Source organism: Apium graveolens, chromosome 3 (genome assembly GCF_009905375.1).
Source record: "Apium graveolens cultivar Ventura chromosome 3, ASM990537v1, whole genome shotgun sequence".
Taxonomy (NCBI): Eukaryota; Viridiplantae; Streptophyta; class Magnoliopsida; order Apiales; family Apiaceae; genus Apium; species Apium graveolens.
Genome location: NC_133649.1, coordinates 98,706,169 through 98,778,257, shown reverse-complemented (window position 1 = coordinate 98,778,257; position 72,089 = coordinate 98,706,169). Strand labels below are relative to the sequence as shown.

The 72,089-nt window shown below is 35.3% G+C and overlaps 3 protein-coding genes across 4 annotated transcripts; 1 reads left to right on the top strand and 2 right to left on the bottom strand.

Annotated features, from left to right (window-relative positions):
- Nucleotides 1-42,043: 42,043 nt before the first annotated feature.
- Nucleotides 42,044-42,496, bottom strand: LOC141714466 (uncharacterized). The gene has a single exon (XM_074517984.1). It carries the CDS (start codon nt 42,494-42,496, stop codon nt 42,044-42,046), a length of 453 nt encoding a protein of 150 aa, XP_074374085.1.
- An 11,828-nt stretch (nt 42,497-54,324) lies between these two features.
- On the top strand, nt 54,325-62,554 carry LOC141712639 (long chain acyl-CoA synthetase 9, chloroplastic-like). Of its 2 annotated transcripts, none has more exons than XM_074515649.1 (12): nt 54,325-54,533; nt 55,510-55,997; nt 56,246-56,326; nt 57,315-57,581; nt 58,466-58,597; nt 58,704-58,877; nt 58,988-59,217; nt 59,396-59,513; nt 60,594-60,725; nt 60,813-60,947; nt 61,031-61,237; nt 62,141-62,554. In XM_074515649.1, the coding sequence occupies exons 2-12, from the start codon at nt 55,551-55,553 to the stop codon at nt 62,303-62,305; spliced, it is 2,088 nt and encodes a 695-aa protein (XP_074371750.1). In that variant the 5' UTR covers nt 54,325-54,533; nt 55,510-55,550; the 3' UTR covers nt 62,306-62,554. The 2 variants fall into 2 exon arrangements, with proteins under 2 accessions (XP_074371750.1, XP_074371751.1); XM_074515650.1 differs by having other exon boundaries at nt 55,489-55,997.
- A 4,355-nt stretch (nt 62,555-66,909) lies between these two features.
- On the bottom strand, nt 66,910-70,011 carry LOC141714464 (uncharacterized). Its single transcript, XM_074517983.1, has 8 exons — nt 69,507-70,011; nt 69,180-69,359; nt 68,833-68,997; nt 68,384-68,516; nt 68,178-68,271; nt 67,418-68,096; nt 67,238-67,314; nt 66,910-67,137 (listed from the first exon to the last, which is right to left on the bottom strand). Exons 1-8 carry the CDS (start codon nt 70,009-70,011, stop codon nt 66,910-66,912), a joined length of 2,061 nt encoding a protein of 686 aa, XP_074374084.1.
- Nucleotides 70,012-72,089: the final 2,078 nt, after the last annotated feature.

The following is a 72,089-nucleotide window of genomic DNA, read 5'->3' as shown; positions in this document are numbered from 1 at the left end:
CAAGTAATATCCAATAAATAATGTAAAGGATCATACGCCTTCGAATAATATTCGAAATAATATTCAATAATAAAATAAAGTTAAAGTTATCGAATAAACCTTATTCGATTAATAGTTTAAAAAAACTATATCCATATATATATATAAATATATATATATATATAATATACTCGGGAACATCGACTCCCGGTTTAGAAATATGTTCACCTTTTATCCCCTATACTAAGGGTATACGCAACTACTTGCTTATTTCTAGCATAGGTATTATGCAACTATAAGCATTGAAATCACAGATAGATAACCAATTACGAAACAGACATGCATATATACCATATTAGCATGCTCCAATATCGCAAAATTTGCTAATAACAATCATGCAATATCACAAGATAATGCATATACATATATTTACATCACAACAACAGTATAACGGGTAGAAAACTTGCCTGGGCGACTGGGGTTACGAATGGCTCGGGACGAGTCTGGTAACCTATAAACAACAAGTAAGTTGGAATTAAACCAAAGTCACTTGTAAATCTATACTTTAACTAACTTAGACTCTAACGCTTGTTTTGCGCTCACTGATTCGCTTAAGTCACTCGGGTACCCTCGGCTCCACCATTTTTAATAATTTAACCTTTACGAGTTTTAAAGCGATTCCTTCGCGGATGTCTTACCAACTGCTTATTACACCTTACATAAATGTTTCATACTTCAATTAGTCCTTTAAGGTCTTTAACCTATGTTTCAAAGTAAGGCGAGGGGAAAAGTATCGTTCGCGAAACGCCGTTACTTGAAACGGTCGTTTCTCCTAAACCGTGCATCGGAATCGAACGAACTACATATCAAAACGAAGCTCGTAACATGAGCTATCTAAACATGGCAGTGGTCATAATCTAGCAGGGGGTCCTCGGGTCCTAATGTTATGCACAAAACAGTCTAAAGAAAATCGGACGTTACGACGGCTATGTTTACGCGATTACCAATATTTATACCACTCCAAATTCTTTACCAATTCACTACAAACCACCCAACCATCATCAATACATCAAACACAACTTATATCAAGGCAAAGTCAGTCCATAATCTCAAGGTTTTCCAACTTATTCAACCACAAACATGATCTACTAACCATAACTTAAGATTCATTAACCAAGATTCATATCCAAAATCACCACAAATCCAACCAAACTATCTAACATACATGGATCTTGTTATACATACATGGATATTTCTATATATACATTAATCCATCCATAAACTCATCAAAACTCAAAGTTCAAACTATAAGTTAAAGGTGAAAGTTGTTTATACCTCCTTGAAGCTTCCTAACACAACCCAAGAGCTTTGAATGCCTAAAAGAACCTTGATCCTTGCTTGTATAACCTTAATCTTTCATAAAAATTCAAGAAAACTAAAGTTATTTCTTGAAGGTTACTATTCACCATCTTCTTCCTTGATTTATTGGAAGAGATTGTGAAGGAATTAGGAGCTTAAACTTATAGCATATCCATATCTATGTACAAGGAAGCTTAGATAATTACCTTGTGATTTAACAATGCTTGGAACTTGATTTTTGAAATTCTTGCCCTTGAAAAAGATGAAAAGCCGAGAGCAAGATGATGAGAATGAAATGATTTTGTGTTTTTTGATTTGTTTGGCTTAGCTTGGTTGTTTTTTGTTTTGTTTTTGGTTAATTACCTTAATAACCTTATATTTGTGTGGTTATAAACCAACCACACCTCCTCCTTCCCTATGTCATGCTTACATCACATTGCTATGTCATCCTCCCTTCCTTGTCCTCTTCTCATTGGTTGGGTGACATCACTTCCTCTAATCCCTTTGCTTAACTTCCTAATTGTTTGCCTAATGACCGCTGATCTGTTATACGGTTCGCTTAACTTTCGTTTTCGTTTATCGTTTGAAGGATCATACCCGGGATCTTATTACTTAAGTTCCCTTAACCTTTCTCATTACATTTCCTTTTATGATCCTCTCTTATAATCCTTTAATTTAAATCCTTTTTATCCTGTTACCTTTTTCTCAATTCTTTCCGTATCTAGTGGATTTCCGGGAAAAATCAAAGTGTTCGGATTTGGATTCTGACGATCTTTACATACACTTATATCCCATATAAAGTACTAATAAAATCTCAGAATATCCATATCAGAACCCCTACATAGTGTGGCATGAAAAGTTTTCTCATTCAGCAAAAACACTATTCATAAGGGTTTCAAAATTTCCAAAAATTGGGGTTATTACAGTCTCCCCTCCTTAAAAGGATTCCGTCCCGGAATCAGATAGAAAATGAATAGGGATACCTTCCTAGCATTGCACTTTCTAACTCTTAAGTAAATTTTCCCACATTGTGGTCCTACCACCAAACTCTGCCTAGTTTGATAACCCTTCTCCTAAGCACTTGTCCCTTTTCGATCTATAACCCTTTCTGGTTGCTCCATATAGGTTACGTCGGGTTGCATATCTATGCGCTCATATGCCTCTATTTATCTAGCATCTGAATTACACTTCCTTAACATTGATACGTGAAACATGTTATGAACTTGCTACATATTCGGGGTTAGGGCTAGCTCATATGCTAACTTCCCAAACGTCTTAATATATCCAAGGGTCCAACAATTGTAGACTTAGCTTTCCTTTCCTTCCGAACCTCATCAATCCTTTCCAAGGGATACCTATATCATTACTAGGTCCCCTATTTCATACTCTTTATCCTTTCGTGTCAAATCAACATACTTATCATGTCCATCTTGGGCTACTACCAGCCGTCCTCTGATTAGATCTATCATATCCTTGGTCCTTTGGACTACTGCGGGTCCGAGCATCTTGCGCTCTACAACTTCATCCTAACATAAGGGAGATCGACATTGTCTTCCCTCAATGATCTCATAAGGCGACATCTCGATGATGACATATGATCTATTGTCGTAAGATAACTCAATCCGAATTAAGTGATCATTCCAAATTCTTTCAAGTCTATTGCACAGACTCTCATTATTGCTTTTAACATTAGAGCTTCTGCTTCTCAATACCCATTCTTTTCCAGTTCGTAATCGCTACTACCTTCCGTTCCTAATATTATACTGGTTATACTTTTGCTCGTTAGCGTTCTATAACCTTTTAATAACCACGTCAACCTTAGTATCACGAATGTGTTCCCATTCCGCATACTACCACCACTTTATTACTCCTCTTTCAGTTGCTTCTATTTTCCAAAATTTGATCAATCAAATAGAAGTAAAGGAATTTGTTGAGAGATCACTAAGATCATGAACACTTGTTATATCGCATAGTTAGTACAGAAGGTGGCCAGCCTTTAGTACTTGACAAGCAATTAAACAATAGCTGGTATCCTACTAGGCTTCTATCACACAGATAGATAGTCATTCGGCAATACCTCCCCTTTCTGGAAGGGTTGTTCTTCTCAGCTTACATGAAATGAAAAGAAGAGAAAAGAACGAACTGAAGAGAATTGTATATGAAAAAAATATACTGCCACAAAATATCTGGCTTGGAATCTACCTCTGAACTATAGAGGTTTGTCATAGGAGAACAAAACATATATGTATTTATATCAACATCAAGTATTATAGCATCGTATTTCACGTGCCTAAATATTTTCGCTATCCCGTCCATCATTCTATGGACCCATGCCCCTCCTCGAGCTTATACACAATTACCTTTGAAACTCCCTCGACATCGAAAATCGAACCTGGGATCTCATTCTAGACATCATCGTTACTAGAATTCTATGCTTGCACCGCAACCTTCCTCGTATAATAATACGACTCTCTATTGATAAGAAAGAATAATAATTCACTATGTAGATACTCTACTTAATTAGTCTATTAATGATAACTTATACACTACCACGACCCGATTAGTGGTACTCAATCTCAACACCCATTCCAATACAACTCTCACGGTTGTAATCAGCTCAATACTCGCAGAATCATTGCTGCCTTACTATGGTCCACCACTGACCTACTGTCGTCATTCATTTTCCATGAAGTCTTAATAGCTAACCATACGGAGTCCATACAGGTCGTATCTAATTCTCCTAAGGAGTTAACATAACCACCAATCACAATTCATGAAGAACTCCAAACTCTGACGTACTTTCATGACATGAAGCAGATAAAATTGCAGAAGAGTTTCAATCAAAGCAACGATAGCAGGTTAATACCATTTTTAATCATATGCCTTAGATAGAAGACTTAACTCAAAGGTTCGTCTAGTCCTTTTTGGAAACATGGTCCTGGCTTATTCTCAAGATAGTACCTCCTAAGATAGATAGCCCGTTCATGGCGATTACACGAATTAAACCTTTGCCAACTACTATTACGGTTGGGTATTGCACAGTCATCAGAAGGAATGTCAATCTTCCAACCATAATACAATCTGCATAGCTTTAACCATCATCATTGTATTCCTTTGGCACAAGCGCCTATAATTATCCTCTTACCTTTAAAGTGTCGGCCACCTCTTTGGCCTTTCCTGATAGTAAAATTTCCTTACAGTCAATGTCATTTTAACCACCTCCAAATAAATTTTTTCCACCTTATTTCAATCACAGCTTATGTGAAGATGTTTTCCTTAAAATCGATGAGTAAAAAAAAAAATCACCATTTTTCCATAAGTTATTGCCTCAGTCTTTAGAGGTTAATCACTGTCATGACTGACTCTCAATCATATTAGAACATCTTTTATCTTAAGTCCTAATTGCCCTGAACAATTTCGACCATTATTGGTTCGATCCATACTTTCTCGTGGTTTAACACGTGCCCCACTGGCATCATTATAATTATGTCATATTTCCTTTATTCAACATTTTTATTCTTGAGAAGTTCAAATATTTCCTTTCTCCTTGTAAAACCTCTAAGGTTATACCTTCAATCGTTCCTCCTGTATTCCCTATATACAGGCATATCAAATACCATTTACTGATACTAGAACCATTGTCTATATACTTCTGAAAAATTTCTCCATGATCCTTAAAGGTTATTATTACCTTAATCCCTTTCCAATTCATACTGTCAAAACTCATACATCCTATTAAGGGTGAAATGCAACCTTTATGCATTCCCCTAGATTCGTTTAAGTTACCGATGTTCTAAAATCCTAATTTCACTTTAAAAAGGTACAAGCATCCTTCATGGATAAATAAGTCATATATCCCTGATAAGGGTATCTTATTCAATCATTTCCCCTCGATAGTCTATATCGAATTTCACAATAGCATCCTTATTCAAGTTAAGGTCAATCCACATGGCCTCCAAAGATAAAAATGGTTATCCGCTTTTCTTTCCCTGATTTGGTAATGATCACATGGATGATCTGGACAGATATTGGTCGTGTTCAACGTGAACTTCTTCTTAATAATCCTTATTTACTTTTGTTGTTTATCTCAACAGTCAATCTCAATGTTGGGATATCTTTCATACTGGCGTCTCCCTTCCTGGGTATCAAGCCACCAGTCTTACACTTCACATTCTTGTAAGGTCACTTCCTTCATCCAATTTTCTTAATTTCTTACTTTCTTGTCTCCTCAGTCTATTCGCGTCTCATTATTTATCCTTCGAACTATCTCAAGGTCTTCTTCGAATCCTACCAACGTACAGGGGATAATATATAGGTATCTCTTATGCCTTCAACCATCAATTTTAACTCATGGTGAATCACCCTCATCCTGACGATTACATACTCTTCTATTTCTATTTCTACGAGTCTTTAGGGTTTCCTCATACCCAACTCCCTTATCATTCTTCAAACTCTCTTGCCTTTATATTCCTTTCTCTTATCGTTATTTCATGAACCAACACAACATAAGCATTGATTTCAAACATCCCGTCATTCTGGATTCGTGTCTCAGAACGAATCTTGATAACTTTTACAACTTAGATTCATAATTCATCATACTCGTCTGCCTTTGTTCTGGCTCTAAAGCTTTTACACTATTCCATAACCTTGGGAATACTTTCCCAAAAATAATTGGCTGAACTTAATCAGTTTATTATAATCTCTTGCTCCGTGACTTCCTTGGCCTTTCACCAGCAGGTGGCTCTCTCTTAGGAGGGTGAGTGATAAAAACAGTCTTTTGTGATTTCGTCAATCATTTTAGAATCTCAAATGATTCATATATTTCCTTTAGCTAGGCTCTTGCCTCGACTAGGTCAACCTGTTCTTGGAACTCTGAGAGCTTAACGATTTAAAGGTCATGAAAGAATTTCCTGCCGCATTGTCCCCTCAGGGTGGTGGTTGGGGATAATATCTAAGTTATGTCTAGACAGGTCCATAAATTGCCATATAGGAGTACCGTCTCGGGTCTCCTTTTCCTTACTCGACTTTCTGTTTCCTTAGTATGAAATGTTTCAACCTCTCCCATAATCGGGGTTATCTTATACATTAAAAACCATGTTTTCCACTCTATTATGTTATGGTTCTTTCTTTCTTGATGGCAACCTCCTGACTATCACACTTCTGGGTTTTGCCCTAAATCCTATTCCTCAACTATGGCTCTCATCTAAGTTCTCATCCTTAAGCTCATTAAACTTTCGGAACCCCTAAATTCCTATAGGAATACCTCATTATTCCATTATCATCTTTCTCAGTATTAATCTCATATTTATTTGTTGGCTCTCTGCCTTCATTCCTCACCTTTTTCTGGCACAATATGCTCTTTCCAATAATTCTGTCTCTATTGCAATCTCAAACACTGTTTCGGTACCGGCTCCGGTTACCTTCACTACTATTTCCATTTCTCAAAATCTCTTATCAACTCCTCCCAAAGACCTTATCATCTGAGTCCTCTCCTTTTTACTAATGGCATCAGCCACCACATTGGCTTTCCCACGAATGATAAAGAATCTCCCACTCATAACTCTTGATTAGCTCTAACCGCCTCCTCTGGCGTATTGTGAGCTCTTTCTACGTACAAAGGTACTAGAGCTCCTATGGTTTGTGTAAATCTTGCACTTCTCTCCATACAAGTAGTGCCTCCAATCTTTCGGGAAAAACTATTGCCACGAGCCCAAGCTCATGGGTGGGGATATCGAATTTTATATTCCCTTAATTATCTTGACACGTACGCGAATTACCTTGCTGTGCTGTATAAGAAGCACCCTAATTCCTTATGCGAAGCGTCACTACATTTCACAAAATCTCATTTTCCATCCGGCAACGCCAACATAGGGAACGTCACCAACCTTTGCTTCGGTTCTTAAAAGTTGTTCTCGCATTTCTCTGTCCATTCGAACTTCTCAGTCTTACGAGTAAGCCGCGTTAAAGGGGCTACTATCTTTACAAACTTGAACGAACCTCTGGTAGTGACCGGCCAATCCTACCTCTGTAGTCGACCCAACCAGGATCATCAATTCATCAGTGGTCCTTTATTCCAATCTCGTCAGGATCCTCCATGGGATCCTCCTCAGCAACTATCCCTTCTAGGACAACATCCTCAACCGCTACATCCTCAATATCAACATCATCCGGTCCTGCGTTAGGACGCTCTATTGGATCCACAATCTGATCTCCAATTAGTAATAAAACCTCATCGCGTTGATGTTCCTCAACTTCAGGGTTCGGAGTCCCGCTACCATATACGATAACGAACTACACTTCTATCGCTACATTTATAAGGGTTTCCCTAAGGGTTTTAACTGTCAGTACTACATTATCGTAGTCCGACTATGAACTTGGCAAGAGTTCTTATTATCTTAGTGAACTTATTATCTTAACGTCCCATCATCTCTGAGGTTTTATAACGCTTAGCTCTATACCATTTCTGTAACACCCCCAGATCCGGGGTCGGGGATCCGGGTCGTCACGAGTTCCATTTCCCTTAATAACACCCAATCTTAATAATTACTCAACTACTCTGTACTGTGACCCCACAATAAACCACACACCACACGTTATAGTCTCAGAGACTGACAATCCAAAATAACCACAAGTCATTTATTCCACAATTATCTGCCAATACACCTTAAAGGTTTTCTGAATAAATTTACATTCTTGCCATTATTACAATTCATAAATATAAATAAATCTGGTACATAAAAGTTGAAAGCCTAGCCTATTGGTAGTCTCCTACCTCAGCTACGGCGGCATCAATGCTTCAAGAAAACTGCGGACGTCTCCTAATCGCTTGTGAATCGGGAGCTTGGTCTGTTCATCTTTTCTATCTGTTGTTGTGTGATGAAAGAAGAAAGCAGGGTGCGCAGCAAGCCCACCAAAATACTATGTATAATGATTAATAGTATATGAGCCTTCCCATAGTACTCATGAAAGTCTTGGTCAAAAGAAATGAACCAAGTTTGATATCTTAATGCGATGAAGTCGCAAAATATTCAGTATATATACATATATACTTTTCAAAATCTTGGAAGTCCTCTTCCATACATAATATACACAGAGTTCCAGTTATAACTGTATAAAAAATATTGTTGCAAGGTGATCTCATATATCTAACCTTGTCTCAACGTTTTTTCTGAAAATCTTTGTCATGCATAAGATAATCTTTACTAGATATAAGTTTAAAAGATGAAGTTACAAGATACTCCAATATACTTATATCTTTTCCAATACTACTTGAACTACCACCGTTCAAGTATAATTAGTTTCAAAAGTTCATCACGTAGATGAGACTACAAGACCAGATTTGAATAGATTAAATCTTTAAATATCATCAAAATAAAATGAAGTTACGAGATAACTTCATTTGATGCAAACATCATTTTGAAACTTGCCCCTGCCAACACTCAACAATCGCCCAGCCGTAGCCTTTCTATCGAAGTGCTCTGGGTAGTGTTGCAGAAATATCCAATTGGATGATGAACTCATTACGGGAGTTGCCGCGCCAGGAAGACCACTTACGATGATCAGTCGTAGTAGTACAAAACCCACCATTTTCTACATGTAGAGGAGAACCTGTCGGATTTACTTGTCACCCGAACACTGAACTCCTAAGGAATGGACCGCCTTAGCGGAACTTCCAGGCCATTTGGGCCAATATAATAAGGCTGGGACCGGCGCCACTCGACCACTTACGCACTCCTAGTTCAGATGAAATCCATGGACTCTGAAACGTAAGCTCGTTCCTCCTTTCCCCAAGTAGAAACTTGTTGATACGGCTCCACCAAGAAGTCGTATCTAGTTGGAAAGGAGAACTCACCGATATTTCCCAGGCGATTCCTGTTAATGGATTAACTTGTTCCAAGAATTTTACTTCCCGAAGTGTTGGGTAAGTAATCGATTCATTTAACAAACAGCACCTTGTTGCGAATATAAAATACACCACAGAGCCGGATCCCTCAGGTTTTGATGCGAGTATTTAAATCCCCTTCGAAAGGAGATCTTAAATATAAAAATGAGTTTTGGGATCCGCTCTAACTTTTAAAAAATCATTTTGAAGACTCGCAAAACATTTTTTAAGAATGTTTGGAGTGATGCTGATTTAACAAAATAAATCAGTCCCAATATATTAGAAATATCTGAATATTATTATTTAATAATATTCCCATAAAGATAATCTTATAAAATAATCGAAGTAGAAGTATTAAAACTTATACTTGAAATGGATATCAATAACCAAAGATATACTTATATGAAAGTATATCTTTATTTGATAATCGAAATAAGTTTGACTATTGAACCTTATTCTTTAATAAAATAAGAATATATTTCAGTAATAAGGCGGAGTCATATACCTCGAAATGAATATATAATATTCAGTACCTCGAATGAATATATAATAATATCATAAAAACGGAGTCATACATCCTCAAATGAATATTCAAATAATATTCAATAATAAAATAAAGGAGTCATAAGTCCTCGAATGAATATTCAAAATAATATTCATTAAATAAATAAAGTTATCGAATAAACCTATTTGATTAATAGTTTGAAAACTATAACATATATTTATATAAATATATATGTATATATATACATATATAAAAATCTACTCGGGATCCTCGACTCCCGGTTTAGAAATATTTCCACCTTTTGGGTCCCTCTACTAAGGGTATATGCAAGTTACCGCTATCCTCTAGCATAGGTATTATCAACTGAATCAACCAATTATATATGGAAAGAATATGAAACAGGCATGCATATATATACCTAGCAGCATGCTTCAATATATTGCAACATTTGCTAATATAAACATCATGCATCTATCGCAAGATAATGCATATACATATATACATCACAACAACAGTATAACGGGTAGAAAACTTGCCTGAGCGACTGGGGGTTACGAATGGCTCGGGACGAGTCTGGTAACCTATAAACAACAAGTAAGTTGGAATTAAACCAAAGTCACTTGTAAATCTATACTTTAACTAACTTAGACTCTAACGCTTGTTTTGCGCTTACTGATTCTCTTAAGTCACTCGAGTACCCTCGGCTCCACCATTTTTAATAATTTAACCTTACGAGTTTTAAGGCGATTCCTTCGCGAGTGTCTTACCAACTGCCTAACACACTTACCATAAATGTTTCATACATTAATTAACCCTTTTGGTCTTTAACCTATGTTTCAAAGTAAGGCGAGGGGAAAAGTTCGTTCGCGAAACGCCGTTTACTTGAAACGGTTGTTTCTCCTAAACCGTGCATCGGAATCGAATGAACTACATATCAAAACGAATCTCATAACATGAGCTATCTAAACATGGTAGTGGTCATAATCTAGCAGGGGGTTCTCGGGTCCTAATGTTATGCACAAAAACAGTCCAAAGAAAATCGGACGTTACGACGGCTATGTTTACGCGATTACCAATGTTTAAACTACTCAATTAACCACCAACCAACTCATAACCATCAATACAACAAAACTTCACCTAAACCATACCACATCAGTCCATAATCTCCAAGGTTTTCAACTCAAACAACCACAATCAAGACCTATGAACTATAATCAAGCTTCAATTACCAAAACACTTCCAAATCAAACCAAACTACTATAATCACAATCCATGCTTCTCATTTCACAACACCAACCATTAAACTTACTAACAAATAAAGTAAAGGCTAGGGTTTGAAGTTTATACCTTCCTTGGGAGGTGTTAAGTTGCTAGGAAGCCTTAGGGAGCCTCCTACAAGCTTGATCTTTCCCAAAGAAATCAAGAACACAAAGTTAGGCTTTGAAGTTTCTAAAAGTCCGGTTTAAAGAACTGTAAAAATGAGGGTCTTACCATAATTATTTGGACGAGACTTGTGAACAAGAGTTGTAGGCCATCTCAATACGTTTCCAATGAGCTATAGAACACAATATTTGAGTGAGAAATGAAGGAGATACAGCAGTTTTAGTGTTCTGGTTCTGTTTTGGCCGAGAGCATGAAGAACAATGCCTTGGTTTCTTTTTGATTTTGATGAAAACTGATTTGCTTGGCTTGGTTGGTTTGATTTTTGTGTTTGTTTTAGTAAATTACCTAGTTGCCCTTGATTTTGTGTGGTTAAAAGCCACCACATCTCCTTCCTTCCCATGTCATGCTTGTGTCATCCTCATGATGTCATCCTCCCCTCCTTGTCCTCTTTCTATTGGTTGGATGACATCATCCCCACTAATCCCCTTGATTAACTTCCTAATCGTTTGCCTAATGACCGCCTGATCTGTTATACGGTTCGCTTAACTTTCGTTTTCATTTATCGTTTGAGGGATCATACCCGGGATCTTATTACTTAGGTTCCCTTAACCTTTCTCAATATATTATATTCCTTTTATGATCCTCTCCTATAATCCTTTAATTTAAATCCTTTTTATCATGTTACCTTTTCTCAAATCTTTCCGTATCTAGTGTATTTCCGGGAAAAATCAAAGTGTTCGGATTTGGATTCTGACGATCTTTACATACACTTATATCCCATATAAAGTACTAATAAAATCTCAGAATATCCATATCAGAACCCCTACATAGTGTGGCATGAAAAGTTTCTCATTCAGCAAAAACACTATTCATAAGGGTTTCAAAAATTTCCCAAAAATTGGGGTTATTACAGTCTCCCCTCCTTAAAAGGATTCCGTCCCGGAATCAGATAGAAAGTGAATAGGGATACTCTCTTAGCATTGCACTTTCTAACTCTCAAGTAAATTTTCCCACATTGTGGTTCTACCATCAAACTCTTACTAGTTTGATAACCCTTCTCCTAAGCACTCGTTCCTTTTTACTCTATACCCTTCCTGGTTGCTCCATATAGGTTACGTCTGGTTGCATGTCTATGCGCTCATATGCCCCTATTTGTCTGGCATCTGAATTACACTTCCTTAACATTGATACGTGGAACACGTTATGAACTTGCTACAGGTTCGGGGGTAGGGCTAGCTCATATGCTAACTTCCCAAACGTCTTAATATATCCAAGGGTCCAACAACTTGTAGACTTAGCTTTCCTTTCTTTCCGAACCTCATCAATCCTTTTCAAGGGTTTCCAAGGGGATACCTATAACATTACTAGGCCCCCTATTTCATACTCTTTGTCCTTTTTGAGTCAAATCAGCATACCTCTTATGTCCATCTTGGGTTACTACCAGCCGTCCTCTGATTAGATCTATTATATCCCTGGTCCTTTGGACTACTGCGGGTCCGAGCATCTTGCGCTCTACAACTTCATCCTAACATAAGGGAGATCGACATTATCTTCCCTCAAGGATCTCATAAGGTGACACCTCGATAATGACATATGATCTATTGTCGTGATATAACTAAATCCGCGTTAAGTGATCATTCCAAATTCTTTCAAGTCTATTGCACAGACTCTCATTATAGCATTTAGCATTAGAGCTTTTGCTTCTCAATACCCATTCTTTTCTAGTTCGTAATCGCTACAACCTTCCGTTCCTAATATTATACTAGTTATACTTTTGCTCGTTAGCGTTCTATAACCTTTTAATGACCACGACAACCTTAGTATCACGAATGTGTTTCCATTCCGCATACTACCACCACTTTATTACTCCTTTTTCAGTTGTTTCTATTTCCAAAATTTGATCAATCAAATAGAAGTAAAGGAATTTGTTGAGAGATCACTATGATCATGAACACTTGTTATATTACATAGTTAGTACAGAAGGTGGCCAGCCTTTAGTACTTGACAAGCAATTAAACAATAGATGGTATCCTACTAGGCTTCTATCACACAGATAGATAGTCATTCGGCAATACCTCCCCTTCTGGAAGGGTTGTTCTTCTCAGATTACATGAAATGAAAAGAAGAGAAAAGAACGAACTGAAGAGAATTGTATATATAAAAAAATATATACTGCCACAAAATATCTGGCTTGGAACCTACCTCTGAATTATAGAGGTTTGTCATAGGAGAACAAAACATAAACGTATTTATATCAGCATCAAGTATTATAGCATCGTATTTCCCATGCCTAAATATTTCTATTCCGTTCATCATTCTATGGACCCATGCTCTTCCTCGAGCTTATACACAATCACCTTTGAAACTCCCTCGACATCGAAAATCGAATCTGGGATCTCATTCTAGACATCATCATTACTAGAACCCATTTCTATACCGCAACCTTCTTCGTATAATAATACGACTCTCTATTGATAAGAAAGAATAAATATTCACTAGGTAGATACTCTACTTAATTAGTCTATCAATGATAACTTATACACTACCACGACCTGATTAGTGGTACTCAATCTCAACATCCATTCCAATACAACTCTCACGGTTGTAATCAGCTCGTTACTCGCAGAATCATTGCTGCCTTACTATGGTCCACCACTGACCCACTGTCATCATTCACTTTCCATGAAATCTTAATAGCTAACCATACGGAGTCCATACATGTCGTATCAAATCCTTCTAAGGAGGTAACATGATCACCGTTCTTGATTCATGAAGAACACTCCTGATCCTGACGTACATTCATGACGTGAAGCAGATAAAATTGCAGAAGAGTTTCAATCAAAGCAACGATAGCAGGTTAATACCATTCTTAATCATATGCCTTAAATAGAAGACTTAACTCAAAGGTTCGTCTAGTCCTTTTGGAAATATGGTCCTGGCTTATCCCAAGATAGGACCTCCTAAGATAGATAGCCCGTTCATGGCGATTACACGAATTAAACTTTTACCAACTACTATTACGGTTGGGTATTGCACAGTCATCAGAAGGAATGTCAATCTTCCAAACCATAATACAACCTTCACAGTTTTAACCATCATCACTGTATTCCTCTGGCACAAGCGCCTATAATTATCCTCTTACCTTTAAAGTGTCGGCCACCTCTTTGGCCTTTCCTGATATTAAAATTTCCTTATAGTCAATGTCATTTTAACCACCTCCAAATAAATTTTCTACCTTATTTCAATCACTGCTTTTGTGAAGATGTATTCCTTAAAATCTGATGAGTAAAAAAAAATATCACCATTTTTCCATAAGTTATTGCCTCAGTCTTTAGAGGTTAATCACTGTCACGACTGACTCTCAATCATACTTAGAACATCTTTTATCTTAAGTCTTAATTGCCCTGAATAATTTCGACCTTTACTGGTTCGATCCATACTTTCTCGTGGTTTAACACGTGCCCCACTTGGCATCATTATAATTATGTCATATTTCCTTTATCAACATTTTTATTCTTGAGAATTTCAAATATTTCCTTTCTCCTTGTAAAACCTCTAAGGTTATCCTTCAATCGTTCCTCCTGTATTCCCTATATACAGGGCATATCAAAATACCATTTACTGATACTAGAACCATTGTCTATATACTTCTGAAAAATTTCTCCACTGATCCTTAAAGGTTATTATTACCTTAATCCTTTCCAATTCATACTGTCAAAACTCATACTATCCCTATTAAGGGTGAAATGCCAACCTTTATGCATTCCCCTAGGATTCGTTTTAAGTTACCGATGTTCTATCCTTAATTCCACCTTTAAAAAGGTACAAGCATCCTTCCATGGATAAATAAAGTCATATATCCCTGATAAGGGTATCTTATTCAATCATTTCCACCTCGATAGTCTATATCGAATTTCACAATAGCATCCTTATTCAAGTTAAGGTCAATCCACATGGCCTCCAAAAGATAAAAATGGTTATCCGCTTTTCTTTCCTGATTTGGTAATGATCACATGGATGATCTGGAAGATATTGGTCGTGTTCAACGTGAACTTCTTCTTAATAAATCCTTATTTACTTTTGTTGTTTATCTCAACAGTCATCTCAATGTTGGGATATCTTTCATACCTGGCGTCTCCCTTCCTGGGTATCAAGCCACCAGTCTTACACTTCACATTCTTGAAGGTCACTTCCTTCATCCAATTTTCTTAATTTCTTACTTTCTTGTCTCCTCAGTCTATTCGCGTCTCATTATTTATCCTTCGAACTATCTCAAGGTTTCTTCGAATCCTCCCAACTTACAGGGGATAATATATATGTATCTCTTATGCCTTCAACCATCAATTTTAACTCATGGTGAATCACCCTCATCCTGACGATTACATACTCTTCTATTTCTATTTCTACGAGTCTTTAGGGTTTCCTCATACCCAACTCCCTTATCATTCTTCAAACTCTCTTGCCTTTATATTCCTTTCTCTTATCGTTATTTCATGAACCAACACAACATAAGCATTGATTTCAAACATCCCGTCATTCTGGATTCGTGTCTTTAGAACGAATCTTGATAACTTTTACAACTTAGATTCATAATTCATCATACTCGTCTGCCTTTGTTCTGGCTCTAAAGCTTTTACACTATTCCATAACCTTGGGAATTACTTTCCCAAAAATAATTGGCTGAACTTTAATCAGTTTATTATAATCTCTTGCTCCGTGACTTCCTTGGCCTTTCACCAGCAGGTGGTCTCTCTCTTAGGAGGGTGAGTGATAAAAACAGTCTTTTGTGATTCGTCAATCATTTAGAATCTCAAATGATTCCTATATTTCCTTTAGCTAGGCTCTTGCCTCGACTAGGTCAACCTGTTCCTTGGAACTCTGAGAGCTTAACGATTTAAAGGTCATGAAAGAATTTCCTGCCGCATTGTCCCCTCAGGGTGGTGGTTGGGGATAATAGTCTAAGTTATGTCTAGACAGGTCCATAAATTGCCATATAGGAGTACCGTCTCGGGTCTCCTTTCCTTACTCGACTTTCTGTTTCCTTAGTATGAAATGTTTCAACCTTCTCCCATAATCGGGGTTATCTTATACATTAAAAACCATGTTTTCCACTCTATTATGTTATGGGTTCTTTCTTTCTTGATGGCAACCTCCCTGACTATCACACTCTGGGTTTGCCCTAAATCCTATTCCTCAACTATGGCTCTCATCTAAGTTCTCATCCTTAAGCTCTTAAACTTTCGGAACCCAAATTCTATAGGAATACCTCATTATTCCCTTATCATCTTTCTCAGTATTAATCTCATATTTATTTGTTGGCTCTCTGCCTTCATTCATCACCTTTTTCTGGCACAATATGCTCTTTTCCAATAATTCGGTCTCTATTGCAATCTCAAACAGCTTTTCGGTACCGGCTCCGGTTACCTTCACTACTATTTCCATTTTCTCAAAATCTCTTATCAACTCTCCCAAAGACATTATCATCTTGAGTCTCTCCTTTTTACTAATGGCATCAGCCACCACATTGGCTTTCCCCGAATGATAAAGAATCTCCCACTCATAACTCTTGATTAGCTCTAACCGCCTCCTCTGGCGTATGTTGAGCTCTTTCTACGTAAAAAGGTACTAGAGCTCCTATGGTTTGTGTAAATCTTGCACTTCTCTCCATACAAGTAGTGCCTCCAATCTTTAGGGAAAAACTATTGCCACGAGCCCAAGCTCATGGGTGGGGATATCGAATTTTATATTCCCTTAATTATCTTGACACGTACGCGATTACCTTGCTGTGCTGTATAAGAAGCACCCTAATTCCTTATGCGAAGCGTCACTACATTTCACAAAATCTCATTTTCCATCCGGCAACGCCAACATAGGGAACGTCACCAACCTTTGCTTCGGTTCTTAAAAGTTGTTCTCGCATTTCTCTGTCCATTCGAACTTCTCAGTCTTACGAGTAAGCCGCGTTAAAGGGGCTACTATCTTTACAAACTTGAACGAACCTCTGGTAGTGACCGGCCAATCCTACCTCTGGTAGTCGACCCAACCAGGATCATCAATTCATCAGTGGTCCTTTATCCAATCTCGTCAGGATCCTCCATGGGATCCTCCTCAGCAACTATCCCTTCTAGGACAACATCCTCAACCGCTACATCCTCAATATCAACATCATCCGGTCCTGCGTTAGGACGCTCTATTGGATCCACAATCTGATCTCCAATTAGTAATAAAACATCATCGCGTTGATGTTCCTCAACTTCAGGGTTCGGAGTCCCGCTACCATATACGATAATGAACTACACTTCTATCGCTACATTTATAAGGGTTCCCATAAGGGTTTTAACTGTCAGTACTACATTAGGTAGTCCGACTATGAACTTGGCAAGAGTTCTTATTATCTTAGTGAACTTATTATCTTAACGTCCCATCATCTCTGAGGTTTATAACGCTTAGCTCTGATACCATTTCTGTAACACCCCCAGATCCGGGGTCGGGGATCCGGGTCGTCACGAGTTCCATTTCCCTTAATAACACCCAATCTTAATAATTACTCAACTACTCTGTACTGTGACCCCACAATAAACACACACACCACACGTTATAGTCTCAGAGATGAACATCCAAAAATAACCACAAGTCATTTTATTCCACAATTATCTGCCAATACACCTTAAAAGGTTTTCTGAATAAATTTACATTTCTTTGCCATTATTACAATTCATAAATATAAATAAATCTGGTACATCAAAAGTTGAAAGCCTAGCCTATTGGTAGTTCCTACCTCAGCTACGGCGGCATCAATGCTTCAAGAAAACTGCGGAACGTCTCCTAATCGCTTGTGAATCGGGAGCTTGGTTCTGTTCATCTTTTCTATCTGTTGTTGTGTGATGAAAGAAGAAAGCAAGGGTGAGCAGCAAGCCCACCAAAATAATATGTATAATGATTAATAGTATATGAGCCTTCCCATAGTACTCATGAAAGTCTTGGTCAAAAGAAATGAACCAAGTTGATATCTTAATGCGATGAAGTCGCAAAATATTCAGTATATATACATATATACTTTTCAAAATCTTGGAAGTCCTCTTCCATACATAATATACACAGAGTTCCAGTTTATAACTGTATAAAAATATTGTTGCAAGGTGATCTCATATATCTAACCTTGTCTCAACGTTTTTTTCTGAAAATCTTTGTCATGCATAAGATAATCATTTACTAGATATAAGTTTAAAAGATGAAGTTACAAGATACTCCAATATACTTATATCTTTTCCAAATACTACTTGAACTACCACCGTTCAAGTTATAATTAGTTTCAAAAGTTCATCACGTAGATGAGACTACAAGACCAGATTTGAATAGATTAAATCTTTAAAATATCATCAAAATAAAATGAAGTTACGAGATACTTCATTTGATGCAAACATCATTTTGAAAACTTGACCCTGCCAACACTCAACAATCGCCCAGCCGTAGCCTTTCTATCGAAGTGCTCTGGGTAGTGTTGCAGAAATATCCAATTGGATGATGAACTCATTACGGGAGTTTGCCGCGCCAGGAAGACCACTTACGATGATCAGTCGTAGTAGTACAACCCCACCATTTTCTACATGTAGAGGAGAACCTGTCGGATTTACTTGTCAACCGAACACTGAACTCCTAAGGAATGGACCGCCTTAGCGGAACTTCCAGGCCATTTGGGCCAATATAATAAGGCTGGACCGGCGCCACTCGACCACTTACGCCACTCCTAGTTCAGATGAAATCCATGACTCTGAAACGTAAAGCTCGTTCCTCCTTTCCCCAAGTAGAAACTTGTTGATACGGCTCCACCAAGAAGTCGTATCTAGTTGGAAAGGAGAACTCACCGATATTTCCCAGGCGATTCCTGTTAATGGATTAACTTGTTCCAAGAATTTTACTTCCCGAGTGTTGGGTAAGTAATCGATTCATTTAACAAAACAGCAACCTTGTTGCGAATATAAAATACACCACAGAGCCGGATCCCTCAGGTTTTGAGCGAGTATTTAAATCCCCTTCGAAAGGAGGATCTTAAATATAAAAATGAGTTTTGGGATCCGCTCTAACTTTTAAAAATCATTTTGAAGACTCGCAAAACATTTTTAAGAATGTTTGGAGTGATGCTGATTTAACAAAATAAATCAGTCCCAATATATTAGAAAATATCTGAATATTATTATTTAAATAATATTCCCATAAAGAATAATCTTTATAAAAATAATCGAAGTAGAAGTATTAAAACTTATACTTGAAATGGATATCAAATAACCAAAGATATACTTATATGAAAGTACTATCTTTATTTGAATAATCGAAAATAAGTTTGACTATTGACACCTTATTCTTTAATAAAATAAGGAATATATTTCAGTAATAAGCGGAGTCATAATACCTCGAATGAATATTATAAATAATATTCATTAAATAAAATAAAGGAGTCATACATCCTCAAATGAATATTCAAATAATATTCAATAATAAAATAAAGGAGTCATAAGTCCTCGAATGAATATTCAAAATAATATTCATTAAATAAAATAAAGTTATCGAATAAACCTTATTTGATTAATAGTTTTGAAAACTATAACCATATATTTATATAAATATATATGTATATATATACATATATACAAAATCTACTCGGGATCCTCGACTCCCGGTTTAGAAAATATTTCCACCTTTTGGGTCCCTATACTAAGGGTATATGCAAGTTACCGCTATCCTCTAGCATAGGTATTATCAACTGAATCAACAATTATATATGGAAAGAATATGAAACAGGCATGCATATATATACCATAGCAGCATGCTTCAATATATTGCAACATTTGCTAATATAAACATCATGCATCTATCGCAAGATAATGCATATACATATATACATCACAACAACAGTATAACGGGTAGAAAACTTGCCTGAGCGACTGGGGGTTACGAATGGCTCGGGACGAGTCTGGTAACCTATAAACAACAAGTAAGTTGGAATTAAACCAAAGTCACTTGTAAATCTATACTTTAACTAACTTAGACTCTAACGCTTGTTTTGCGCTTACTGATTCTCTTAAGTCACTCGAGTACCCTCGGCTCCACCATTTTTAATAATTTAACCTTTACGAGTTTTAAGGCGATTCCTTCGCGAGTGTCTTACCAACTGCCTAACACACTTACCATAAATGTTTCATACATTAATTAACCCTTTTTGGTCTTTAACCTATGTTTCAAAGTAAGGCGAGGGGAAAAGTTTCGTTCGCGAAACGCCGTTACTTGAAACGGTTGTTTCTCCTAAACCGTGCATCGGAATCGAATGAACTACATATCAAAACGAATCTCATAACATGAGCTATCTAAACATGGTAGTGGTCATAATCTAGCAGGGGGTTCTCGGGTCCTAATGTTATGCACAAAAACAGTCCAAAGAAAATCGGACGTTACGACGGCTATGTTTACGCGATTACCAATGTTTAAACTACTCCAATTAACCACCAACCAACTCATAACCATCAATACAACAAAACTTCACCTAAACCATACCACATCAGTCCATAATCTCCAAGGTTTTCAACTCAAACAACCACAATCAAGACCTATGAACTATAATCAAGCTTCAATTACCAAAACACTTCCAAATCAAACCAAACTACTAATAATCACAATCCATGCTTCTCATTTCACAACACCAACCATTAAACTTACTAACAAATAAAGTAAAGGCTAGGGTTTGAAGTTTATACCTTCCTTGGGAGGTGTTAAGTTGCTAGGAAGCCTTAGGGAGCCTCCTACAAGCTTGATCTTTCCAAAGAAATCAAGAACACAAAGTTAGGCTTTGAAGTTTCTAAAAGTCCGGTTTAAAGAACTGTAAAAATGAGGGTCTTACCATAATTATTTGGACGAGACTTGTGAACAAGAGTTGTAGGCCATCTCAATACGTTTCCAATGAGCTATAGAACACAATATTTGAGTGAGAAATGAAGGAGATACAGCAGTTTTAGTGTTCTGGTTCTGTTTTGGCCGAGAGCATGAAGAACAATGCCTTGGTTTCTTTTTGATTTTGATGAAAAATGATTTGCTTGGCTTGGTTGGTTTGATTTTTGTGTTTGTTTTAGTAAATTACCTAGTTGCCCTTGATTTTGTGTGGTTAAAAAGCCACCACATCTCCTTCCTTCCCATGTCATGCTTGTGTCATCCTCATGATGTCATCCTCCCCTCCTTGTCCTCTTTCTATTGGTTGGATGACATCATCCCCACTAATCCCCTTGATTAACTTCCTAATCGTTTGCCTAATGACCGCTGATCTGTTATACGGTTCGCTTAACTTTCGTTTTCATTTATCGTTTGAGGGATCATACCCGGGATCTTATTACTTAGGTTCCCTTAACCTTTCTCAATATATTATATTCCTTTTATGATCCTCTCCTATAATCCTTTAATTTAAATCCTTTTTATCATGTTACCTTTTTCTCAAATCTTTCCGTATCTAGTGTATTTCCGGGAAAAATCAAAGTGTTCGGATTTGGATTCTGACGATCTTTACATACACTTATATCCCATATAAAGTACTAATAAAATCTCAGAATATCCATATCAGAACCCCTACATAGTGTGGCATGAAAAGTTTTCTCATTCAGCAAAAACACTATTCATAAGGGTTTCAAAAATTTCCCAAAAATTGGGGTTATTACAGTAAATACTGCATGCTACACTCAAAACAGATATCTCATTAACAAGATTCATGGCAAATCACCTTACTCAATCATGTCAAAGAGAAAGCCTACTGTAAGGCATCTTGATGTGTTTGGAAGCAAGTGTTACATTTTAAAAGATAACTCTGAATATGTGGGAAAATTTGACTTAAAGGTTTTTGAAGCAATTTTTCTGGGATATTTATTGGAGAGAACTGCCTACAATGTCTATATAATTGATCAAAAGAAAATCATGGAGAGCACATATGTGACTTTTGATGATGGAAAGTGTCCAGGATTGGAATGCCTCGATGATAATGAAGCTGAAGCTTTTATATTTGAAAATCTGAACATTGATAGTGATTCTGATGAAGAGGCTGAAGTCAATGCACAACAGATGATGAATGAAGAGACTACTAAACAGGAAAATCATAAAAATGGAAGCTCATCTCATACACCTGAATTTGATAGCACAAACTTAGGGGGATAAAAAGAAGAAGGATCTACTAGTTATACCAATAATGAAGAAAATGATGAAGGCACCAGTCAACAAACTCACACCAGAAAATGGGACAAGAGTCACAATCCAAATGCAATAATTGGTGATCCCAATACTGGTGTAAGAACTAGAAGTGCGACTGCTAATGAATGTCTACATGCATGCTTTCTGTCTCAAGTAGAGCCTAAGAAAACTGAAGAAGCTCTTATGGATCCTGATTGGATTTCTTCCATACAAGAAGAGTTTAATCAGTTTGAAAGAAACAAAGTTTGGGAGTTAGTTCATGCACCAAAGAACAGAAGTGTAATTGGAACAAAATGGGTGTTCAGGAACAAGATGTACGGAAATGGTATATTTACCAGAAACAAGGCAAGGTTGGTTGCAAAAGGCTATTCACAGGAAGAAGGAATTGATTTGATGAAACTTTTGCTCCGTTGTAAGACTTAAAGCAATAAGGATTTTTCTAGCATTTACTGCACATTCAATTTTCAAAGAGTATCAAATGGATGTCAAGAGTGCCTTCCTAAATGGTGAGTTTGAAGAAGAAGTTTATGTGCAACAGCCACCTGGATTTGAAGATCTAGAATTTCCAAATTTTGTGTACAAGCTACTCAAGGCTATATATGGACTAAAGTAGGCACCTAAAGCTTGGTATGACATATTGACAAATTTTCTACTTAAACATGGATTCACTAGAGGAATAATAGACAAGACACTCTTCTATAAGTTGCATGGTGGTGATATGATCCTAGTCCAGATTTATGTGGATGATATTATCTTTGGTTCTACTAATGAGAAGCTATGTCAAAGATTCTCTAAGCTTATGCAGAGTGAATATGAAATGAGTGTGATGGGAGAACTAAGTTATTTTATTGGACTTCAAGTTAGTCAAAGAAGTGATGGAATTTTCATCAGCCAAACTAAGTATGTTAAAGATTTATTGAAAAAGTTTGACATGGTTGATTGTTCACCTGCATCTACACTTAGGTCTACAACAACAAAGTTGGATGAAGATAAAAAGGGCAAGAGTGTAGATATTTCAAGCTACAGAAGAATGATTGGATCATTGCTTTACTTAACTGCAAGTAGACCAGACATCATGTTTGTTACATGTCTGTGTGCAAGATTTCAAGTCAATCCAAAAGAATCACATTTGATGGCTGTGAAGAGGATTTTCAGATACTTGAAGGGGACTCCAAACTTGGGATTATGGTATCCTAAGGGAACTGGTTTTGAAGCTGTTGGATACACAGATGCAGATTTTGCTGTATACAGGGTTGACAGAAAGAGTACTAGTGGAAGCTGTCAGTTTCTTGGACAAAGACTTGTATCCTAGTATAGCAAGAAACAACAATATGTGTCAACTTCCACAGCTGAAGCAGAATACATAACTGCTGGAAGTTGTTGTGCTCAAGTGCTTTGGATTAGAAATCAGCTAATGGATTATGGCCTAGTGTTACACAAAATTCCAATTATGTGTGACAATACTAGTGCTATATCTATTGTGGTTAATCCAGTTATTCACTCTAGGACAAAGCACATTGATGTAAGGTACCATTTTATTAGAGAACATGCTGCAAATGGTACCATTGAGCTCATTTTTGTTCCAACATTAAAAATAATTAGCTGACATTTTTACTAAACCTTGGATGAAGCAACTTTCACTAGAATTGTAGGTGAAATTGGAATGCTTAGTTCTTCATCCTAAGGAAAGAACTCAGCAAATGTTTTGCAGCAGATTAATTTCTAGTAAATCAAAATTCATTTGATTAATTGGAAATTAACTGAAATATGAATTATAAATATTTCAGATTTCTCTGCATATTTATTTTTCAAAAGTTCAAAATTCAGCTTGGAATTTTTCAAATTCTAAGTAAACTGTCTGGATGTTGATTTACATTTTCAATATGTAAAATTAGCAAGGCAGAATCAAAGTAATCAAAAGTATACAAAGAACTCAGTTCTCGATAAGTCTAATTGACTTTTCGACAAGTCATTTTAAGACTTCTCTGGTGAGTTCTCGATAAGTCAATTTCCTGACTTCTCCAGTGACTTCTCGATAAGCTTTATTATGACTTATCGATAAGTCATTGTAGAGTTCTCTATAAGTGTTAACTCACAGAGTTCTCTACAAGTATAAACTTTAGACTTATAAATACCTCAGAACTGAAATAATTTAATCCAATAAATTATTTTGGTAAAATACTTTCGGAAAAATTATTCTGATTTGATTTTGATTTATTTAAATAAAAATAAGGAACAATTCAGTCCATTTTGGACAAACTGGGTATTTATTTGACATCTCGATCAGTTAATTTTAGTTCTCTAAAAGGAGTAAATTAAAATAACCTCTCGATATGTAATTCTTTTTTAAAAAAATGTCTATTTTTCAGTCCTCGATAAGTCATTTACTTTTACTATAAATACCCAGACATATCGATACACATATACTTACGCCTTCGAGAACTCTAAGTGACCTAGCTTTTTCAATTCCAAACTGATTTCTCTCTCGTTTCAAGCTCTTTCTCACTAATTTTTCTTACCCGTTCACTTTTACTCAACAACAATGGAACTCAATATTATTAGAGCTGTAATCCCAGAGAAAGGAACCAACTATATTGCTTTCACTAATGCTAATCAAACCCCTGACAGTTTCAAGGGGTTTGTGAAATTTTTGTCTGAATCCTACCTTGCAGGTGCTTTAACTGCTAACCCAATCCTATACTTGAATGTTCTGCATGAATTCTAGACAACAGTTGTGGTGAGAACTGTTATAAATGACAACTCTGTGTCCTTGGTGGTAACATGCTCAATTGGAGGCCAACAGATAGAGTTCAATGAGCAAGATATGAATGCAACTTTGGGTCTTCAAACTGCTAATCTAGTGGATGTTCCAACACAGGATGAGCTAGCTGAGTTCATGGATTTCATTAATTATGGTGGAAGAATCAACCTGGCAAGTTTGAAACTAAACAAACCTGAGGAAGGAATGGTCCTTTGTGTTTGATTCTATAGTGAGGGCCTTCACATGCAGGAAGACAAGATATGATAACATCTAAAGTGTGGTGCAGAAGCTGGTATTTTCAATAGTCCACAACAGACACTTGAATGTTGGTCTATTGATCCTGGAAGAACTTGCCACCAGGCTAACTATGCCCCAATCTGCTAGAGGTAAGGAAATTTTATTTCCTAGATTTATTATGTCTACTTTAAATTATAAAGTATCAGACATACATTTGTTGAATGGTATAGAAAGCACTAAAATAGGCATTGCAAGAAAGTGTCCAAAATTATATTTGGTTCACTTACTACAAAGAACAAGATAAATGTGAGTCTGAAAATTACTTTATTCATGATGGAGAGGTTTAAGACTTACCCTTACCCTATGCCTGACATGAGATCTAATGCACAATTCAGTACAACCATGGTCCCTGAACCTGTAGAAGTTTAAATACAGGAAAACCAACATGGGCCTTCCCAAGCTGAAACCACTTCTTCAAAACCACTAGTTACTAGAAAACCAACCACTTCATCCTCTCAAAAGGGTGAAGTGAGTAAAAAGAAGAGAAAGAAGGTAACCCCTACTATACTGAATGAGAGTGGTGAGGAACAAACACCAACTGAGTCACCCTTGGTCAGAAAGCCAAAGAAGGCTAAGCAAACTGAGTTGACCACTCTAGACACCTCTGCATCCTCTCAAAAGGATGTAGTTGTAAACGAGGGACTTGAATAGAATCTAGGGGCATCCTCTCAACAGGGTGTCTCTATTTAAAAGAGTATTCTCCCAAATGCACCATAAAAAGAGTCTGCACAACCATCACTTGAGCAAATATAAGTGTATGGAAGGAGAAACAAGGATGGCACACACAAGGTGAGCACATCCCTTGAAGCTCCCTCATCCATTCAGGGGGAGCTGCCAAAACTCACTATTAATCAACAAATTCTAATCTCTCAAATTTCTTCTTCTCATACTGCACCTGAATTCATTCCTCAAGTGCAAACTCACTCAAGTGACATGGTTCAAGAAACCTTGTTCACCACCCAAACACCAAATTCAGATGGTGAGAGGCTACTAGCTGGGGTAGACCTTGATGACACCATCACAAACATGGGGGGGGTCATCAGTTTTTATTGAAGACCCCATGGAGGTCACAAATGCACCTTCATGTGCAAATCAGTCTTCACAGACTGTTAAGTTTGAGGGTACTACTCTTGGGGGAGCTATCTAAATCCTCTCCAATTCAATTGGAAGTTCCTGTTACAGGAACAACTCCCCTCAAAACCCTGACTGAAATTGCTCTGACAATTGAAGCTGGGAGTACAGTTGCCAATGACCCGGCTATGGGAGAGGCAAGTATAGCACATTTAAGTGACAGTGTGGTGCAAGACACACAAGGGTTTGAGGCTGTTACAAATGAAAGTAGCACAGTCAAATCCCCTCCAATTCAAATGGAGGTTCCCACAACTGGTGAGGAACAACACCCTGTCATAAATACAGAGCAATCTGTAAGTCAAACTATGACTCCTGTCACAGGTGGTTCTGATCCTATTCAACAACCCTCAACCTCTCAATCTCAACAACCACACTTCATCTCCCAATGGTTGCAGACAGCTGAAGCTCAATTAACAACTGTGGATGATCTTCTAGTGGATCAGTTGTCTGGACATGCTCAAATCTCCCAACAGCTGCTAACCTCAGATATGTCTAACCGGGATTACCAAGCCATAATGCTCTCATATCAAACAGATGTCCAAGAACAACAAGATAAAATTGTTAATGAAGCTAAACAGGATTGCAACTGTGATGCTTGGCTGAACAAGGACTACAGTCTGGAGATGAAGGATGTTTTGGCTAAATTCAGGGAAGACTAGCTAACTATTTTGGGAAGCAATGCTAAAGCTGTAACAGCCTCAACCCCGGGGTCAGGAGTTGACGTCACTAACAACAATACTAATAAACAATATAACCCAAATTATTACTTATACATAATTCCGACCCCTTTACCAAGACCTTTTCCAGGTTTAAGTATGACTTAGGTTACAACCATCACAAAACCAATTTAGTAAGGACAATTCAAATAATACTATCTTTATTCAGCAACTCAACAGACCCGCTTGGGTCCAACACAACTACCTCAGAGGAGCCTGACACGGAAGGAACTGGAACTCTGCCCCGACTACCACTGAAGAATCTCCTACATATCTGCAATACATATACAAAACATTGTTGCAAGGGTGAGCAATCAATTGCTCAGCAGTACCACTATATGAATAGTAATCAAAGACAGTTTATGATAAATAATTATAGGAACAGAAATCATAACTTGCTATAAAACAAGTAAAACATGTATGAACTGGATATCAAAACTAGCATGCTCTGCAAAACCAAATCATTAGTGTGTGTTGTGCATAAATATCAATTTCAATCTTAGCATGCTTCTTTCGTTTTCAAATCTTCTGTCCCATCGCAGGACCCATAAAACCATTTGTCCCGTTACGGGGACCCAAAATCATTTGTTCCGTTACGGGAACCATAAAACTTATCCCATCACAGGATCTATAAAACTTGTCCCATCACAGGATCTATAAAACTTGCTCAGATATAAAGGTATTGGATGATCCCCGGTGAGACAGCTGATCAGGCTATCCTATAAAACTTGTTCCGGAACTCAGAGACTAGCTAGGTCTCTATCACGCTGGGCTGGTGGTTATAATAGGGTGCGCAACCACTTCACCTCTTACACTAACTTCCAGGCCGTTACGGGCCTTCTGCGCACACTCATCCAATTATCTGATCATTTTTATCCAGCTTTCCAAATCACTTACCTATCTCTCGTCAAAATAATTATAACACAGCACATTTTCCTAAACATTTTCATTTTATTCAAAATTTTAGAGATAGGCATTTTCAGAAGTTACTTTTCCCCCAAAACACAAGTTAACAAAAATTTGAAACCCAGGGGATACGTAATTTAAATCATTCTGTTCCACTATGTAATTTAAATCAACAATTATTCATATAGTACTGAACTATAAAAGATTTGTTCAGGGGTACTTGCCTTGCAGAGCTTTACAAATATTATTGATTGACCTTGAGCCGACACGAACGTTCAGGCTTTAACGTCTGACCACTAGATTACCCTGGATTCGACTTCAACACTCAGGTCCTTCGATTGGAACCTTACTGAGCTCGTCGACTGTCCACTAGGCTATCCAACTCCAACTCTTGGGCTTTCCGACTAGCACCTACAAAGTCGAAACACCCTAACTTAGACCTTCGATTATGCTTGACATATCCTCACTAACAATCTACCCGAACGTTAACAAAACCCGACTCGTAACATACTTCATATAATAATACACGTATCAATTAGGGTTCACGTTTTCGAAAGTCGGTTCAATGTTCGTTTTTAGAAATAGGTATATTATCCTTTATGAAATTAGGGCTATCGATTTTCGTAAAGTATTTCATCACAATACATCATCAGATTTCGTATAAGGTACGTACATATAACCGATCGAAGTCCCGATAGTCATTGGGTACGGCCTCGTATTTCCGTAATTTAATTTTCCGGAAATCGGGCAACACCTCCTTTATTTATCGGACTACCCGTCGAACATCCCGACGTCCAAACAAACACAACTACAATCAATCGCAATCCAAACCCAACCACCGATTTCAGTCATCAATATCAGTCCAAAATTCTCAGTTACCAATTAAATACAATTATTAATTATTAGCCGTGTTTTTATGGTTTAATCGTATTTTATTCGCAATTCGCACCTTAAATCGTATTTTGTATTTTAAATTGTAGGACTCAGAACAACGTCATCACCATCCACCGTCGACTCACCGAAGTTCACCGTCGACGGCGGTAAAATTTATCGGTGCCCGATACGTGTCGGGTTTCCAAATAAATTTCACCGATTATTGTTATAATTCCCGCACGCAAATCAATTCACATCACGATTATGACTCAAATAATTTCTGTAGGAAATAAACAAATAAAAAGAAATTAATCAGAATAGTCGAATAAAGTAACAGGGACAACACACGCCATCCACCAAGTCGCCACACCTCGCCGGATTCCGGGGAGGCGGCAACATGATGAAGCGCAGAGTAATACACACAGAAATACCCGCATGGAACATACTCACAACCACAGAAATAGTACACCTTGCAAACACACGCCGCCACCGTGCTTCCTCGCCGGAAAGCGGATGAAGGGCGGCGGCATAACACAGGAATAAGAGAATCGAGGAACAATAAAACCGAAGCAATAGTTACCCGAGACAGTAACGGCCGGTGGAAAAGGATGTCCGGCGAACCGAACCTAACAGGGAATCAGAGAAACAGAGGTAGCCAAGAGGGAGGAATGAGAAGTAAAGAAAAATGAGAGATGAGGTTACAAAAGTAACCCGATAAGGATTGGGATACCTATCGCTTCCCCCAATCTTTTTTTTTATCCGAATCTGAAACGCTATATTTAAGTATTAACGATACACTATGCGGATAAAACAAATCGAGATAATTACATATAAATCTTGAAATTCCCAAAATAATTTGAAGTTAATAAAACAAAATTTCCAGAATTTTTGAATCATTTTTGAAGCGCAACTCGGACCCGCATTTGACGATTAACCGAAATTATACGCGGGTCAATTTAATCCCAAAATTTTCCAAAATAATCTTAAAATTCTTGAAATATTTCAAACTTAATAAAACATGAATTTCATAATTTTTAAAGAATCCCGGAATCAAATACGGATTTAACAAATAATTGAAATCAGAAAATCATATATGGCTAAATAATTGATGAAATATTAATTTCTATATTTTAAAATCGCCTAAAAATAATTAAAAAAATTATGAAGCCATAAAAATGATTATAGAGATAATACCCATATTTATAAAAATAAATCTTAAATAGAATCACCTTTAAATACAAAAACAAAATAACACAGCTTCATAACTAATTACACAAATCATCCTCGAACATCAATAATCACACATAAGTAATAACAATTTAATATCCGGATGACAGAACCCACAGACATATTTTATTATATAATTACTTAATAATTACACATTAAAACAATATAAAAATATACGAGTCGTTATAATCTTTCCCCCTTAAAAAGATTCTGTCCTCAGAATCTGATTTTTAATCATACAAGTGAGGATATTTGTCAAGCATATCTGACTCTAATTCCCAAGTAGACTCTTCTACTCGAGGATTCATCAAAGCATACTCACTATAGATATAAATTTATTCCTAAGGTCTCGCTCATAATGACCTAGGTTTTGGGTCGATCATTCCCCGCAGAACAATTTGGATGAGAGCCCATTGGCCCCTACTCAACGGCTTAGTTCGAATCAAGAACATATCGCTTTAACAATGACATGCAGGATACGCTATAAATTGTTGCAATTGTAATGACAATGCTAACTCATGAGCACTTCATCTATCTTTCTCGGTACCTCCAATAGGGTACATATATTGAGGGCTCAACTCGCCCCTTCTAACTAAGCCTAACCAATTTCTTCCAAGGTGAAGATTTTATCAATACCAACGATCCTACTTCTATATCTATATTCTTTTGGTGCAAATCCGTCTTCTTTCTTTGTCCATCCCAAGCTGCTTCAACTCTTTCCCGAATCAACACCACTATGTCCTTGGTGTGCCAAATTGAATCAGGGCCTAAAAACATTTCTTCTCCCATTTTCTCTCCATAGAGGGAAACTCACACTTATACTTACACAAGGCTTTGCAATATAGCATTCCCTTACTAGCATGATAACTATTCACATAGCAAACTCAGTCAATGGTAGGTGATTACCTCAGTTTCCTTTTAGATCTAAACTATATACTCTCAACATATCTCATATCTTCTTAATCGTCCTCTCACTTTGACCCTTCATCTAAAGATGATAAATGGTACTCACTTTCAACTTAGTTCCCAAACATTCGAACACCTCTTACTCATTTTCATCAGTTAAAACTAGAGAGTAATCTCATATATTCACTTCTTATCACCTTCAGGTATTCGAACCCCAACTTTCACTCTTTCCAATTCTTTTACTAATTCCTTGGTAATCTTAATCACATTCAATTTGTCTTTTCTACTCAAGACATCTGTTCCTAAATGGACCTTGTTTGGTTGGTAGTTACTCAAACAATCGTGGCTCATAATCAATTTTGACCAAAATTTCATACTTTTGAAGCTTAGTATACAATTGCTACTTTTCAGCCCTTCGTAGACACCTCTTCAGGTGTTCAACATGGCCTTCCTTAGTCCTTAAATGGGCGAGGATGTTATCAATAAATACAATTACACCATCCAAGTACTCCTTGTACACCATGTTCCTTAATTCCTTATAGACAATTGATACAATTGTTATCCCATATATTATCACCAGAACTTGCAACGCTAACTCATCCTAATCACAATCTTTGATATGTCCTCAGGCTGGATCTTAAGTCAATCCCCGAGAACTAACACACTCCTTAAATTAAGTTATATAAGTAATTAATTCTTAATAGGGGTTACTCATTCTTATTCGTCGTTTTGGTAAACTCCCGGTAATCATTACATACTCTCATAATTTCCTCCTTCTTTTAGCAACATCTCTAGCATAAACCAAGGGACTATATCTGGTATGCTCATTTTCCTGATTAATATCTTTTACATTTATCGAACTAATTATTTCGCCCCACTGGCCTACAAGGAAATTCCAAGACAATTACATATTACTCAACTTCCTTCAACTTAAGTATTTTATTCCTCGTATCTTTACACAAGGTGGATCTACTTTATCTCCTTAGCTTATAAACTCTTTTCTTCACACGATTAGAAGAGATTCTTATCTTGCTCATTCCTTTAGCAATCACCCTTCTACTGACTTCCATACTCTTCACTACTAACCTTTCCCGAATTAATCTTTGTCTTATGACAGGTCAACCAATTCGTTACTAAAATCTTATCAAACTCCTCTAGCTTTAAGGGTGTCAGATCAACTACACTACATCCGAATTCTAACCACTCGATCTATTGGTTACTCTGGATTATACTCCAACGCAGCCTGACCCTTATGATCGCATTTGAAACATTGAGCATTCTTTGTTTTCAGATCTGAAAAATCACGTCAGACATGGACTTACTCTAATTGGAACCGACTTCTATCTAACTAACCATTAGCTGATAAAATTAGCCAACTCTCTCTTTTAATTGATCAATTAGAGTATCAACAGAAACATCAATAATACATCATAGCAAACGTTGAATCTTTAAAAGTAGGGTACTTTCCAAAAATTTGGGCAGCATTTCCTCTATATTATTGACTACCGGTCGGACTCAAGCCGACACCAACCATCAACCAACAACCATATCAACCCATCAATATCAACCAAACCACCAACAGTATACTAACCATCTTCCACCACTCCATTCCACGGTTCACAATACTATGCCACATAACATATTAATAACCATATGTATCACTAACCAACTAATAAAACGGGGTTGGCAATTTCAGCCACAAGTACCAACAAACAACTTCGCAAACTAGGTTAATTTAAGGACCTCTCTTAGACCTACTAGTCCAAGTTTCAGCCAACCATTCTTCTAAAGGCAGTTCCCTATCATTTTCCATAGACTTGACAACCACTGAATTAACTTTTCTAAGATAACAACCTTTTCCAATGGGTCACAAATCCTTTCTGCTGCCATCATTCCGAAATAACAACGGGTTACAGAACTTTTATTTCTCTTAACGGTCAAATCTTCGTTTACTTTCCATAACTAAGACGGTCTGATCATAGTGGTTACCGAAGGAAAGTCATTGCCATAAAATACCAAATAAAATTCCGAAATCAAGATGATTCATTCTAAAAGAGGCATGAAGGAAATGAAGATATGACTGGGAGCAACCATACAAGTACGTAAGACGGCCAATCTTAGTACCATACAGCTTACAACACATATTTCGGTGGCGTCCCACCAGACCCTTTGTTACACAGACAAATAGGCACATCATATGTATTGTTTGCCCCAATCAACCGATAGAATCTCCGAGGAAATAAATATAAGGGTTCAAGGTATAAACCTCAGTACTGATCCATATTCACTATGAAACTCGGCTGTCGTGGCAACCGCTGACTATTACCCTTTTAACTGAACTTTCAGGGTCAGATTCGCTCGCTTGAGAAGGAAAACTAGAAACCTCAACTAGACATTGCCAATGATGCCTATATACACGGGAGACTTACTAACAATCTAGGGCAGTTCCAACCAATCCCCAACAGACATCAGGGTTACGCCTTCAAACCCTTGACTAAACTCACAAACTTGCTCCTCTGGTTGACTTGCTGACTCATATCTATATAGAATAAACCTTCTTACACTCTTCTGACTCTATTCCTAACCTAAATCAGGGACTCAAACCTGTAGCTCTGATACCAACCTGTAACAGCCTCAACCCCGGGGTCAGGAGTTGACGTCACTAACAACAATACTAATAAACAATATAACCCAAATTATTACTTATACATAATTCCGACCCCTTTACCAAGACCTTTTCCAGGTTTAAGTATGACTTAGGTTACAACCATCACAAAACCAATTTAGTAAGGACAATTCAAATAATACTATCTTTATTCAGCAACTCAACAGACCCGCTTGGGTCCAACACAACTACCTCAGAGGAGCCTGACACGGAAGGAACTGGAACTCTGCCCCGACTACCACTGAAGAATCTCCTAGATATCTGCAATACATATACAAAACATTGTTGCAAGGGTGAGCAATCAATTGCTCAGCAGTACCACTATATGAATAGTAATCAAAGACAGTTTATGATAAATAATTATAGGAACAGAAATCATAACTTGCTATAAAACAAGTAAAACATGTATGAACTGGATATCAAAACTAGCATGCTCTGCAAAACCAAATCATTAGTGTGTGCTGTGCATAAATATCAATTTCAATCTTAGCATGCTTCTTTCGTTTTCAAATCTTCTGTCCCATCGCAGGACCCATAAAACCATTTGTCCCGTTACGGGGACCCAAAATCATTTGTTCCGTTACGGGAACCATAAAACTTATCCCATCACAGGATCTATAAAACTTGTCCCATCACAGGATCTATAAAACTTGCTCATATATAAAGGTATTGGATGATCCCCGGTGAGACAGCTGATCAGGCTATCCTATAAAACTTGTTCCGGAACTCAGAGACTAGCTAGGTCTCTATCACGCTGGGATGGTGGTTATAATAGGGTGCGCAACCACTTCGCCTCTTACGCTAACTTCCAGGCCGTTACGGGCCTTCTGCGCACACTCATCCAATTATCTGATCATTTTTATCCAGCTTTCCAAATCACTTACCTATCTCTCGTCAAAACAATTATAACACAACACATTTTCCTAAACATTTTCATTTTATTCAAAATTTTAGAGATAGGCATTTTCAGAAGTTACTTTTCCCCCAAAACACAAGTTAACAAAAATTTGAAACCCAGGGGATACGTAATTTAAATCATTCTGTTCCACTATGTAATTTAAATCAACAATTATTCATATAGTACTGAACTATAAAAGATTTGTTCAGGGGTACTTGCCTTGCAGAGCTTTACAAATATTATTGATTGACCTTGAGCCGACACGAACGTTCAGGCTTTAACGTCTGACCACTAGATTACCCTGGATTCGACTTCAACACTCAGGTCCTTCGATTGGAACCTTACTGAGCTCGTCGACTGTCCACTAGGCTATCCAACTCCAACTCTTGGGCTTTCCGACTAGCACCTACAAAGTCGAAACACCCTAACTTAGACCTTCGATTATGCTTGACATATCCTCACTAACAATCTACCCGAACGTTAACAAAACCCGACTCGTAACATACTTCATATAATAATTCACGTATCAATTAGGGTTCACATTTTCGAAAGTCGGTTCAATGTTCGTTTTTAGAAATAGGTATATTATCCTTTATGAAATTAGGGCTATCGATTTTCGTAAAGTATTTCATCACAATACATCATCAGATTTCGTATAAGGTACGTACATATAACCGATCGAAGTCCCGATAGTCATTGGGTACGGCCTCGTATTTCCGTAATTTAATTTTCCGGAAATCGGGCAACACCTCCTTTATTTATCGGACTACCCGTCGAACATCCCGACGTCCAAAAAAACACAACTACAATCAATCGCAATCCAAACCCAACCACCGATTTCAGTCATCAATATCAGTCCAAAATTCTCAGTTACCAATTAAATACAATTATTAATTATTAGCCGTGTTTTTATGGTTTAATCGTATTTTATTCGCAATTCGCACCTTAAATCGTATTTTGTATTTTAAATTGTAGGACTCAGAACAACGTCATCACCATCCACCGTCGACTCACCGAAGTTCACCGTCGACGGCGGTAAAATTTATCGGTGCCCGATACGTGTCGGGTTTCTAAATAAATTTCACCGATTATTGTTATAATTCCCGCACGCAAATCAATTCACATCACGATTATGACTCAAATAATTTCTGTAGGAAATAAACAAATAAAAAGAAATTAATCAGAATAGTCGAATAAAGTAACAGGGACAACACACGCCATCCACCAAGTCGCCACACCTCGCCGGATTCCGGGGAGGCGGCAACATGATGAAGCGCAGAGTAATACACACAGAAATACCCGCATGGAACATACTCACAACCACAGAAATAGTACACCTTGCAAACACACGCCGCCACCGTGCTTCCTCGCCGGAAAGCGGATGAAGGGCGGCGGCATAACACAGGAATAAGAGAATCGAGGAACAATAAAACCGAAGCAATAGTTACCCGAGACAGTAACGGCCGGTGGAAAAGGATGTCCGGCGAACCGAACCTAACAGGGAATCAGAGAAACAGAGGTAGCCAAGAGGGAGGAATGAGAAGTAAAGAAAAATGAGAGATGAGGTTACAAAAGTAACCCGATAAGGATTGGGATACCTATCGCTTCCCCCAATCTTTTTTTTTATCCGAATCTGAAACGCTATATTTAAGTATTAACGATACACTATGCGGATAAAACAAATCGAGATAATTACATATAAATCTTGAAATTCCCAAAATAATTTGAAGTTAATAAAACAAAATTTCCAGAATTTTTGAATCATTTTTGAAGCGCAACTCGGACCCGCATTTGACGATTAACCGAAATTATACGCGGGTCAATTTAATCCCAAAATTTTCCAAAATAATCTTAAAATTCTTGAAATATTTCAAACTTAATAAAACATGAATTTCATAATTTTTAAAGAATCCCGGAATCAAATACGGATTTAACAAATAATTGAAATCAGAAAATCATATATGGCTAAATAATTGATGAAATATTAATTTCTATATTTTAAAATCGCCTAAAAATAATTAAAAAAAATTATGAAGCCATAAAAATGATTATAGAGATAATACCCATATTTATAAAAATAAATCTTAAATAGAATCACCTTTAAATACAAAAACAAAATAACACAGCTTCATAACTAATTACACAAATCATCCTCGAACATCAATAATCACACATAAGTAATAACAATTTAATATCCGGATGACAGAACCCACAGACATATTTTATTATATAATTACTTAATAATTACACATTAAAACAATATAAAAATATACGAGTCGTTATAAAAGCTCTAACTCGTGGTGAAGTTTATGATGCAATCAATGAAGTTTCCAAAGCTTAACTCAAAGCTTTCCATCTCTTTGGAAAAGCTCTAAAACTCAAGTTGACTGGTCATGAAGACAAGATAAGGAAGTTGGTGAAGGAGAAGATGGATGAGATCATACCTTCCCAAGTCAAGATCACCTCAAAGTTTCAACATTTTACTGACCAAATGGCAAGGCTAGATCTGACTTCTGTGGAAAAAGATGTCAAAAATCTCAGACAGTCTTTCATTGCTCCCCATGAAGTGGTTCAACAACAAATCACAAGTTCAAATAACACAAAGCTCAAGTTGACCCAGCTGTACCAAAGCAGATATGAGCCCTCTACACTACTCATTGAGGGTATCAAATAAGTTGAAGAAGAAACTTTTGGATCTTCAGTAGCTACAAGCTCTCACCCACCTACTTCCACATCTACCAATCTGCAAATTCAAGCACTTCAAGGTCAAGTCTCCACTCTGCAAACCTCAAATGACAAACTCACAGCTCAAATGCAAGCTCTCACTACACTGGTGTAGAGTCAACATACAGATATTCAAGCCTTGGTGGACTCCCACAAGCATTTACAAATGCAGAATTTTGTTACTTTGGGAGCCATAATGGGAAAGCTCAATATCCTACTGCCTGCACTTCCTGAGTCTATGAGGCCAGAATTGCCAACTCCCCTAATCATTCCTGTCACCAAGACTAAGGGAGAGATAAAAGCTAGGATTCAAAAATTCAGGGATGCTGGTAAGTTAAAGGAATTAACCTCAACAACTCAGCATGGTCAAAGCTCTTCAAAAGCTTAAATCTCTCATGATGTTGGAAAAGAAAGACTCCTAAAAGCTGTAGAAGGACCTTGTCAAGATAATGAACTTAATGAACTTCTGACATTCTTGAGGGTGTCTCTCCATAATAATTATGTTACATACAAGAAAGCTTTGGCCAACAACATAAACTTTGTTAGAGTGGTGCTTGTCAAGGTTGACAACTTTTTGGAAAAGAGAATAGTTGCAAATGTAAATGATTGTGGACTGGACAGATGTCTCCATGTGTCTATCTCTAATCTTCAAAAACTGAGAGCATCTGAGCTGAATGTGGTAATTGACAAAGTGCATGCAGTAATTCCAGAAGACAACCAACTGCTAAAGGAACTCAAAAATGCTCAGATAGCTGCTTTTCCTGAAGCCTATCTCTATCCAAGTAGGGGGATTGCCTACATTTTTTCACAAACCAGAAAATGCAGATACTTCATAGTTCCTAAGAATTGTGTAAGGAACAATTTGAGATTGATTATGACCCTTGAAACTGATCTAAAGACCAAAATTAACAAGAAATTTGAAGATGAGGAAATGATCAGGATCTTGGGGAGATATCTTCAAAATGTAGAGACCATGTTGCCTACAACAGACTATAATTTAAAGGAAGACAAGGATGATGATGAGTAGAAGCCAAATGATTAACCTCCTTCTGGATCAAATCCAAGTCAATCCTCTAGAGCAACTGGTGACTAGGGAAAAAAGCAAGATGAGAATAAGGGAGATGACTAGAAGGGAGGAGAAGAAGGAAGAAAAAGCAAGATGGATCACAACCACAACAACAACAAACCCTAAAAATACAAATTAACCAAGCTCAACCCTCTATGCCAACAAATTCAAATACCAAACCACCTAAAACCTCAAAGCCTAAATATTTGTACAAACAGACTGCTAACTCCATTCTGAATATACCAATCATCTCAAGCCAAATATCTCTCAAGAAAGTCACAAACCTACCCTCTGTCAAGCCATCACTCAAAGTTCACTACAAGTCTATTGGGAGTAAACCTACGAAAGTACAAGTTAATGAGAGGGCCATCTGGAATTGTTACAAGCAAGGTGATTTTCTACCTCTAAACTAGTGCAACTCAGATGAAGACTACTTTCAACAACTAGCTGAGGAAATAGTCAGAGTTTGGGTTGTAACACTAAGGAAGTAAGAATCTACTATGAGGATGGGTCTTTCACATTTCTTGGCTACAACTTAATGGACATATTTTCACCCACAGAAATCAAGAGAGTGATAAGCTTACTAAAGGACAAGGACACTGCAACCAGGGCATGGAGATCTGTTTTAGCTGAATGGTTGATAGTAAGGGAGGAAATAAGAGCAAGGAACAAGGCTGAATATGATGAGAGGAAGAGGAAGTATGATGAGGAAATAGAAATGTACATTCAAAGATCTGAAGATCTCAAAGTAAAAGGGATAAGTAGAATTTCCAAGGATGGAGGATTTTTAAATGTCAAAGCTGGCACATTCTCAAAATTTAGGATTGATTTGCTGAGTAGTTATCCAAAACCTGACAGACTCAAACTTGTGGAATCTCTAAGAGGGACACCAATCATAGAGGAACTGGAAATTCTTGTATATTTGAAGGACCTCATTAGAGAAGAAACGGGAGATATAGTATTTGTCTGATGTATGTATCTGTTTAACTCATGAAATCACCTAATGTATAAGTGTTAAATTTGTGTCAATTTGTATGTATAAATCTATCTGTCCATTGTAGCTTGGGGTTAGTAATGTTAATAGGCATGAATTTGTGATAAGAAATCTTCTCACAAATTGGGGGAGATTATTATGCAAGACATGCCTGTACTATAACAAGACTAAGTCAAATTGAAAACTCTAAGTAAGTTGTATAGTGATCTATGTTTGCATTGTGTATTGTAACACTTAAGTCTATAAAAATGTAAATAGACTAGACTTGAGTATTTTTTTTGTAAACAGTCTCAAGCCTAAGAATAAGCTCTGGAAGAATATCATGAAGATCATGCCTCAGAGAAAGTATGAAGAAGCTTGGAATTGAATAAATCTGTTTTGTAAAAAACATTCTAAGTCAAGAAGTCTACAAGTCACAGATTTTGTGTCATAGAGAAGTCATTCGAGAACTCCAGAATGACTTATCGAGAAGTCAAGAAAAGCTACTAGAGAACTCAGAGATATCGACAAGCCAAATTGAAGACATGAAGAATGGAGATATCGACAAGTCATTTCTTCACTAGAGAACTCTGAATTATCGACAAGTCTAAATATCACCAGAGATCTCTGAGATATCGATAAGTCAAAATATAAATAGAGATCTCTGAGATATCGATAAGCCAATTTGTCACTAGAGAACTCAGAGATATCGATAAGCCAAAGTGTAGACATGAAGATAAGAGATCTCGACAAGCCAAATTCTCTTATAGAGAACTCAGAGACTTCGATAAGTCAAAACAACTATAGAGTGATGAGAGATCTTGATAAGCCAATATACTTATCGAGATGTCAAGTTCTCTATATACTAAACTGGAGATCTCTAGGTAAAACTCAAAGTACAAAGTGTAGAGCAGTTAAATATCCAAGATTATCAATCAACAAACAATCCAATCAGTTGGATTGACAAGTCTACAAAAAGCAGCTTGAAGAGTACAAGATCAAAGGCCAAGATTAACTGGCAAAGTCATAGACATGCAAGATTAGCAAAGATACACTAAGCCAAAAATAAAAATATTTGGTTATCTAAAAGTAGGGTATAGTACATGCTACTGCATGCTGTGTAATAACCAGTATTTACTATTCTATAAAGTAAATACTGGATGCTTTGTTTTAGATATAACAATTTAGATCAAAAATCTTGTATTCTCTCAAGGAAGAAGCTAAGCCATTTATCAACAAAGAGCCTATAAATTTTGTAGCAAGACATTTTTAATTTTAATATAAAATTAAGTGAGTTTTGAAAGATATGTGTTCACTGTTGTTACCTGTTTAAATTCAGTACTAACACATTTCACTACAAGGTTTTAATTTACTTTGTTCATCACCATAAACACTTCAAGAAAAGCAGAAAAACACTAAAACACATTCATCCCCTATGTGTGTGATTCATTACCTAACACCGAATAACTCATCATCAATCTAACACTCTCTAAAAGAATCCAGTTCCTTCTTTCTGCTACAATATTCTGCTGGGGTGTGCCTGGTGCAGTCAACTGGGTATCTATCCCATTCTCTGATAAAAAATTCCCTAAATTCTCCAAGCAAGTATTCACCACAACGATCTGATCATAGTGACTTGATACTTTTACCAAGTCACTTCTCCCTTTTAGCTTTGTACTCTTTGAACTTCTTAAAGCACTCAGACTTACGGCGCAACAAATAAACGTACCCATATCTTGAATACTTGTCAATGAATGTGACGAAATACTCATAACCACCTCTTGCTTGGATATTCATGGGTCCATATAAATCAGTGTGAACCAATTCTAACACTTCTTTGGCTCTATTTCCCTTTGCCTTGAAGTGCCTATTAGTCATTTTACCTTCCAAGCAGGATTCATAAACTGGAAATGGCTCCATTGGCAATGAGGTTAAAGGCCCGTCTCCTACCAGTCTTTGAATCCTTCTCAAGTTAATATGACCTAATCTCAAGTGCCAAAGATATGTTTGGTTCAAACTAGAAGGTTCCTTTATTTTAATAGATGTAGAAGATGTGTTGTTAAATTTCCTATATTGTAGTTACAGTGTAGGTTTACTAGGATTAATTATATACATATTGTCTTGCAATGTACCAGAACATATAATTTGTTTATTCATCATAATAGAAACATTACGATCCAAATAAACATTATAACCATCCATAGCAAGCTTAGAAATCAAAATTAGATTTCTTCCAAAAGAAGGTATATAAAGAAAATTGTTCAAAACCAAAATCCCACCAGAACCAAAAGATAAATGAATAAATCCTACTGCAACTACTGCTACTTTCGTAGCATCTCCCATGAACACATATATCTCACCATCTCTAAACATTCTGGATAGTTGAAATCCCTGCATAAAATTACAAATATGATCAGTGGCTCCTGTATCTACACACCAAGTACTCGTAGATATAGCCGCTATATATATTTTTGTAACTAGAGAAAGAGACATATCAGTATTGTTTATCTTCTTAGGAAGAAGACAATCCTGTTTCCAGTGACCTGACTGCTTTCACCTGAAGCACTTTCTCTTAGGTTTTTTTCACACCACCTTGAAATCCCACTGCATTCGCAGCTTTCTTCTTCTTCTTCTTCTTCTTACCTTTTGATTTAGAGGAAGAACCTTTCTCAGCCATATTCACTTGAACTCTCTTCTTAAATAATCCTTCAGTCTCCTGAAGTTCTGTCAGAAGTTCTGTGAGACTATACAACCTCTTGTTCATGTTGTAATTCAAGTGAAACTGCTCAAAACTCTTAGGCAAGCTCATAAGGACAATGTCAATCTGGGTTTCTCCGTCAAGTTCATCACCAAGGATCTCTATCTCATTCAGATGAGACAACATCTTGAGAATATAACCCCTTATAGGCGTTTCTTCAGTCATCTGAGTGTTCATTAAAGCCTTCATGGCTACTTGCGTAGCAGCCCTATTCCGATCTCCAAAAGGTTCCTTAAGATTAAAGAGCATATCCAAAGCTGTGGCCATAGACTGATGTTAACGCTGCAAAACACCAGACATTGCTGCTAGAATGTAACATCGTGACATCTCATCAGCCTTAATCCACCGCTTATAATACTCTTTCTCATCTTCAGGAGCATCAGCAGCAGGCTGCTCTAGCTTGGTTTCATAATTGCAAAAGTTGTACTCCTCAGCAGTCAACACAATGTCCAAATTTCATTTTCATTCAATATAGTTAGGTCCGGTAAGTTTGTTATCCTTAAGTATGGTGAACAGTGGATTAAACCCCATTGTATCCTGAGAATCATGCATAAAAATATCACATAACAAATAAAGGGTGCATTAAATATTAAGTCATATTGGTTCCTCTAACAATTATTAAAACTAATGCACTAACATTTAAATACCATAAGTTTCTAGTACGTCACGATGGGTAACATGTATACCACCTAAATTTTAAATGTTACTTCGGTCCTATTACTAAATAATACGCCACGTTGGGGTGGTCAATATTATTTTCATAGCTAAGTGTATAACATTATCAAATCTTAAATCATAATTATATCAGATGCCATCAAATGATATCTTATAATTATCCGAAATCTATGAAACTTGGTACGCCACGATGGGTGACATGTATACCTTCCAATATTCGTTATTAATTTAAGAAGTTTGTTCTAGTAATCTCCTTAACATTCTAGACACCATAAATTACATGTCACGATGGGTGATGTATATATAATTTATATTTATCTTTATGTTAAATCACATACAAATAATAATGGAGACCATGGGATTTGATTTCATATCAATTCCCTCTCCCACTTAGTATTTACTTTGAGGATTTTAATCTAGATGCATCGTCCTATGTTATTTTCTTCAAATTCCACATGTAATATGTAAACAACAAAGAACACATAACATAGCAGCATACTCACATGATTAAAGCATTTAAAATATTTCTATGTCCATGTCATTCTAGCATGCTGGGGTTAGTATCACATGGCATAATAACACATACAAGAAACACATAGTAAAAATAATCAAGATCAGCGGAAACTAATAAAGCACATTCACTATTATGGCCTCATATAAGCTGATCAAAGGATGTCTTGGTCAACGGATGTCCTTATCAACGGATGTCCTGATCAACCAATGTCTTGATCAATGAATGTCCTTATCAACGGATGTACTGATCAATTGATGTCTTGATCAACAGATGTCCTGATCAACGGATGTCCTCAAATTCATCCTTCGAAAATTTCTGAAAATCTTCGAGAGCCCGGTTGAACGCCTAAACAGCCTCATAACGACTTGAAAACTGGAGAAATAGATCTTTACATGTATTGTTGCATCTTCCTCTCGTTCTGCCGTTTCCGAAAAGGTATTGTAAGCCCAAATCGGACATCATATGCAAAATCTGCAGCCAAAACAACGAAGCTCCCAAAAATAGAATGCAGCAGCGGAAAATCTCTGTTTCTTACAGTTTCGTTGATCGAACAATTACATACAACTTAATACGACTGAATAAGCCTATTCTATTACATCAGATCATAACCTTGATCAATTACAAATTGAGACTACAAGATTACAAAACCAGAATAAAAAAGACTATCACGATCAACCCTCGTGATTTACAACAAAACCACGATAAACCACGTAGGATCTTAACCATAATGAAATAACCACGATTAAACCACGTGGGATCCAAACATAAAACATGGCCATAATAGTGAATAACAACCTGCATCACATAATCAATACAAGCATACCACTATATATGTATATATAATTATGATATGGACTTCATATCATAAAACACAAAACCTAGAACCAGGCTCTGATGCCAATTGTTGGGATAACGAGATCTTGGCCCTGCGTTTTATGATATAAATTTTGTATAGAGAGTTCGAACAGAACGTTAACCTTAATCGCTACGGCGCAAGCGATTCAAATCCACGTCTTCTATTGTATTCCTCGATTCTCCTTGGACGAAGTGTGGGCTTCATGTAACACCCCCAAATCTGGGGTCGGGGATCCAGGTTGTCACGAGTTCCATTTCCCTTAATAATACTTAATCTTAATAATCAACCAACTACTGCGTACTGTGACCCCACAATATACACACACATCACAAGTTATAGTCTCAGAGATGAATACCCAAAAATAACACAAGTCATTTTATTCCACAATTATAAACCATTTCACCTCAAAAGGGTTTTTGAATAATTTACATATTCTTTGCCATTATTACAATTCATAATATACATAAGTCTGGTTCATCAATAGTTGAAAGCCTAGCCTATTGGTAGTTCCTACCTCAGCTACGGCGGCATCAACGCTTCCAGAAAACTGCGGAACGTTTCCTAACCGCTTGCGAATTGGAAGCTAGGTCCTGTTCATCTTTTCTATCTGTTGTTGTGTGATGAAAGAAAAAAGTAAGAGTGAGCAACAAGCCCACCGAAATAATATGTATAATAATTAACAATACATGAGCATTCTCATAGTACTCATGAAAGTCTTGGTCAAGAAGAAATGAACCAAGTTGATATCTTAACGCGACCAAGTCGCAAAATATTCAGTATATATATATATATATATATACTTTTCACAATCTTTGAAATCCTCTTACATGTATAATATACACAGAGTTCCAGTTTATAACTGTATAAAAATATCGTTGCAAGGTGATCTCATATATCTAACCTTGTCTCAACGTTTTTCTGAAAATCTTTGTAATTCATAAGATAATCATTAACTGGAAATAAGTTGAAAAGATGAAGTTACAAGATACTCCAATATACTTATATCTTTTCTGAATACTACTTGAACCACCACCGTTCAAGGTATAAACAGTTTCGAAAGTTCATCACATAGATGAGACTACAAGATAAGACTTAAATAGATTCAATCCTTGAAATGTTGTTTAAAAGAAATGAAGTTACGAGATACTTCATTTGAGGGAAACATCATTATAACCGTTTGACCCTGTCAATGCCTCAGCAATCACCCATCCGTAGCCTTTCGATCGAATGCTCCGGGTAGTGTTGCAGAAATATCCAAACTGGATGATGAACCCATTACGGGAGTTTGCCGCGCCAGGAAGACCACTTACGATGATCAGTCGCAGTAGTACAACCCCACCATTTTCTACATGTAGAGGAGAACCTGTCGGATTTACTTGTCAACCGAACATTGGACTCCTAAGGAATGGACCGTCTTAGCGGAACTTCCAGGCCATTTGGGCCAATATAATAAGGCTGGGCCGGCGCCACTCGACCACTTACGCCACTCCTAGTTCAGATGAAATCCATGACTCTGAAACGTAAAGCTCGTCCCCCCTTTCCCCAAGTAGGAACTTGTTGATACGACTCCACCAAGAAGTCGCATCTAGTTGGAAAGAAAAACTCACCGATATTTCCCAGGCGATGCCTGTTAATGGATTAACTTATTCCAAGAATTTTACTTCCCGAGTGTTGGGTAAGTAATCAAAAACTCTTTTATCAAAACAGCAACCTTGTTGCGAATATAAGAATACATTACGGAGCCGAATCCCTCAGATTTTTGAGCGAGTATTTAAATCCCCTTCGAAAGGAAGATCTTTAATTTGAAAACGAGTTTTGGGATCCGCTCTAACTTTTAAAATCATTTTGAAGACTCGAAAATATTTTTAAGAATGTTTGGAGTAATGCTGATTTAATAAAATAAATCATTCCCGATATATTAGAAAATATCTGAATATTATTATTTAAATAATATTCCCACAAGGATAATCCTTATAAAAATAATTGAAGTAGAAGTTTTAAAACTTATACTTGAAATGAATAATAAATAACCAAAGATATACTTATACGAAAGTACGATCTTTATTTGAATAATCGAAAATAAGTTTGATTATCGAAACATTATTCTTTAATAAAATAAAGAATATTATTTAATAAAAGAAGCGGAGTCATAAGTTCTCGAATGAATATTCAAAATAATATTCATTTAATAAAATAAGCGGAGTCATAAGTCCTCGAATGAATATTCAAAATAATATTCATTAAATAAAATAAAGTTATCGAATAAACCTTATTCGATTAATAGTTTTGAAAACTATATCTATATATATATATAAATAAATATATATATATTATACTCGGGAACATCGACTCCCGGTTTAGAAAATGTTCACCTTTGGGTCCCCTATACTAAGGGTATACGCAACTACTGCTTATCTCTAGCATAGGTACTATGCAACTTATAAGCATTTGAATCAACAATTAGATATCAAGATTACAAAACAGACATGCATATATACCATATCAGCATGCTCCAATATATCGCAAAATTTTCTAATAACAATCATGCACTTATCAGAAGATAATGCATATACATATATTTACATCACAACAACAGTATAACGGGTATAAAACTTGCCTGAGCGACTGGGGGTGATAAAAGGCTTGGGACGAGTCTGGTAACCTATAAACAACATATATGTTGGAATTAAACCACGGTCGCTTAAGAAACTAGACTTTAACCAATTGAACCCTAACGTTTGCTTATGGTCATTTCTACGCTTAACAAATCACATAAGTCGTTCGAGTACCTTCGGCTCCACCATTTTTAATAAATTAACCGTTACGAATTTTAAGGCGACGCTTTCGCGAATACCCTACCAACTGCCTAGTCCACTTTACATAATTGTTTCATACTCCAATTAGTCATTTAAGGGCCTTAACCAAGGTTTCAAAGTAAGGCGAGGGGTAATGGTTCGTTCGCGAAACACCGTTACTTAAAACGGTCGTTTCTCCTAAACCGTACATCGGATTCAAGAGAACCACATATCAAAATGAAGCTTACGACATAATCTAACTAAACATGGAAAAGTCACAGATTCAATAGTTAGCTCTCTGTCCTGAACACTAAGAACAAGCAGTTGTATGAAATTGGGCATTACGACGACTATGTTTACGCGATTACCAAGTTTTAAACCACTCTAAACAACCACCATTCAACTCACAACCAACAATACAACCAACCCTCATCCAAACCTTACTACATCAGTCCCCAAACCTCAAGATTTTCCAATTTATACAACCCCACACATGAACTACTAGCTATACTTAAGTTTCATTAACTATAAACAAAATTTCAACATCCAAATCACTACAAATCCAATCCAAACTCTAAACACACAAGCATCATGCTTCTCATTTACTATAACCATCAAAACCATCGTAATACTCAAAGTAAAGCTAGGGTTTGGATGTGTTATACCTTCCTTGGAGTGATTAGAGTAGCTAGGAAGTCTTAGGGAGCCTCCTACAAGCTTGATCTTTCCAAAGAAATCAAGAACACAAAGTTAGGTTTTGAAGTTTCTAAAAGTCAGATTGAAAGAAATGTCAAAACGAGGGTCTTACCATGCTTATTTGGACGAGACTTGTGAACAAGAGTTGTAGGATATCTCAATACATTTCCAAAGAGCTATAGAACATACTATTTGAGTGAGTATTGAAGGAGATATGGTAGTTTGAAGTTGCTGCTCTGGTTTTGGCCGAGAGCTTTTGTTCTTGGAAATCAAAAGTCAACTTCTAATTTGTGTTTTGTGTTTTTGATTTGTTTTGGTTGGTTGTTTCCTTTTGTTTTGCTTAATTACCTTTTAACCATGGTAAAATTTGTGTGGCTTGTAATCAACCAACAATCCCTCCATTTGTCATGCTTATGTCACCATGTCTATGTCATCCATTTGCCACATGTCTCTTCCTTGTGGTTTGATGATGTCACAATCCTTGGCTTCTTGTACAAGCTTGTCTCTTGGTCGCTTATTTGTTTTACGGTTCGCTTAACTTTCGTTCTCGTTTATCGTTTGAGAGATCATACCCGGGATCTTATTACTTGGGTTCCCCTAAACCCTTCTTAATAATTTATATTCCTTTTATGATCCTCTCTTATAATCCTTGAATTTAAATCCTTTTAATCATGTTACCTTATACCCAATTCTTTCGGTATCTGGTGGATTTTTGGGAAAAATCAAAGTGTTCGAATTTGGATTCTGACGATCTTTACATACACTTATTTGCTTTATGGAGTACTAATACGATCTTAGAATTTCCATAACAGTACTCCTATATAGCGTGTTCTGATAATTTTCCTTAATCAGCATCATCAGCAAAAGTTACTATTCATCCGTGTTCAAAAAAAATTTCCCAAAAATTGGGGTTATTACACTTCATCTCCCAAGGTTTACCTTTCCTTAAAGCTCCGAAAATACAAAACCCTAGCTGGCTCCTTGAGAAAAACGTTTGCCTCTCTCAAACCCTATAATGTTATTTTCTGTGTTCTCGCACACACATGCACGCACATCACTTCTTTTTTTTAACGGCTTAAGGAGAATTATAATATTTATAAGCTACAGTAGGGATCATGGATAATTAGGTCGGGCCTCCCAATGACATTCTGGGCCAAGCCCAATGTCATTAAATATTAATTCAATCCACTAATGAATTAATATTTGCACTACCTTTCCTAATTCCGTAAATTAAATATTTAATTCAGCTCCCATATTATTTGCTTATTAAATTCCCCATGTTTAAGATATCGCATGTCCATTAATTAAATTAATTTCTGAAAATCAATTTAATCAATATCTTATATCCTTGATCATCCACTCAACCTTATAATTGTTCAAGAACAAATCTGCCTGCACGACTAAAGCACAATTATCTTTATGAGCTTTCAAGAGGACATCATCACCCGAAACTATTCTTCGGACACAGTTTCCTTTTATAGTCAATATCCCACTCTGCATATAATGTCATTGCCCAATACATAAGTTCGCAATTTAAAATAAATTACTTATTGTATTAATCAAGACATGTGCATTAAATACAAGTGTCAATCAATATATTCGGATTAAGAACCTAAGCAATATTAATATCGTAGAATCTTAGTTCTTCTTTATTGTCAGAATAAAAGAACTGTTCTAAATTTTCGATCCCGTTCAATATACACAAGTATTATTCAATAGTCAAGATAAACTATTTCTAAATAATACTTCAGTCGTTCCAGTGGTTTGTCTAACACCACTTAGACTGTGAACCTTTACTATATTATATAAGGAGTCTGACAATCTAATCTTCTGCTATCCCATTTGATACTAGATTGTCTACAATATATAATATACAGACATTGTGAAAACATGCATTCAAGATTCTCAAAAGATTATTATATACTTTCAAACGAATAGTTCAGTATATATCCTAACAGAGGCATGGTTGGGGATTATGGTATTTTCACTCCAATTCCTAATTTTATATTTAACATAAATAAATAATAATTTATTTGTATAATAATTAAAATAATGTGAATAAATATAATGTATATATATTTTTATTTTTTTATCATGTTAACATTTATAGTAGAATCGATTTATTAAAAATAATTTTAATATTATATTTTATTAAAAATACAACTCAATTCGAATTGTTATTTAAAATATCACATTAAATTTTAAACATATTAGTGTCAAGTTTTATTAAATTATTCTTACTAAAATTAATTATATATATATGTATATATATGTATGTTTAATATTATTTAATTAAAAAAATTAGAATCCGTTCGAGGATCGGGAAGGATTTGGAGAATATGCTTGGGTTCAGGGATTGGGGCGGGTGTATCAGCCCGCACTTTCGGATTATTAACTCTAAATCAAAAACTAAAAAAAATACGATTTACTAATACGAATTTCTATCATCATCAATTTTTTTTTCTTGTTCAATAATCAAATTCTTTTCTTTAGTCCCACAGTCCTAAATCACACCTTATGCCACACTTTGCGAGTGACCGACATCTTATACTTTATGTCACACTTCCTAAGTGACCAGGTTCTTATTTTTATTCGATAAGGACTAGTTTACGTCCCTCGTCAAGTTAAACTGAAACTTGACAAGTTATCGATGTGTTCCGGAATGTGCGCAAACTAGTTCTAAGTTCTATGTATCACACTAACTAACGACTAAGTTCTAATTCTTATACATGACTAAGACTGGGGATTTCCTGAAAATTCGTTATCTTATTAATCATATATCCATATCATACTTATAATAGCTAAAAAATAATCGGAGAACATCTAATCACGCATAATAAAGCACATTACGTAATATATACAGAGCAATAAAGGTTCACTGATATAATCAAACAGATAATTCAAATTTTAAAATATATGGAACAACAGATAGTCACTTACAAAACACGTAAGCAAATAAATAATACAAAGTAACGGAAATTTACTTACCTCAATCACGCAAACAAATAATTCACATCAAAACACATATTCAATCAAAACTAACTCATCAATAACTGCACAACTCAAATCTCGAATATCTCCACGATTCCAATTCTGCCCAGATCTATTTTTAGCATTTTTGAACCTCTAAACAACGCTTTCTTAGAAAACACGAAACACGAAAGTCGTAAATATCGAAAAGACCTTCCTGAAAAATCCAGAATCAACGAATTTTGACTTAAGATGAATTTTCTACGAATTTTACTAGACTGCTGACTTTTGTGGCTTTTTACCCTATATATTAACCTACAAGTTATACATATTAGAATATGATCCAAATTTTAGACCCATTAGTATAATTCAAATTTTAAATCATAGTTTCAAAAGACCCAATACCCATCCCGGTCTAGACTAGTATAACGTTTTCAAAAACTTTTTAAACAAACTCTTAAATCTAAATATGAAGAGTGTTATAAAAAATAAAGTTACAACAACGCTTCTAGTGACTCTTAAATAACTTAAAAGTGATAAGTAAGTGAACGCTTATAAGTTATACTAGCCTAAAACACTAGCCTAAACCCCGTGCCATGCACGGTTGTTTTAAATAATTACTATTTTATTATTTTTTTAAATAATTTATTAATAATATTTTTTTTAAAAATAATTATGCCTGAATAAATATAACCAAATAAATCTTTCATTTTATTATAATAGTTATTTATGATAATTAGGTTTACTATAAATAAGTTCATAAACTGACCCAATAAATAATTTATGAAAAATATATAACCAGCCCAATTGAATAGGTCATGTTTTTTAATTAGAATAATTTAATTTAGAATTACTTGTTTATAAGATTCAAATCTTCGACAAATTTATATAATGACAAATATGACTTATAACCTTACAAATAAATATTTATTGTAAGAAATTTTCGGGTGAGCGAGGGTCGAATCCATGACCCAGGACGACGAATGATAAACTCTTAACCGGTTGAATATTCCAACCATGCACTAACTCCCAAATTTTATAATTATAATGAATAACTAAAATTTTATTTTACCCCGATAGATCTTTATGCCGACGAACGGTTTTTTTTGTTTGGTTTTAGTATTATTTTCGCTCAAACTTGCATCCATTATTCTGATAATTTGTTATACATATTACCGAATTATTATTTATTTGAATATAATAAATTACATAATTATAAAGATAATTTTATTTTATCCCAAAAACAAATATACTTTAATTTTGAGAAGAACCTCGACATGAGCTGAGGCTGTCAATTTCTAATGAGCAGAGGTACAAAGGGTTGCATATAACGGCTCTGTAGTATCCAGCGTGTCTCTAATTAGTCTATTTAAAAACTAATTTTATATCAATAAGTAAAGTGTTTGTTTCATTGTCTCTGTTATTAATTTGTTCACTTCTTATATGCTTTTTCCGTCCCAATTTATCTGTTATGTTTGTTTTTTTATAGTCAATTTGACTCAATTTTAACCGTAAATTAAACATCAATCTTTCATTATTTAAAAAAGCCGAAGAATACATATTAAAGTAGATTACATGTACTTTCTAATGATATAATTTTTATAATTTTTTTCAATTATATATTATATGAAATTTTCGATCAAAATTGAGTCAATTTGACCATAAAAAGTCAAACATGACATATAAATTGGGACGGAGGGAGTAGATGGATAACTGTTGTAAAGCTCTTTATGTTTATATCTAGAGAAGGTAAAATTCGACTTCAATTTTAATTATTTTGATATTATATTATATTATTAAGGGTATTTAAGTAATTTTAGTAAGTACTGATCGATCGACTATCAAACTTTTAATATTTCGTCTATTATAATGTAGTATAAATAAGTATTTGGATAATTTTATTTATAAGTCATAATTTTTTAAGTTAAATGAACTAAAATAATTATTTTTAAATATAATTATCTCAATTCATAAATTTTAAAATTAAAATTAATAAAAAGGTAAAAAAATCAAAATAAATCGAGAAAAAGTACGTCGATACTAACATTTAACTTAACTTATGAGCTTATAAGTTGTGAATTCAACTGACAAGTTATTACATGTTTATAACTTTTTTTTGCCGGCACATGTTTATAACTTTATATGCGAGAATTAGGTTATATAAGCTAGGAGTGTACGCGATTCGGATCAGATCGATTTTGAGGTAAAAATCGAACCAAACCGCGAAGAGCGGTTTTAGAAAATTATCATCTGCAACCGCAAATGCGGTTGCGGTTAACCACGTCAATTGCGGTTGCGAATTTACGGTTATTGCGGATCGGTTTGTGGTTCAACCACTTATTTTAAAATAATTAATAATTTACAAAAAAATAAATTCGAAATATTAATAAATTAAAGTTTAAGTTACGTGATAAATTACATTCAAAAATAAAATATAAACTAATGCTCCTTGTAGAGCAAGGATATTAAAAAGATACAAAAATGTGGAGGCGAGAGAAAAGAAAAAAGGATAAAAAAAATTACATGTTGATTACATTTTTTATTTGTTTGGTTATATATCTTATAATGATTGTGAATGTTATGAACAATGTCTTAACATTAATCTAAGATTAGTTAATAAATGTGTATATTTACTAATTTATATGATATCAACTACATTTTTGAAAATATAATTTATTATAAATATATGTTGCGAGTTGTGGTTACGATTGCGATTTTGCGATTTTCAAGAATTTAAAACCGCATCCAAATCGCAAATAAGCGATTTTTAAAATTTAAATCTACAATCAACCCATATTTTACGATTACCTGCAAACACGGTTCAGTTATGAACGGTTGGATGCGGTTAAGCGGTTTTTTGTACACATCTGATATAAGCAAAGACACAAAAGAGGCCTATACGGCTATACCTCATGCATCCAGACACAGCTTTTACAACTTTTACAAATTCTACGGTTGACATCAGCTGACATCAGCGGGTCACACATTTCTGCTATGTTTATTCAATTATTCCCGTTTTTTTCTTTCATTAATTTTTTATTATTGACAATAATCTTATCGAGAAAAAATATATCCTATTTTAAGCATAAAATACGATTTTTTTGGCTAAAAATATTATAAATCAAAATGTTATTCACATATTTAAAAAGAAATTATCAAATTAATTTAAGAATTAGGCCACCTCTAAAACATATATAAATGGCAACGATATAAATCGCGGCAAAATATGTAAACAATAATAAACTGAAAATTAGAAAAACAAATGAAGTCTCAAATATTTATTTAAATTTAAGTGGTCACCTTTCTCCGTTGATATATAACTTATTTAAAATATCATCACAAAAATTACTCACTAAAAAAACGTTTTCCAAAAATTTATATGTAACCGGTATAAATACTACTAACATCCCTTTTAACTAGATGATTGATAAAAGTCCTGTCATGTTATTGAAAAAAATTAGGAAATTAATTCGGGAACAAACAAATAATTTGTATAAAAGAAATATTGTTAATTTAGAAAAAATATTCAGAAAACAAGCCAGCTGCTGCCTGCTAACTTTGAAGTTTGAAACTCACTTCTGACACTACAATCTCCAGTGTCCTTGTTTTCTTCGCCAGCCTCTGCCCCACTTTATTAAACAACAATAATATATACACAACACATACTGTATGTATATATAATATATAATTCCCTTCATTTTCAGCATACTTGAACCACCTTGTTTGATCCCCTCATAACAAGAGCTTCCCAGCTAATAATATTCTGGGCTGCTCTGCAATCAATCTCCCTTCTCAAAGGTACTGCATTTACCTCTTTTCTTTAATTGGGCCTGTGTTTCTTTTCCTTGCATTGTTTAAATTTTCCCATAATTTTCAACTTTAATTTTTGATGAAGATTTGATTTTTCTTGCCTTAAATTTCTTACTCCATCATGGGTTTTTGCTGGTTTTGGATTATTTTTTTACTTTCTGTATGCTTTTCTTCTAATTGATTTTGTATTGTTCAAGTTGCATATGCTAATAGTGCTTGATCAATTTTATCAAATTTGCTTTCTGGCATTTCCATGTGCCTAAACTGACCAAATTTTATTAAAGAATTGTTATTTTGGATAGTTGGTTGGGCTTTGATGTTGTAATTTTATTTATTTTGGGCGTGGAAGCTGATGATTAACAAAATGAGATATTGTCAAGTAAGAGGTTTTGTATCAAGTAAAAGTAATTTTGTGCAACTCATTTGAACTTTTGAGTCATGTTAAAAGTATTGTAGGAAGATAAAAACAGTACTGCACTTTCTACTAAAAAAGTGTCATCTTAATTAATATATCACTGATTCTGGTATACCAGAAGCCTAGAATACTCTTCTGAATTCTAAGTTTGTTGCTTTAAAAGCTGTAGAGCTTCATGGCCTATGCAATATATAGTCAAGGTCCCCCCCCCCCAGCTGAGATTTTTGGTAATACTCATTTGTCACTGAATTCGAGTTTCTTATATTTTTATTAATGTTTAATGTCTAATAGGAAAAATGTATGTTTGAACTTTGAGCAGATGTCTTTCTTCGTTGTGTTTGTAACTTTATCACTTTGATCTTCAAGCTAATGTTTATGTATTGGTTGTGTTTGTTTTGTAAATTGCATTAGTAGCAAGCTTTTATATTTTTGCAGTAAATTTTTGTTTTGTGTATTTATTCTTTGATGGATTGTTTTTTACATGTCTCGTAAAATAAAACAGATCTCAGTTACTAGTATATATAACAGGGTAATGTTTTTCGTTACTAGGGTTTCTTCGTTAATTGGCTTCAGCTTCAATTTCAATAAAGATGGGTCCTTACCTTGTTGGAGTCATTGTTCCCTTTGTACTTACTCTTCTCGTCCGGAATTCAAAGAATGGAAAAAAGCGAGGTGAGCCTACTGCTGTTGGTGGGGAACCTGGGTATGCAGTTAGAAATAAGCTTTGTGCTTCCCCAATGGAATCAGCTTGGGAAGGCATTTCAACACTTGCTGAGCTTTTTGAGCATTCATGCAAGAAGTATCACAAGAAGAGATATCTTGGAACTCGGAGATTGATATCTAGTGAAATGGAAAGTTCCGGAGATGGACGCTCATTCGAGAAGCTTCATTTGGGTGATTATGAGTGGTTGACCTATGGGAAAGCATTTGATATGGTCTGCAATTTTGCTTCTGGTATAGCACATCTTGGTCATAAAAAAGAAGAACGTGTCGCTATATTTGCTGATACACGAGAAGAATGGTTCATTGCTTTGCAGGTGCATATCTTTAATTTCTGACTATAATATAAGTCTCTAGTAATCTGTGTTTCCACTGAGTTAGTGATCCTAGATTCCTAGTGGTTTATCTCTTGTACCCTTCTCAATCTTTTGAATAAATATTCTGAAATAAGATCATTAAAGGCAGTGCATATCTTTCATCATTCTTAACCATATATCTCTGGTGATATTTTATAAACTACCACATATGCTAACTATATGACAAAGGGGTTTTTCCCTTGTAACAGGGTTGTTTCAGACGCAATGTCACAGTTGTGACAATATATGCATCTCTGGGGCAGGAAGCTCTGTGTCACTCATTAAATGAGGTACCTCTTGTTTCTGCTTATAATACATAGATTTTTTTTGTTGAATGTTCTTTCCTTTATCTAGATCTATATATGCAACAACGCCGAAGCAACATAAAATATGTCTTTTCACAAACTCTTTCAATTTATGCACTCCAGTTCTTTTTTCCACTCTTCGTTTGTGCGTGAATGTGTTTGTCGGGGAGAGAGGATGAAGGGACTTGAATGCATGTATTTTGTTATTTTTAATGAGCTAAATGTAAATGTTGATGGCATTGGACTTTACTTGTTTATGTAATATGCATTTCAATACAGGTGACCTTTTTTATAATTAAAGTAATTAGTTATTTCTCCTAAATCTAGAAATGATGTGATAAATTCGTTTATTTATGAATGGTTGAAACTGGTAGTACTTTTATGTAGTTACGATATTTAAATGGTCTTGTCTTTTGACAAAACAGAAAAACAATCAGTACTCCAACTGAAAATTGAAAAAGAGTAGACCTGAATTTCAAACTTCAATTCATCTATCCTGGAAAGGAATGTAATTCTTGGACCAGAGGGGGGTTATTGGACTATTTGCACCTTTAGTTAGTTTATTCTATAAAATTGACTGCGCACGTCTGCTAAGTTCTGGTTCGTTTGGAATATTAAACCTGTACTTATAATTTCATTTAAATTAAATTTGGCTACCATCAGTAATTATAGACATCACCTCTGCTATTATACTCTTCTTTTTGGAACCTCTTAGTCTTTAGTTGTTTTGGGATTAATCAAACCAAAAAATTTTATAGGTCATCGGATCAAATTCTCACTATCCCTCCCTGATACAAAATTATTTTAACTTGTAAAATAATAAATTCATCCTCTAATCATTGTTGTACCTACTAAAAAGCAACATGAAAATATAGTGATCATGAAATCGCAACAAATATATATAGTCATCATAGGTTTTATATTTAATCATCCTTTTAGTTTTGACCATCTTTCATTGTTCCTTACATTTCAGACGGAAGTTACGACTGTGATTTGTGGAAAGGGAGAGTTAAAGAAGCTTCTAGATATAAGTGGACAGCTTGATACCGTAAAATATGTCATATGCATGGATGATATCCCATCTCATCCCTCATTGATTCAGGCAAGTAATAGTTGGACAATCACATCATTCAGAGATATAGAACAGCTTGGCAGAGAGAATCCAGTTGATGCCGATTTACCTGCTTCAGCTGATACTGCTGTCATTATGTATACAAGTGGAAGTACTGGCCTGCCAAAGGTTAGTGCACGGCTTTTTGATCAAAATTTGACTGAATCTTTTGTTGTGTATCTGCATGTTTACACATCTTGCCCAAACCCAAACACAACACGAAATCATCTCATGTACCTCAGTACCTCACTAACCAACATGAACACAACTTGTAACTCTTCATGTTTACACGAAACCCACGTAATTAATTTTCATTTTATGTAAACGAAATGAAATGACACAAAGTACACGCGAAATGACATGAAACCACACGATAACACCAAACTATGCACAACCAGATTAATACATATATAGTCAGATTCCAATTATAACCACCTTAATATTAAAACCTCAGAACGAATAATATCGTATACTACTATAATGTGCAGAAATAATAAATATTAGTCGTTGATTATACTAAATATATGACAGATATGGTCCTAAGTTTTGTTTAGTATACAGTTCTAATTTGAACTTGACCCATTATATTTATAGTACTCCCTCTGTCCCGTCCATTTATTTATACTTTCTTTTTATGGATGTCCCTCTCATTTCTTTACGTTACAGGCGTTTCCAAAAGTAGCAAAAAAATTATAATATAAAAATCAACAACATCTACTACTTTCCTCCACTATACACACTTTACACATAAATATTATTTGGTCCCACCACTTTACCCATTTTTTCTACTTTTCAACATTAATTTACACTTTTTCTTAACTCCGGGCCCGAACCCAATGTAAAGAATTGGGTGGGACGGAGGGAGTATATGTTAGTATGAACTATGAAATATAACACTGTATAAAATTTTGGATATTAGTAAAAACTCTTTCAAGTTTTTTATATATATATATAGTATTATCATACTTTTGCATTACAAAACTGATATACTAATAATCCTCCACTTCATGCAGGGGGTAATGATGACCCACAACAATATCTTAGCTACAGTATCTTCGATAATGACAATTATTCCTCGCCTCAGTGATAAGGATGTTTATCTAGCATACTTACCCCTTGCACATATTCTTGAACTAGCAGCTGAGGTACATATTTTGCATTGCAATTTGTGGTTTTGGTAACTGGGGCAATTAAGTTGTCCCTCTTTTACTGAAGGCATGCAAAGGCTAATCATGTGCATGTATATTGTAGAACATAGTTGTTGCTGTAGGAGCCTCACTAGGATATGGGTCCCCTTTGACATTAACCGATACATCAAACAAGATAAAGAGGGGAACAAAGGGGGATGCTTCTATGCTGGGGCCAACAATTTTGGCATCCGTACCAGCAATTCTTGATCGAGTGAGGGATGGTGTGCGCAAAAAGGTCTGAATTTGTCTAATCATTTTATGCAAATTATTCCCTGTAATTTTTATATCTGTGTAGGCGGTATGAATACAAGGCGACTTACAAAAATAGTGAATGCTTCTATGCAGGTTGATGCAACAGGTGGTCTATCGAAGAAACTGTTTGATTTGGCATATGCTCGTCGATTATCTGCTATAAATGGCAGTTGGTTTGGGGCATGGGGTCCCGAAAGGCTTTTTTGGAACTTCATAGTATTTAGAAAAATTAGGGCAATACTGGGTAGTCGTGTTCGTTTTCTGCTGTCTGGTGGTGCACCTCTTTCTGGAAATACTCAAAGATTTATTAACATTTGTATTGGGTTAGTATTCCAAATTCTCATGTTATCTTTAATAAAAGTAGCCATGTTTCTCTTTTCAAATTCGTTGTTATAAAAAGAAAACTGAGATAATAATAAAGTTCTGTCTATTAATTATGATTGCTGTTGTTGCTCTTTGTATTTCTTTTTCTTTTTTATATTAATATTATTTTACTTGCAGTGCTCCAATAGGTCAAGGTTACGGTCTCACTGAAACTTGTGCGGGAGCAACTTTCACCGAGTATGATGATACATCTGTTGGTCGAGTTGGGCCTCCAATTCCTTGCTCTGTCGTCAAGGTATTACCGAAGATAATTTAGCCAAAAATTCTAAATATTAAATGTTGTGTTTGTTCCCTAGTATAAGTATTCGCAGTATAAGTTAATGTACTATTTTTATTTCTAAGATTATATGTATTTAAGTATGCTAAAACTCTTCATTGATGTTCTATTGTCAACTTCGTTCCCTATAACTGCAATGCCACATGATCTTTTTGAGGTTACTCTACTTGGGCCTAGGGGAATCCTTCTACATTATTTATAGAAGATCCACAACTACATGCAAATTCAGCAATCTTGACTGGTTATCTATCTACTGTGTGCACAGGCAGCCCTGACTTGGTGCAGGCTGTGTAGCCGCAATAAGGCACTAGGCTCACTGGGTTTGGGGGGCCAATAATAGTCCCGGACACCAGTTGTATATATGTGTGTACATAGATTTTGTATATTGTAAACTTAATATTCCCAAGTCACTTGCTTTATTTGTTGGCTCTTTGCTGCTGCACTGCGTTTGTCCTATTACTGAACTGCTTATTAGCTTCATTTTTTAAATTTTAATTATTCAATATTTAAGCTTTTTTAAAGGTATTGCATCCTCTTCTCTTTTATATAATCATCTAATATTATTTTCTTTAATCGTTTATTACATATTTACATATTTACCTTGTGTATCTTTTGGTATTTTCTATTATAATTAAAATTGCCAACTTCGATGAGATGATGAAGACCACAGAGTGATTATAATTTCATCTGTTTTTCCATGAACTTAAGTTTTTTTCCTCTTAATTTTGTAAAGTTCAAGTAAATAGTAAACTGCAAGCACACATAACACAGGATATATTCAGCTCCGTGGTAATGGCACTTGGGTTGTGCTTTTGTCATGAAGTCTATCAGTTATCACATACATAATACGTATACTTTGTCTTTGAATACCAGAATCCTGATCTTACCTAGTATTTTTTTCTAATCAGTAATCAAACATATTTTTGTTGAGTCTAGCAGCCAGATAAAAAAAATAGAAATGAAAGAATGGCCGACTTCTGATTGTTATATAAGAATATAGGTGATTTATGTTGTTGTGTAACGTATAATTTATTGCAGTTGATAGATTGGCCTGAGGGTGGTTATTCAGCAAATGATTTTCCTATGCCACGTGGGGAAATAGTTGTTGGTGGCCCAAATGTTACTCTTGGATATTTTAACAATGACGAGAAGACAAAAGAAGTGTACAAGGTATCAAGATCTTCGACCACTTTTACTTTCACTTGAGAATGATGCTTTTTGGAAATAATGAACCATAATGTCTATTGTTTCCAAAAGGTTGACGAGAAAGGAATGAGGTGGTTCTACACAGGTGACATAGGCAGATTTCATGCTGATGGTTGCCTTGAGATAATCGATCGTAAGAAGGATATTGTAAAACTACAGCATGGAGAATATGTCTCTCTAGGAAAGGTATGTAAGTTATTAGCTTTTTTCCCTGCTATCATCGTGTGTTAACTAATATTTTTTATTAAAGACAAGTTATTTCTTTGCAGGTTGAAGCTGCTTTGGTTGGAAGTGCTTACGTTGACATTATAGTGCTTCATGCTGATTCTTTCTACAGTTATTGTGTGGCTTTAGTGGTGGCTTCGCAGTCTGCTTTAGAGGAATGGGCACAGAAGCAGGGTATCAAATATGCAGATTTTTCGGATTTGTGCCAAAAAGAAGAAGCTGTCAAGGAAGTACTTGGTTCACTTGTAAAGGTACATATTTCTCTATTTTGTTGGCTTACATATATTGAGGTCAGGTTCCTATTTTATTTAAGAAATAATATGATTTTGTCATATAATCTAGAAGTTAGCATGTTGTATGAATTTCCTTGTTCAAATTGATGGTCCATTTCTAACTAAGATAACAAATTTATGATATTAAATATTGATAATGGAAACTTATAAGAAAAGGTTCCTTCTAATGGTCGAAGAAAGCTCTTCACTTTCATGGTTGATTCTTAAATTCTGATAGAGCTATACAATCTACTTGAGGGTGGATTTCAATATTTGGTGGCTGACATGTTAGTGTTACATTACCTCTTTCTCAAATTAGATGAAACTTTTCATTTAAAATTGTTAATATTTAGAACTACGTTTATGACTTGCCAAACATTGAACATCCCCATAACGTTTTTATTTATTTGATTTTTATATTCTCTATCATCTTAAAACTAATGCAGCATGTAGGCAAATTTTTGATCTCCTAACAAGTCCTTGTATTGTTTTTAATTTTTTTTTTATTAAGAAATAAAATTTACATGGTCAAAGAATTTGGAATGGTCGGAGAAATCTCGTTCTACTATAACTTTTTAATTTCGAATAATCTTCGAAGATAGTATTATGGAGTGAAGCATTGAAATGGGGGATTTTAAATTTTAGAATGAGCTGTATATGCTTCCTGTTTTGGTTACATATCTCAAGTTGTCACCATCCTCGGTAGCCTGTGTTCGGCATAGGTTTCTGCCCTTGCTTTCTTTCTCTCCTTAGCTCCGATATCCGTCTATGGACTTAAAAACACGAGGAGTGATGTCCAAATAAACGTTTCTATTCTTACTAAGGTGAAAAAATCTTAGAAAGCTCTTGTTTCTACAAGCCTGAAACTCTTACTGGACACAGGTGGGTAAAGCAGCACGTCTGGAGAAGTTTGAGATTCCTGCAAAGATCAAATTGCTCTCTGAACCTTGGACACCTGATACTGGTTTTGTCACTGCAGCTCTCAAGATTAAACGAGATGCAATTAGGAAGGCGTTTTCAGGGGACCTTGCACAACTTTATTCATAGAAATGCAAAAATAGTCCGAGTGACTGTGAAATCATGTCTTCTCATGTCCAAGCTGCTCTCTCTTTATATACAAAGTTTTCAAATTCCAGTAGTTATTTACCATTGATCTCTGTATTTCATAATTCGACATTACATTACTTTTCATGTCTCTGGATTTTGTACAAGTAAATTAAGCTGAAACTACCAAGGTTTAGTGTTGATTTTAATTTTATACAATTTAGAGTTTATTAGGTTGTTTCATGTTTGAAATCCTGCTGGCCTAAAAGTTTTAGTTTTTAAAGAAATATCATTGATTGGAAAATTTAGTTTTGTTGAAATTTATAGGTATGTTTATAAAAGATAATTATATTTTAATTAAAAGATAAGATTTAGCTTACATCAATAATAAACGAATTATCTTTACTTTGGTATACCGAATAAATTGACTAATTGTATTCAAATTTATTTTGGTTTAATTTGTTTAAACCCGGATCAATGATAAAAAAGTTATGTATCAATAATAAAAAAAATACGTTAACCCGGATAAAAGTATATATTATTCTATTTTAGATGGTATAGTTATTTTCTTATTTTAGTTTTGATTTATCATGAATCAATTGTATAATTTTTTTAGCACCGATGAATAGCATGTATTGATTTATTCTAGTTCGACGCAATTATATTGACTAAGGAATCATCTCTATTTTCATTTTATTAAAATATTTTTGGATATTACATAAATTGAAAAAACCTGTAATTATATAAGCCCAAACATTTCACACACAGATCTGCAATCAAACTTTTAATATTTCGGCTATTATGATCGGATCTTAGTTATCTCATAATCTTATTCGTAAATGATACCTAACAACGATTTAGGTAGACTTTAAACTTTTTTTAACACGGGTCAATAATATAAGAATTACCTTTAATTTAAATTTAATTTTAGTTTTATCGTATATTAATAATATATATTATTTTTTTAGCCTTAGGCCCGTTATATCAACCATCTAATTACATTTAATATGTTTTTAATTTTATTTTAGCTCTAGTTAAATATGATTTTTTAAGCCGAGTAAATAACATATCTTATTTTATTCTGATAATATTATATCGACCAACGTATTATGTTGTATCCCGGTTTGATAAAATAGTATTTATTATATTATTTTACCCTGAGGTAGCAAATATTTATTTTAGTCTCCGGCCCGTTACGTCAACCACATCCAACTAATAATATTTAGTTTTTTTTTGTTTAATATCATTTTAGGGGTCATTTGGCAAATCTGAATTATTTATATCTGAATTATTAATATTTCTGAATGATCTGAATTAATCAAAAATCTGAATATCAATTGATTAAGATCATTTGGTATATATATATATTTTTATGATTTCTGAATGATTAAACTTTGTGATTAAATGAGTCTGAAAAAATTACAAGATTTTAAAATTGATATAATATTGAATGTTAAAAGTGCTAAGTATTTAAAATGCTAGATGCACTAAATATTTTTAAAAAAATGTGTTTTAATTAAAAATGTAATTCAGACAAAGACATGTATAAATTAAAAAAGGTACTAATACACTTTAGTAAAAGTAATTGGTTAGTTATTAATAAATATAATATTTTATTAAATAAAACTGCTCGTGATTTTTTTATAAAAAGAAGTGTTTTAGTTGGGTAAAATAAAAAGGTCAATGTGTTTAACTTGAAAAAATTTATTGATTTATATATTAATTAAGTTAGGATAATTAAGTAAAAATAAAATTTAAATAAGGGTAGTTAAGTAAATTAAGCATCCACTCTCAAAATTTTAAGGTTTCATTGATTATAATATAATATAGTGTAGCTAGATATTAAATTTGGATACATGGGAATATTATTAAAAAATTATTAACTTAATAAAATAACTTGTTTATCATAATATTTGTTTTAATGTTAGTGCAAAATGATATAATTATGAATGTCATAATAATTATAGTTAATAAAAAAATATTAAAAATGAAAGAGAAAATAGTCTTTTGCAAAAAAGAAGGAAAAAAATAATATAAAAGCTTGATAAAAAGTGTGGACAGTATCATATGAATCATTTGGATAAAGTTATCTACACGAATGATTAGGTGATTTATGAATGACTCATGTGTTAAATGTTTTCAGACAAATGACTTCATTCACTAATATTGAGAGCCAAACAAATGGGGCCTTAGCCCCGAAATGAATATTGTTATGTTTTATACCGAATTGATAATATGTATAATTTTATTGTAGTCTGATGACATTATATCTGCCAAACGAATTTACTTTCGATTTATTTTGTTTTAACTTGTTTATTTTTTGTTTTAGCCTAATGACATTATATCTACCAAAAGAATTTGCTTTCAATTTTTTATCAGTATTTATTATTTTATTTTAATCCGAGACTGCAAATTCAACTAATTGTACGCAATTTATTTTTAATTTTTATTTAGGATTGGATCAATAGCATAAATTTATTTGATATTATATATTATTTTGTTTAAATCAAAACCATTAGACATATTACAATTCCATTTGTATTTATATAATTATATTGCGAATAATAATCTAGTTAGGAAAGTATTTTATTTTAAATATTACTATTCTTACGGTGACCCGACTGAATACCAACCAAAATTTCATTGATTCATCTTTAATATAATAATATAGATAGATAGATGGATAGATGACATTATATCGATTAAAAGAATTTTTTTATAAAATTTTATTTTGTTTTTAGTTGATGATATTATATCGACCAAACGAATTTCTTTTCAAATTTTTATTAGTCTTCATTATTTTATTTTAGTCTGAGATTGCAAATCCGAATAACTATATATAGTTTTTTATTTAAGACCGAATTAATAATATAATTTTGTTTAGCTCAGCCCGGTATTTTGTTTAAACCAAGATCTTTAGACATATTATAATTCTATTTGTATTAAATAATTTTTTTTGTAAATATTAATTAATTTATGAGACTGTTGTATTTAGATATTACTATAATTACGGTGACCACACCGATTATCAACCAAACTTTCATTATTCCATATTTAATGTAAGAGTTTATCTAGTGTGTGTCTATGGGCAAATGTTAAACACTAAAATTTATAATTTTGGAGTGTTTTGATTGGTGCAGTTGTTGTGAATGGAGGGAGGTTCATTATTATTAAAAATATTGGTCAATCAAAACAATTTAAAATTATAGAAATTTATACTTATTATGTTCGCATGGCAAAAAAAGCCCGTTAATATAATAGTATAGATTTATTCATGTACCTTATCTGGACTTCACAAGAGCCCATCACAATTTTCACTTTTTCTTTGCCGTTCAAATTCAGTTAAGTTGTACTTCCTCCGTCCCTAAAAACGTTTCCTATTTGTGTTGGACACGTTTGCCAATGCACACTTTTAATTGTTAATATCTTTAATTTCGTATTAGTATTAAATATAAAAATTTCACTTTATTAAAGTACTGATAAATATGAATCCAACGAGATCACTTATGACTATGTTTGATATTATAGCTTAGGCTCTGTTTGGGATTGCTGTTAAAAATTATTGTGCTGTTAAAAAAAGTACTGCTGAAAAAAGTGCTGTTGTAAAAATCAGATGACTGTTTGGTAATTTTTTTGATACGTATATGTTTTGATGCAAAAAATTAAAAATAATGATGGTTTTGGTAAGGTTTGATGGTGAAATCAGCATCTTCTTCCCGCAACAGCTGAAAAGCAGTTTTTTCTAAAAGTATGGGGGACTTGCTTTCTTTAATATAAGCTTTTAAGCCAAAAACACTTTTCAGAAAAACAGCCTTTAAATTTTACCAAACAGTTTTTTAACTGCTTTTCAGCGAAAAGCTGCTGTTGCTGTCTGCAACAGCAATACCAAACACACCCTTAGACGTAAATTAGTAGTCAAGCGCTTATCGTGAACAGTACCAAAAATCAAAAGAAGAAACGTTTAACGGGACGGAGGGAGTACTGACTTTTCATATAATTTCAAATTATAAAGCACAGGAAAAAAGAAGAAAAAGAAAGACTTGAAAAAGAAAGCATGAAAGAAAAGAAGGTAAATTTTGATTAAAAAAAGTCAGCAAAATACGATGCTTTTGCAAGCTTTTCATTAGGATACAAAGGAATTAAAAGTGTATAAATTATTACTTTTTGTCAGTGACCGTAAAATCTAAAGCATTTAGTTGAATCCAAACAAAACTTTTAGCTCTTCTTTGCTTCTAAATTTACGTAGTGAAGGAAGAATGACATGGACCGAGGATTCTCCGAGATACCAGAACAGTATATGGATTAATTATTTCTTTTAACGATTATGAGTTGCAATTCGTTTGTTTCGTGTACACAATGTCAAACTCAAATCCGATCCGTTAAAATTTCTTGTTATATCGTGTTCGTATATCTCAATCTTGAGTACGTGTCGGTATTGTTACAAGTAAATTTTGAATAAAAAATTAAAATACATATTTAAATATTACATCTTTACTATTAGAGTTTTAAGTTAATGTCATAAAAAATCAAACTTGATTAAGTCTTTTGAAACTTAAGAATTTGAAACTATTTAATTAATTTTTTTTGAAACCAAATAAACTTCTTCATTAAATAGAAATATCACTTAAATAAGTCTCCACCAGATGTGTAGGAGGAGACGTAAATACAAAAAAATAATCTATCAAATAAGAAATTTTTGCTAAGCCATGAGCCATCCCGTTTGCTTGTCTTCGAATGTGATGAACATAGACCTCAGGCATGTTCTGCAGGAAAGTTTTGCATTGATCCACAACATGTCCAATCTCCAAGAGATTAACAACATCACCATCAACTGCCTGCACAGCTAATAAAGAGTCTGATTCGATTACTACTTTGCCGACCTGTCTATCTTTTTATCCCCATACTTTCTGCTTCCATAACATTTCCAGGCGAGACCAACGTCAAAGATCTTCCCTCCAAGAAATGGCCTCTGTGATCACGAATAAGCATACCAATAGTAAAAGTGTCTGCATCTTTAAGAAACGAAGCATCCACATTTAGTTTCAGTGTACCCTCTTCCGACTTCCGACTTCACCCATCTAACTTCTGGTTTCTCGAGCACACTAACTCAAATACCTGTAGTTTCCTTTTCTCCTCCCCTGACTTTTCTCCAATCTTCCACTGTACGAAAACTACCTTCTATAGCTAACTTTGGATTAATCATCTTGCCTTCCCACACTCGTTTATTCCTCCAGTACCACACTCCCCATAAAACTACATAGATTTTCCCCAACTCCTCATGAGATGCCTCAGAAAACTTTTTCAAAAGCCACTCCTGAGCAGATGTAACATTTCTCATATCAAAAGATAAATCCACTGATCTCCAGCAACTTTCTACAAACTGGCATTCAAAAAAGAGATGCATAATGTGTTCTAAATCTGCATTACACATAGGACAAGAGACAAGTATCGAAACACCCTTTGCTTTAAGACGATCACGGACTGGTAAATTATTCCTGCATAAACGCCACATAAGTATCTTAATTTTATGTGGAACATGAAGCTTCCAAAGGCGACTCCAACCACTCGACCGAGGCACCAAATTATCACCGATATGTTGATCATGCCACAATTGATATCCCGTCTTAACATCATATAAACCGTTCTTAGACCTGGACCACGCTACTCTATCACCAACATCTCGTTGGGGCACAGAAATTGCCAGAATAGCAATTGCATATGTTGCACTAAACATGTCTATGATCTTACTCTCATTCCACAGCTTTGTACAGAGACGGGACAAGTTCATTTCTTCCTTCATAAATATGAAGGTAGTCAACATGGTAATCTTTCTTTGCTCTCAACCAAGGATCTTTCATAGCCACTATATCTTTACCGTCTCCAATGACCCATCTAAACCCAGACTTGAGAGATTCTTTTGCAGTCTAAATCCCCTCCCAAATATAACTAGACCCTTGACCCTTAGAAGCCTTTAGAATATTCACAGTGGGAAAATAACGAGTTTTAAGGACTTGGGAGACAAGAAGACTTGAGTTATTAAGACATTTCCATACATGCTTCCCAACAAGAGCTAAATTATACCCCTGAAGAATTCTAAACCCCATACCACCCCTATCTTTTGACATACTCATATTATCCCACGAGTGCCATTTAATCCCTCGACCCTGAGCTAAATTCGAAACCCACCAGTATTGATTAAACATACGCTCAATCTCTTGGCAAAAAATTTTAGACAAAACAAAACATGACATACAATACGATGGGATAGACTGCGCCACGTTCTTAGTTAACACAGCTTCCCCCCCTTGAGATAGGTTTAGCTCTCCAACCTTTGATCCTTTTATTCACTCTCTCCTTTATAAAACCAAACGTTCTCTTCTTCGATCTCCCCACCATAGAAGGCAACCCCAAGTACTTGTAGTTTTTAATCTCATTTTGAACTCCCAAAAAACTAATCAACTCCTCCTGTTTATCCCGGCGAACATTAGCACTAAAGAAAAATCATGATTTCTGAAGATTAACTGACTGACCTGAGAAGTTTTCATAACCTTTCAAGATATCCCTCACACGAATAGCTTCCTCCCTACTTGCACGAAAGAATAAGAAACTATCGTCCGCAAAAAGGAGATGAGTAATTTCAGGGGCAGTTGGGCTAACACGACTGCCATGAATCATCCCATTTGCTTGAGCTCTATCTAATGCATTAGACAACCCCTCCACACAGAACATAAATAAATAGGGGGATTAAGGGTCCCCCTATCAAAGTCCTCTTCGAGGATAAATCGGGCCTACAGTAGACCATTCAAGCAAATATCATACAAAACTGTTGAGACACAGAGCATAATCCAGTAAACCCACCTTTTACAAAATCCCATACCTATCATTCTTTGCTTTAAATACTGCCAATTAACTCTGTCGTATGCTTTACTGATATCCAGTTTAAGGGCCACCTCACCTTCTTGACTTCGCCCCTTCCTCTTCATATGATAAATAAGCTCAAAAGCCACCACCACATTATCAGTGGTGCTTCTACCTACTATAAATGCTGATTGAAACTCTGAGATAAGACCAGGAAGAATCAATCATAATCTGTTCGACAAAACCTTAGAAATAATTTTATAAAGTACATTACACAATGCTATAGGTCTTAAATCCTTCAATCGTCACGCTTGATCAACTTTTGGGATAAGAACTATGTTAGTACTGTTCAAATCTGCAGGATACTTACAATCTTTCAGCCATTCTCTACAACATTCAATAGTGAATTCCTCGAAAGTAACATCCTTTGTCAGCATCCTGTTCTGTTCTTGAGTAACCATTCTTGGGACTTCCATAGGAGTATTCACAATTTGCGTTTCTGGCTCCTTGAACACCCCTTCAAAATAACCCTTCACTACCTCTCCCATTTCCTCCAATGTTTCTACACGATGACCAACCTTTGTTTCTAGAAACTTTAAGTGAGTCGTCTTTCTCCGAACAGAAGCACAAGCATGGAAAAATCGTGTATTAGCATCTCCCTCCTTCAACCAAAAAAGTTTAGCTCTATGTTTCCAATATATTTCCTCATGCATCAGAATTTCGTTAAGCCTTTCCTTTTCAATTAGAAACTGTTTCACACTTCCATCATCATATTTATCACGCAGAGAATCCAATATACGCTTCTGGTTCTTGACTTTCTCCTTGAATTTGTTAAAGAAAACATGACCCATTTCACCATAAACCCCGAAACAAACATCAACTTAGGAAAAAATGAGCCGCAGGAATCGATTCCTAATGAGCAGTAACATCCTTCACAAACGTTGGTTCTTTAAGCCAAGTGTTCTCGAACTTAAACCTGAATTCCTTCATAGAAATAGCAACATTAAGTAAATCTAGCACAATTGGATCATGGTCTGACACCGTTACTGTGAGCACAGAAAGATGACAAAGAGGAAATTTCGACCACCATGTCATGGTTGCAAAAGCCCTGTCCAGCTTTTCTTTAACCCAGTTTTCAGTGCCTCGACTCTTTTCCCAAGTAAACAAACCCCCTTTCAATTTGATTTCTGAAAGGAGACTATCATCCAAGGCTTCCCTAAACCCATCCATTAAAGATTGAGGGTGTGGGTGTTGGCCTTCTTTATCCGAGTTGTATAGAAGATCATTAAAATCTCATATGATGCACCAAGGTAAATTAGACATCCCAGCTAGAGTTCGAATTAAGTCCCACGAATTCCTTCTCCTAGCATGCTCCGGATAACTGTAGAAATATGATAACCTCCAGGATGCAACATTCCCTTCACAGAAAACAAGATCCGCATGATTCTAAGAATACCTTGTGATGCTGCAATCCACATTACGTTTCCAAAAAACTGCCAAACCTCCACTTCTATATATACTATCTACTGAAAAACAGCTTGCAAAACCCATCTTCACATGAAGCTCCTCTATTCTACTACCTTTAGAAATAGTTTCAACTAAAAATAAAATGTCAGGTTTATGATCTTTAACAAGATCGCATAACACACGAACTGTACGAAGGTTCCCCAACCCTCGACATTTCCAGCTTAAGCAAATCATTTCTGCTGGCTAGCTTGCCTAGCAAGCGTAGCCAAAACATTATTTGCAGACTCCGTACAATCAATAGTAGAAAGTGCAGAATCAATTGATATTGTGTTTATAAAAACCCCAGTCATATTACTCATATTAGGCCCATTTCTTTTTCTTTTCCGCTCCTTCAGGTCCAGCCCATTTAGCTCATCATTATCCAGCCCATCATATGCATTTGAAAAATTATTTCCCTCCAATCTTGATGCTGAATTTACTCCATCACTTGCCTTACTTGTCTCAATTATCCCTTCCATATTTCTCGTTCCATCTGTTGGCTGGAAATTCGGACTATGAGATCCCTCATTATTAGCCATCCTTGATTTTCCACCCCAATCATCGCTACTGTCGTCTCTGAGCCACTTGCTCCTCCCTTGCATCGCAGCCCTGTATGGAGGCACTTTGAGCCAGCTCCCCCATTCTTTGACTACTGCACTTGAACCACTTTCCAACCTCTTCATACAAAACCTCTCCGTGTGTGTCATTAAACCACAAATGAAGCATAAATCCCCCAGCTTTTTGTACTTGCAATGTACCACAAACGCAGTATTATCTTTTCTGCAATTTTTCTTCTTTCTTTTCAATGGGCTTCGGCGTCCACCCTAATCTTAAGCCGCATGTACTCACGCCAAATGCTCGAATTATTGTTCGGATCATACATCACAAACTTGCCAAAGAAATTGCCAAACTGTTTTCCTACCGATTCTGATATATAACCCCTTGGCAAATCATAAATTTGTATCTAAAAATCCTCCTAATTCAATGTTACCTTCGTAGGATCCTCCCCTACTTTAATCACGTTTGTAACCAGCATAGCGTTATCGAATGTCCAGGGGCCATTATTCATCATCCACCTCATATCCTCCACATGATAGAACTGATAGACTCCTGCTTTTAGCATTTTAATATTGATTCCCATGGCTGGTTTCCACATATCATCCAACTTTGATTGCATCGCCTGTAGGTTGATGTTTTTCTCCGATAGAAACCGACCCACCAAACAAAGTTCAAATATATTTCCCTCCTCTACTACCTCATCATCAAAGATTAACTCCTCATCTTCTTCATTAGTAATATCCAATTCTTCCATTCGCCCATCAAGATCTTCTCCTGACGCCATTGCCTATTCAATCTACTCTTACAGATTCTCAAGGAAAGGAGAAAAATATACAACTCTCACAAAAAGGAGAGAAATCCTTCG

Coding starts and splice junctions, on each gene's coding strand:
- LOC141714466 (XM_074517984.1), bottom strand. CDS start 42,496: ATGGCCACAGCTTTGGATATGCTCTTTAATCTTAAGGAACCTTTTGGA.
- LOC141712639 (XM_074515649.1), top strand. CDS start 55,551: ATGGGTCCTTACCTTGTTGGAGTCATTGTTCCCTTTGTACTTACTCTT. Junction 59,514..60,593: donor TTCCTTGCTCTGTCGTCAAG/GTATTACCGAAG, acceptor AATTTATTGCAG/TTGATAGATTGGCCTGAGGG. Junction 60,948..61,030: donor AATATGTCTCTCTAGGAAAG/GTATGTAAGTTA, acceptor ATTTCTTTGCAG/GTTGAAGCTGCTTTGGTTGG.
- LOC141714464 (XM_074517983.1), bottom strand. CDS start 70,011: ATGGGTCATGTTTTCTTTAACAAATTCAAGGAGAAAGTCAAGAACCAG. Junction 68,517..68,832: donor AGGTTATGAAAACTTCTCAG/GTCAGTCAGTTA, acceptor TTTTTTGCCAAG/AGATTGAGCGTATGTTTAAT. Junction 67,315..67,417: donor AGGAGAAAAGGAAACTACAG/GTATTTGAGTTA, acceptor CGTTTCTTAAAG/ATGCAGACACTTTTACTATT.